Genomic DNA, 70,246 nt, shown 5'->3' with positions numbered 1-70,246 from the left:
TTCCCCTCTTGACTGCAGTGCTCCCCTCTAGCTGTCTGTAATACTCACTTCTGCTACACGGCTCCATCAGGTTTAAATTTCTGTAACTTGATGCTACACTTGGGAAGTGTTTTGACTTGATTGTTCACAGATTTGAAAATTCCCTGTTCAGGTCTCTCTACTTTCTTCTCCCCGGTGTTCCGCAGAACTGTATTTGTGTGCAGGGTCTGCAGAGTCTGTGTTTCCTCCCCGTGGTGAGGAAAATCTGGATGTGAAAAAGAAATCGATAGTGATTCTGCAAAGACCCCTTGTTTGTGCTCGTTCTCCCGTTCAGTTGCCTGTTGTGGGTTCTTAAATGATGTGAGTTACTCTGAGCCTTAGCAGTCCCTTGTGTGCATCCCTGCACTCCGGAGGTGCATCAGAAACTCTGGGCATTGCTTATGTCAGGCAAGTAACCATAGCCCTTTCTGAAAAACAGCTCTTGGGTGAGTTAGTTCCTGGCCCACAACAGAAGGGTTTCTGTTTGCATCTGCAGGAACTCAGGAGCAAACCCTGCTGACAGAAGGCCTGAGAAGAAAGGGAAGACTAGAGGGAGAAGAACAGATGAGTAGAGTTGCCCCAGATGGTGTCTGACCTCCTGGCCCGGTGACTCTGGGTAAGGGTGCTCTCAGGGAGTTTTCTAACCTTTTCCAGTGCTTGCCAGCAGAGAACTGTCGTCCCTGGGGGAAGAGCGGCACCCCCCCTTCTTTGTGCACCGTCCCCCCAGGATCTTGTCACGCTGCTTAACCTCCCGCGCAAATAGAAGTGGCCGATAGTTGACTTCTTTGAGGAGGCTGGGGTGGGCACAAGGAGGATCCCAGGAGCAGACTTCATTCAGGTCCTCAAAGGGGTGTGTAGAGAGCAGAACGGGAGTGAACTGCTGCCACTGCCATATGTCCTTGTGTGCAGAGCTGGGGTGGTTCCAGTGGAGGAAATGGTGGTGGTTCAGCAAGGAGCACTTTCTCTTGTCTTACCCTCAGAGGACGATTCCCACAGTCTGGAAAGCTGGATGGGAAGTGGATGGCAAGGATGCGAGAAGTGGGATGTCATGTAGAGTGGGTTGTGGGAGTGAGGGTACCTGTTGCCTCATGGTCTCCAAAGAGAGTCGCTGCTCATCCTGTGTCTGCCCAGATCCTGCTGCAGACACTGAACTGGCATCACGTTTCCCAGTGTCGATACTTGACCTTTCCACCACCAGTCTCGTATATATATTCCCATTGTGCTGCCTTCCAGCACATATCTGTGCAGCACTGCTGACCCTGAGCTTCACTTCCCGCAGGGTACAGCGGTACGGAGCTGTGAGGAGCATGCTCATGTCTACAAGGGTTCGGCAGTGCAGGTGCTGACTGATATTCTAATGCAAGCCAAAATAAGCCGTCTTGAAAGGCAGGGGCTGGGAAGTTTGGCATGTTACCAGGCGAGAGGTCTGCAGAAGGCAGCAAAAGCCCGGTAAAGCCCAGTAAAGCTGTTAGTGCTTAAACCTGACCAGGTTTTCTTTGTGCTGTGCTCCTGTGCAGAACAAGAGCAAATCTCATCCCACCTTCGTGTGGGGCAAGCCTTGATGCTTCTGTGCTCACACGGCCCTTTTCCGTCTTGGTTGCTAGAGCAAAGTTGCCATGAGAGACAAGGCTCAGGAGGACCTGGTCATCTTGTTGATTTCCTTGAAGCGGGGGAATTTTACAAGCAGTGGAGATGTGACTGAAGGTGCAGACCAGTGCCTGGAGATGAGGAAAGGCCAATGCAGTGAGAGCAGAAGAGGTGAGAGGAGCACAGTGTGCCGGGAGAGCATCTCTGTATCCTCATTGACGGGAGATGCCAGAGTGGATGCAGAGTATGGTTCCCTGAGACCATATAGCAGCCTATAGCAGAGTGGTCAGGAGAAGACTGCTGGGGAAGAGCTGGAGAAGCCAGGGGATGTGCAATGCTGCAGGCAGCCCAATGGCAGGAGAGAGGTTATTCAGTCCTTTGGGTTGGTCTCAAAATGTGAAGCCTGAGGTGTAGCGTCCTGTACTGAGTTTTGGGGGTTAGCATTGATCCTCCAGCTGATCCAAAGCAGACCGTTTCTGCAGCTGTGGGTGGCAGCTGGAAAACAGAGGTCCAGAAGGCCTTGCTTTTTAAAAGCTAACCCAGAGCAGAAGGCTTGTCATGGTACCTGTGTGGTCTTGAACTGCAGTTTTCACATGTTTGAGAGAAGAGGCATTTGGCTGCCGGTTTGTAGTACCGACTGTTTTGCAGGTTCAACATACTTTGTAAGCGTGGAAGAGACCTGAGCATGGACAGGCAATGCTTCAGGCAACTGCAAAGTAGAGGTGGGGGCAGTCTGTAGTATTTCTGTCAGGATCAAGAGCTAAAGGATGTTTCCATTCAAAGAGCCAAGTCTGTTGGGAGCTCCAGTCTCCAAAATTGCAAACCCCATGTGTTAAACAGTTCTCAGCCCTGATGTTTCTTTCTGCTACTCTCTAATGCAATTTCTCTGGGCTTTTTGTTTGCTTGGGTTTTAGTCTCTGGTAGGTGTCCAAGCTCAGTTCCATCAAAGCACTTGCAAACCTGCTACTCGCCCACCTTCTGCTGGGGGCCAAGCCAAAGGAAGAAGCCTCGTGCTTGTATCAAGCCCAACGCAAAATTAAAGCACTGAGAAGTTCCCCGAGTCAGCCCTGAGCCAGAGTGCAGGTATCTAAGCTGCGATGAGGTGGAAGAGCCTGGAAAACATTTCATCGGCAGGAGGCAATGGAAGAAGGCAGGGTGTATATGGCACCTGGGATTACGTGGTAGGCTCAGTTTTGTTAGTGGATCAGTACTGTACTTGAACATTGACTAAGCCCCAGGTCAGAGCAGAAATTCTTGTTACTAATCGCAGGTGCCAGAGCACTCGTTCTGCTCTCTCCTCCCTGGTTCATTAATTTAGTCTTTTGTGTATATGCAGGGCCTTGATAATGCTACTGTGTGGGCACCATGTATGTGAGTGGCAGGTTTTCTGTGTGACTGATGTTTCTTTTAAACAGGAACATCTTGATATGTACTCCCCAGGAACTAAGGAAGTGCAACAAACTGATGAAGAAAGAGGTGCCAGTGAAGGAGGGAGTGTAGGTTAGTTCTGGTTTTAAATGTTCTTGGCTGTGTTCTAGCCAAAAGCCTTGGCTTAAACAGCTGAAATGAGCTGAACCACTGGGTATTTTTCATCCCTACACAACTCTGTATTGCTACAGACATTACCAGCCATAGTCATGGACTCTGAGCCTGTACTGTAGCAAGGTCAAAGCAGGTGTTAAAAAAATTTTAAAAAGTGTGCTTTTCCAAGATGCTTACAAGATTGAAAAGAAGAGATGTCTGTGGGCAGGTGGGAATATCCAGAAATGGGCAGTGTCACCTGGAATGAGGAAGAGTGATGTGGGTCCAGCTGTAGCATGCCAGTTTTCATGGCCTTGAGCAGCAGAGCAAGGATTTTGAGGCAGCAAGGCCGTCTGCCAGGGTGTGTGAACAGCTCTTCGCGAGCATGGGGATGGCGATGGGAGAAGACAGTGCTGTTCCTGTTGGTGTGTAGCAGGTGACAGTCAGTGGAAGCTGCTGTCAGGACGTGTAATTAGGAGCCGTTGTCGTGGTACTCGGTGGGAAATAGCATGAGGGAGGAGGCTAAGGCATGAAAGGCCGCATTAACTGATGTGTGAAGTGAGGGGAACAACGGGACGGTGTTAAGGAGACTGTTAGTTGCGATGAAGGCAGTGAGTGAGATGATGCTTGTAGGAGCTTTCTGAGTGAGTGAGAATGTGGCAGGAGTGCATGTAAGGAGAGAAAAGGTTGTGGCAGGAGTTGAGCTGATGAGAACTCAAGCAGGAGCTGATTTGAGCGGTGTCTGGCGAAGTCGTCATCTTGTATGTGTTGCACAGAGTGCGTAAGGCCTGACTGCTGGCAAGGAAAGGAGCGTGAAAGGAGTGTTGGAGTGCCAAGGAATGGGGATAGATGTGATCCCAGAGTCATTTCTCCATTTTCCATGGGCTGTCTGTATAACCCCATGTAACTCATCTTGCATTCAGAAAGAAGTGGCAGCCTTTTGGTGAATGGAGGGGAAAAAAAAAAAAGAAGAGGTAACGTGTGGCAGAGCTAGAACATGGAGTGAGATTACCATGCTTAGTCTGACCATTCTAGAGTATTAGAAACATTTCCTTGAGACACTTTGCCAAAAGGTGGCCCCCCCCCTGCCACCGTTCCTCTCCAGTTTTATTGCTGGGCGTGATGTCATATGGTCTGGAATATCCCTTTGGTCAGTTGGGGTGAGCTGTCCCGGCTGTGTCCCCTCCCAACTTTCTGTGCACCTGCAGGGTCAGACAGCAGGAAGGAGCTCCCCGCGGCATGCTGGCTGCTGTAGTCAGACACGGCATGCAGATAAGAAAGTATTTGCCCCTGTAACTGTATACTTTGCGTCCTGGCACCTTGCATCAGTTGGCATGGGCCAGTTGCAAATTCTTTGTGACACCGTCTTGGGGCTCAGCTGTGGGCAGGGGTTTTGCTGGGTGTGGTCCAGGCAGCGCTGGACAAGGCTGTAGAGGGGTGGGAGCGAGCTGGGCAGCCGATGCAGCACAAGCTCCGGGATCTCACTGTGTGAGCCCTGGCCAGCAATGGCCGCTCGCCAGCCCGGTGTGAGCTGGGTTTTGCGTGCTCAGCCAGTCCCTGCCTGGCCCCCTGGGGTGGCCGCAGCTCCTTGCCAGGGCTGGATCCGGCTCCCTGGCTGTGATGCTGGTGCTGGGGCAGTGATGGTGATGCTGGTACCGGGGCGGTGATGGAGGCCTCCATCCTCCCGGCGTTGATGCAAATCAGCGTGGTTTCTCCCATGCGCGCCCACCACCCAGAGTGATGCCCCATCTGCCCACGCTCTTGGTGGCCATCCCCAGCCCAGCTCAGGCACCTGTGGGGTGGGCAGGGGCTGTGTTAACCCCCGCACCCCACCTCCCACTGAGCAAATGACCGCAGGCAGAGAGAGGCACTGCAAAGCGAACAGCCAACACTTTTAATAAAATAGGAAGAAGCAGGGATGTGGGAGAGGGCTGGGGCTGGGGCTGGAGCAGGTGGGTGCAGGTCTCTGCCTCCGGATCTCCCCCTGCGTGTGGGTGCTGCGGGGGACTGTGCTGGACCGGTGGCTATGGGTAGCCATTGCTGTCGGCTATCTCCATGTCGATCTCCCTCTGCACAAAAAACTGCAGCTGGCCCAGTGACATCTGCATGGCCGCCCACTGCCGCTGCTCCTGGGCCAGCTTCTTCATGTGCTCGCGCTCGGGCCGCTGCTGGGGTGTGATGGGCACTGACTCCTCCTGCTCCTCCAGCGGGGTGGGCGCAGCTGCGAGGCCCCCCGAGGGCCCGAGGGCCGGCACAGGGTCGTCAGGGGAGCGTGGCAGCCTCGGCGGCATGCGCAGGTGCTGGGGCAGCCCCTCGCATGGGGTTTGGCCCGCCGTGGGCGACAGGCGCAGCCATCTCGGCTGCTTGGGTTTGGCGGCAGCCCCGGTGCGTGCCTTGCTGCTTGATGCCACCACCGGTGCAGTGTCCTTCCTGCCATCAGCTGCCTTGGAGGCAGCTGGCCCCACGCTGGGTCTCGGGGCTGTGGGCAGGGGCTTGGGGAGGCTGGGGGGCATGTGGGGGCTGGGCTGGGTCTCCGGGTCCGGTGGTTGGTGCACCGGCCCCACCAGCTTGACTCTTTGCCCCAGTGGGTGTAGGCACTGGATGGAGCTCAGCAAGTGTGCCCTCAGGTCGTTGCGGGGTGTCCTTAGCCCCTGTGGCGTTTTGGCCTGGACTTTTTTGCGCAGCGGCCTGTCCCAGGCTCGCATGTTGAGGGGATCCACGCTCTGCACCTTCTCGATGAGCAGCGGGCGGGGCGGGCAGGCAAGTGGCGGGCGTGGGGTGCTTTGCCCCCCGGTGTCCCCAGGGATTCCGGGTTGCTTGAGCACTGAGGTGGGTATGTCTGGGTCCTCAGGTGCCATGCGCTTGCTGCTGCCTGCTTTTTGCCTGCTACTGCCCGCCTGCTGCCCACTGCCGCCTGCCGCCACGCCGTCCCTGCCCAGCTTCCCCTCCCCCAGGGTTTTGGATTGTTTTGCCACCTGGCACAGCACCATCTTCTTCTTGGGTGGCACGTTGTCCTGCGGGGAGGTCTCTTGCGCCTTGGGGGTGCCCGTGCCATCGAGGGTGTTGAGCCAGGCGAGCGTGTCGTTGGTGTTGGTGTCAGCTGCCTGCTGAGGAAAGGGCTCGGCGAAGGGGTCTGGCCCCTGCTTGGGCAGGTCCGCAGGCTTCTCCGGGGCCGCCAGGGTGGTCACCACTGCTGAAAAAGCAAACAAAGGCAACCGAAAGCCCGGGGCGATGCAAGCTTTCCTTGGTGCGGGCCGCCCTCCCGCAGGTTCTGCCACCCCCAGTTCTCACCTTTGGGTTTGGTTGTGGTTGTGCTGGTCAGTGGAGCCAGGGTGGTCTGGTAGGGCCTGGCCACCGCGTCGCTGTTCTCGACGGCCGCTGCGTCCTTCTTAAAGGTCTGCGATGGCTTCTGGGCGCTGCTGGGCAGGGCGTGGAGTGCAGCGGGGCCCTGCACCCAGTGCTGAGCTGCGGGGCAGTGGGGGGCCGGGGCGGTGGGGCAGGCAGGGATGTGCAGCGGGCAGGAGCCCGTGGGGTTCAGGGGCTCGCCCTGGCCCATGGCCCCTGGCCCCAGCCCCATCGGCTGTTGGGGCAGCAGCATCCCTGTCACCACTGGCTGTCCCCAGCCATAGGCAGTGGACCAGGGAGCAGCCACGGTGGGGTACTGCACCATGGTGGGGAGCTGCACCCCATGGGGGAGCTGTATCCCATGGGGGACCTGTGCCCCATGGGGGAGCTGCAGCACGGTGGGGAGCTGCACCCTGGGGGGAAGTGGCATCACATGCGGCAGCTGCACCCCCTGCCCCGGGGCCCCCAGGGGCCCTGGCACCCCCTGCCAGCCGCTGTCCTGGGCCAGCTGGAAGGTGACAGTGTGGAGCTGGGCAGGCTCAGAGGACACCATCAGCCCCGGGACAGAAGGCAGCACACGGGCAGTGACTGGTAGCAGCATGGCTGGGGCGGTGAAGCTCATGCTGTGCACCTCCGATGCCATTGGCAGGCGGAGAGGAAACGTCCCTGTCGGGGGAAGCAAAGAGGGGTGATGGGGTGAGATACTGGTGGGCAGAGCCGTATGGGGGATTACCTGGAGGGCAGGAGCACCAGGAGGAGCAGGAGCCTGCTGCTGTACCTGCCATGGCGGTTGGTCGGTGTGGGGTTTGTTGGGGACAAACAGCATTGTGGGGGGGGGCGTCCCCATGGCGATGGTTCTGCCAGCACCTGCTTCATCCAGCCTTGCGATGGTTTGATTTGTCATACCACAACGACTTCCCATCTCAATGATTTCCCTGCCTGCTGATGATTTCGTGTCTGTTTGTAAAAAGCTGAAAGGGAAGCAAATATTCATTTACATCTCCTTTAAGCAAGGCGAAATTGAACAAGGCTAACTTTACTTTTCAAATACTTTCGCTGTTGTCATGGAAGCTTACAACTCTTTAGAGACAACCTGGCACATTCAGGTCACACTTTTGTTTAACGTGATTGCCTCACTTGCAAATTGATGTGAACACTGAAGTACTTGAAATACGGATACTCTTGAGTCGTTCATATATCTGTATGGTGATTTATTTTAGGGTTGGTAGCATTTACAGGAATGCAAAAAAAAAAATTTATTCTGTGGAGGCATTTGTTCATGTGTCTACTGAAGTTTCATATTACCTTTTTGTAAATGTTTTTCTGCCTCTAGGCTGTGAACAACTTCAGAAACGGAACTGGCTACAAGAAAAGGCTTCCTAAGCAGATTCAGCAGCAACAGCAGCAGCAGCCGCCACCAACACCACTCCTGACACCTCCTACTGCTCTGGTGAGTGCCACTCAACTGTCTAAACCTTCCACTCTGACAATCAGCATTTTTTTGGAAGAAGAAGGTAAGTTTTATTTCAACATATGCGCTGATTGTGGTATTTTCGTAGAGCTTATTTTCCAACTGTTTGCATTTATTCACAAGGGCTACCAGGATCCTGTACAAAGACAGCCAGCATTAGCAAGTGTTCTGGGCCCCCAAGGACAACCAATATCCACAGCTGGTAAGTGTCTATAACTTCAGGATTTCCTTAAAAGAATTATCTTCAGACCAACTGAATGGGATTTTGGGGTTTTTTTTGTCTCCCCACTCCAATAGGTCATCCAATGACAGCCAGAACAATTTGCTCAGCAGGTGTCAGACCACGTTGGGAACTGTGAGTATTCTACAGAAATTCAAGAGATGACTACTTGTAACCTGTTAAACAAGGCTGTAACATAGGACTTATACAGCAGCTGGTTTATAATGAACTGAGTATGCACAGATCGCTGTGGAGAATACAAGCAGTAATTAATTTTTAGGTGTCTTAATTTGAATTGGCTTTAAGAAAGGGGATATGTGCTTGCAGTAAGATTATTTAAAACAAAACTCCAGTACAGGACGGAAAAGAGGACTCTGAAAAATGAACTCTTTTTGAGGAAAACATAATTACATATAAAAATTGGCATTTTAAAATTGAGCTTTACTGTCTTGAGGCTAAATCATGTTTTCTTGATGTTTGATACTGCATGGGTGCTGTTAAGATTTGCTCTTTTTGCATCTTACTGCAACAAAAATGATTTGCACTGCATGTAGTCGCAGAGGAGTGAAAAATTCCTGTTCCCATACCAGTAGAGGCCAGTATACACCACCAGAAATCAATCAACAGCTGTGGTAGTTCATGAGAGAGAAGTGAGTGGAAATAGACTTACCCTTCCTGGATGTTTTTACACTAACAAAGCAGCAGCTGTTGTGTCTTGTAAGCAGAAACTCTTACATGTCATCAAGTTCTTCACTCTGCAGTAGCATCACATCAGCAGCTGAAAGAAGCTTTGCCATTAGCATATGGGAGAGGAAAAAAAAATAACCCAAACCAAACTTGGGAGGAAAAAACCTGGGGAGAATGACTGTTTTGAATTATCTTCATTATTTTTTTCTGTGTTGTGTTTTCCTTAAGGTCCAAGTCTCCCTGTAGGGCTTCATCTTACTCTAGAAGTTCATATAGCGACTCCAAGTCAAGGTCTGGTTCTTCCCGCACTCGCTCCTCCTCTCGAACATTTAGACGTTCCCATCCTCGCTCCTACTCGCGATCGCCACCGTATCCAAGAAGAGGCAAAGGGAAGAGTGGCAGCTCTCATTCTAGGTCAAGGGCACATGGTTATCACAGGTCAAGGTCCAGGTCACCCCCATCCAGAAGATCCCATTCATGGTCAAGATCTCCAGTATTTAGAGCCCAGTCTCCCACTAAATGGACAACACCTCAAGGGCAAGGAGAAAGGGAGTATTTTAAGAGACACAGAGAAGTTCCACCATACGATAAGAAAGCTCCCTATGGCAGATCTGCTGCCTTCCGACATCCATCTGAAAAGGAAAGATACAGCGCGTGGGAGAGGAAGGTGGACACCAATCATGAAAAATCTGCTCACATGGAACCTGCTGTGAAAAAAGTGAAGAAGGAGTAGCCAGATACAGACAGTGTTAGAACATCTTCCTCTTAAAAGGATGAGAATACTTTGATAGTATCCTGTAAAGAGTAGTTCCCATTTTGGGAAGCTAGAAGGGGAGTACCTTTTGGGGAGGGGGGTGTTGCAGAAGCCATTCTGGAACATGGACAGTTGCATGGCTATTTTTCTCTTTGTTTACTAGCTATACTTTACTAGTTATACTTTGTGTATAAACACAAATCACATGTTCATAAATAAAGCTAACATTCTTTTAGCCTCGTGTATTCCCTGGCACGTCTGTCTTACATTTCTAAGTAGCATCTTACCATAAGGGAACAGAGAAATCTCAAAAAAAAAAAAATTAAAAAACAGGAAAAATCGTGGAGTGGGAGGGAAGACTTAGTCTTAGTTAGAACTAATTCAAGTAAATGAGAGAGAAAGCAAACACATTTCCTTCTTGTTTGCTCTGACTGTCCCTGATTTGGGCTGTGGGTGGCTGTTGGGAGGGTGGAAGCCTTGCATCTCTCTTTAGAAGTCCTCTCTCCCTCCCCCTGTCAAAGCACTGCAGCCTCAGGTGCTTTCTAGTCTTGGAGACACAATTAGCTTCATTCTTAAAGCTACCTCAGGTCTTGGTCTACAGGGTGCGGTTTTGGGTTTGCTTTGGTTTCATTTAGTTTCTTTTTTTTTTTTTTTTTTTTTTCATACGTGTATCCTTGTATGAATTTCAAACCAGAAGCTGGATCTTAGTGTGGCAGGAATAAATCACTGGAAAGCTTGCTAATTCTTGTTGAACAGTAAAACAGCAAACCTAAAATTAGTGAAGATTTTTTTAAAAAAAGATGCACAAAGCTTATACTTTTGAGTATTTCTTCATTGTCTTGCTCTTCTGTTAGCTGTCATTCTACACTTGCAAATTTGTGCTGCCGTCCTGCTGTTACTGCAGCCAAAGCAAGAAAGTGGATCCTTTTTGGTTTAGTATGACTATTTCAGTAAGTGAAAGGATCTCTGGTTGGCATTTGTCCTTAGAGGCTGCAGAAGTGCAGAGTCATGCCCATTGTTTTAGTGCCATCAAGCACAGCTGTGATCCTTCCTGGCTGAATTTTGAGTTTAGCCAAGCTATTGGGTTTTAGGAAACCACTGTAATTTACATGCAGCACTGCAGCAGTGAGATTAGCCTTTTCCTGCTATTTTCTGTCCCCTTCCCCACTTGCTTTGTGTTAGTTTCTGTTTAGTCTTCTGTTGGAAGTGGGAGTTAATACATTGACTGTCAGTTCTGGGTTTTGGGGTTTGTCTTTTCTTTTTCTATTTTTTTTTCCCAATTCTTCTGCATTATTATCTTCGGGTTTCATCCAAGTTGCATACATCGCCTGAGGATGGAAACATTTACCCTGCTCCTGGGAGCAGGGAGGGCTCAGGAGCATATCTGAAATGCTTGTACAGCAGGGCAGGCAGTGTGAGAAACAACCAAGCTGAACTGGAAGCCTGGGTCCATTCCCAGAGCTAGGATATCATTGGTATCAGTGAGACTTGGTGGGGCAGCCAGGTGTCAGCTACAGCTGCTCACATGCTGGAGTGCAGGGCAGTCCTGGGAGAAAAGCAGGAGCCAGGCACGTGCGTTGCATTTGCTGAGCAGGGCTGGGTCCCCGGAGGGCAGAGAGCAGTGGCTTGAAGAATGGCAGCCTCAAAGGGCGTGCAAGGTGCGGGAGCTTCCTGCTGCCACCCTGGCTTGTGGGGATAGAGCTGAGGCACCCAGCTGAGTGCAGCCTGGTCCCTAGGATGGCAGGGCAGGCTCTGCCTGAAAGTGGAAGAGCTGCTCTCAGGGCCCTTGAGGCGTAGCATGGCTTCATGGGCACCAGAGCTGGGCCCCAAACCAACTGGCTCAAGGCTGCTTTGGATTTTGGAATGGACCTGAAGGTGGTGCCCAGTATCTGCTCAGAGCAGACAGAAGGCGGCCTTAGAGCAGACAGCTTGTCTCCTGTGGATACTCTGCTATTGCAGCCCCAGATTTTGCAGGTGGTTAAGGGGGATTGATGTGAGAGGTGGCCACACTTGACAGAAAATTGAAGGAAGAGTTGTGGTCACTTTGGGGAGAGGAATCTGGCAGAGACAGCAGTACCCAGGAAACCCCATCAGTAATGGCATGGAAGTCCAAGACGACCTAGCTAACAGCGCCTGAATGACCACATCTGTTCCCAGGTGTGGCAAACATGGGAGCAAGGGGGGGGGGAAATAAGCAGGGGTAGGTCCCTTGTTTGGGAGGAGGCAAGGGTGGAGAAAGGCGGGAGTCAAGGAAGCTGAGGGGGGTGTACAAGCAAATGACCACAGGCAGAGAGAGGCACTGCAAAGTGAACAGCCAACTCTTGTAATGAATTAAACAAGAAGCTGGGATCTTGAAAACTGAAACTAAGTCCCTCTTTTCAGCTGAGGGAGGGAGCATCAGTGATGGCTTCAGGCTGTGTCACAGCAGGTTCCCCTGCAGCCCCAGGGACAACACAAGGGAGCCCAGAGGGGCAGAGCAAGTGCTGCCTTGGGCTGGTCCTGTGCTGCTGAGCTGGGCCGGGCTCCTGGGACACAGGCAGCTCCTGGCAAGCGGGCAGCGCTGCAGAGAGACAGCTCTGCCCAGGAGCAGCTCCTGTGCCAAGCGCAGCAGGGCTGAGCGCAGTGCCTGCAGGCAGGGAGGGGAGAGGAGGGAGGCAGAGAGAGGTTAAAGGCAGTGTGGGGTGGGAGGATGCTGAGAGCTCACTGCAGGAGAGATCTTCACAGCCCTTGACATGGTAAGTCACTGGCTGTAGGACAATACCGGTGCAGTTCCTGGAGGGATCTCCTGAAGCTGGTACATCCCACAGCTTACAGGATCTTACAGGATACAGTCATCTGACACAGTTGAACAGCCAGGACTGGTCCCTGTCCCTGCCCACTGCTGCAGAATAGGGCTGACTTCTCAAGAGCCTGTGGGCAGATGCCCTGCTCCTCATGGCCCACACGGCCAGCACCAACCAGGGCTTCAGGCACAGAGCTCAAGGAAGGTCTGCTAGAAACAGAAAAGGGTGTCTATGTATGACAGGGGGAGTGTCTATGGGAAATGGCTTTCATTTTGCTCAGAGAAGTCTCCCCTAACTTGTCACTATCTTTTTCTCCAATGACAGTCCCCATGCCCAGAGGCAGCAGATGTCCAACAGCAGCTCCATCACTGAGTTCCTCCTCCTGGTGTTTGCAGACACGCGGGAGCTGCAGCTCCTGCACTTCTGGCTCTTCCTGGGCATCTACGTGACTGCCCTCCTGGGCAACGGCCCCATCATCACCACCACAGCCTGTGACCACCGCCTCCACACCCCCATGTACTTCTTCCTCCTCAAGCTCTCCCTCCTTGACCTGGTCTGCATCTCCACCACTGTGCCTAAAGCCATGGCCAATTCCCTGTGGGACTCCAGGGCCATCTCCTACTTGGGATGTGCTGCCCAACTCTGTCTGTCTGTCTTTTTCATTTCAGCAGAGTTTTTTCTTCTCACTGTCATGGCCTATGACCACTATGTTGCCATCTGCAAACCCCTGCACTACGGCACTCTGCTGGGCAGCAGAGCTTGTGTCCACCTGGCAGAGCATGGCAAGCTGAAAAGTCCTTCACTAGCATAAGCAATACTTAGCAACAACTAAAACACCAGTGTGTTATCAACATTCTTCTCATCCTAAATCCAAAACACAGCACTATGCCAGCTACTAGGAAGAAAATTAACTCTATTCCAGCTGAAACCAGGACCGTATCTATATATACACACCTTAATAAGCTGGGTCAGAGAAATACATCCAGAAGAGTCATCAATCTGTTCACAAAACATTAAACACATATTCAAGTTCTACAATCAAAACACAGCAATAGTTCACCTCTACTGTAGCCTGAAAGGCTGCATTGTATCCTCTGAGTGTCACTGAAAGAGGCATTTCCAACCCAGTGTAATCTGTATTTGTTCAAAAAAGTGTCCAAACCTGTGACAGCTCCAGAGTGCCTCTGTGGTTAATGAGAAGAAACCAAACTCACCAAACCCGCCTGAGATCAACTTACTGCTCCAGACTATCTCAGAGAGGGACCCTTGTCAAATGCTCACAACTGCTTAAGAGTCAAAGGGGTAAGGAAGCTGCCAATTTTCAGCTAAAAAGGAATTTATGAGAATAAATTGCAACCACACTCCTCCCTCCCAGCTACCTATGGAACAGCTTGCAGGAATGAAGTCCTCAGGCCACTGGTTCGTAATGGACTGCTGTGTTTGTTGAGAACTAATGACTGGAGGGCAATTTTTCCACAAGGAAAAAGGGGAACTCTTCGCTTGCTCCTTTTCCAGTATACTCAAGTCTATTATGCCACAAGCAGCACTTAAGCTTACACTAGTAAAACATTACCAGAAAGACACTTGAATCACTGCTTATTATGCCTGAAGTTGTACACAAGCGTAGAATAACATTTCACAATGTAAAATGAACAGCTCTCCTCAAGGGGTCACTAACTGGATCAGAAGAGAGTAAAACCCTTCCTTGGAAAATGCTCTTGTCCTTTTGTACCTAATGCAGTGGAAGAATTCAAGGGAGCAGTTTTAGCAGACTCTGGGGAAAAAAATCTCTACATGCAGAAGATGATTCCTCACTCCAGTTCATCATTCCTTCTCTATATGTTTAGAATCATACGGTGGTACACTAAAGAAAGGCTTAACTTCTGGGAAATTAAAGCAGCATCCAACCCTGAAGTCACCCAGCTCCAAAAGCATACTGCAGGCAGAAGTGAAGACAAATGACAGGGATTTTACCCACAAATGCACCAGGCTCTAACCTTGTGCCAAAATTTATACACTGGGGTTTAGGTATTTTCATTTGCAGACAAACTATTCAACTAAACTGCTTCATCTGAGAAAGTGGAAAGATCAAATGCAGAACTTTACAATAGCACTTTGTGTAGCAACGATGTTTAATTTCACGGCAATCTATGAAAGACATTTATTCACTCAGAGGGGCCCAAAGAATATCACTTCAATCATACAGTTTTAGGAACAAACACCCAGGTATTTAAGGACATGGAAAGGAATCATTTAGCTGCACAGAACTGTCCTCAAAACATATGGGATACGTGGCTCATCGTATTTGTTTGAACACCCAAATCAAAAGTAAGAAACAGTACCAAGTTGAACAATAATGGTTTCTCAGGGGGTTTTCATCACATTTTCAAAAACAATTAGGCAAAAAAAAAGTGTTTAAAAACAACAGCTAAGTGATACAATGTGAAAATGGCAAAAAAATGCACTCCAGACAATTTGTATTGCAAGAATCAAAAAGCACACAACAACCGATACAAACATACAAACTATTATGCTGAATCAAATACATTCTATTTACAACATATACTCTGTTTTACTGCAAAAGAGATGAAATTACTGTTTGGAAAATTAATACAAGGCTACATTGTTTAGAATTAAGTGCCGTGTGTAGAAAAACAGTGCGAGACTGTGGTTTTACATACTGGTTTTGATGGTCCACGCACTGGCTCCGTTCGACTTCTGCAAGAAGAAATGGAGGTGATCAGAACTTAAAATAGAGCACGTACCTCCTGAAGATGAGGAAGTACAAGGAAATGCTTGAGATTATCACAGAGTGGTTTCTTCGTACATTTCCCTTCAAGAACGTACTACAAGGCAAGTAATGCATTTTTGAAGGCCTCTCCACCATTACAGCATACGGTCAGCATTCCCAAACATTAACCACTCTACCAGCAGTTTCTGCAATGTTTCCAGACAGAGGAATCAAAAGCTAATCTGCACGGCTAGTTTTCAACGTTACAACAGCAGTGCCATTCTTTCCTCGTCCCCACACACAGGGATTTAGTTGAGCTTTGATGCCAGCAGCATCTGTCCTCTCACTTTAGGGCAGCATTACAATACCAGGAGAGGGTGCCACCCAACCAGAAACGGAGGATGCATTCACAAGGCAGCACTGAGCATCCATACTTAAATTAACCCCCAAAACAAGGCCATGTTTATAAGCACAATGCTGTGGCGTCCACAATTACTCAGTAGTGCCTGAAAGCACTGCAACAACTGCTGCAGTAACATGCCCAAAGTTTACAGGCAGAGCCACACAAATTCAGGGTTTTTGGCTGGCAAGTGCATCACAGGCACCAGGATGCTGCTGTACTGTTTGTTCAAGACACACTGTAACTCATCAGTATACTTTATTTATGGGGAACCCACATCAGAAGGACATGGCAAAACCACAAGCTAATAACACCTACTAACTGTGGTGGAGAGGCCTATCTTTAAGAAGGCTGGAAAACATGACCATTCAAACAATGCTAATGTAGCTGATACACAACTGGACTCTGTGAATACAGAAATGACAGCAATAATGCTGTAGGCAGCATTGCATTTGAGTGTCTGTCATTTTAATCAATATGCCTGATTCTCTGTCCTCTCTAAATCTTAGGAATACAGAACTAAAACCTGGAGCACAGATATCAGCTTAGGGTAAAAACAGACTTAGAAAGAGAACTAGCAACAGTTGGCAACGTGCTAAACTGCTTCCTGCATTTCAGGTTTGGAAAGGATTAACTATTCCTTCATCGTACTCGCACAAAAGGCAATACACTTTGGGATATTGTTCTTTTTCTCTTGCCTGAAATGGATGTTGTCTTTAGGAAACTGATACGAATCCCTTATGAATGGAACTTCTTGTTTGCACGGTTCGCCAGCTGGCAACCCTTGGTCTTTCCTCTACAGCTAGGATGCAAAACCCCCAGCCTTGGGGCATAAGAATACCTGCCATATCCCACCCTCCCTCCCCCAAAGGCAAGAAAGAGTCAAACCCCAACAATCAGACACTTCTGAGATGGGAACAAGTTCTGAGTTCCCACTACGATGTGGCTCTGTCTTTACTATAAAAACAATAAAAGCAAACAGACATAGCAAGGAATCTCTCCAGACAGAGGAAACAGGATCTACATCCTGGGTATCAGCAAAATCAAGCCCCTGAACAAGCCCAAGAGTATCATCTTAAAAGTTACCATTGCTGCAGTTGGAACCCTGTGTCCCAGCAGGCCTGAACATGGAAGTTGACTTTGGGACAGATACATTCAGCTATCAGAAGTCCTGGTTAACAGGGGAGGTCCCTGATGACTGGAGGCTTGCCAATGTGACGCCCATCTACAAGAAGGGCCAGAAGGAGGACCCGGGAAACTACAGGCCTGTCAGCCTGACCTCGGTGCTGGGAAAGATTATGGAGCGGTTCATCTTGAGTGAACTCAACAGGCAAGTGCAGGTCAACCAGGGGATCAGGACCAGCCAGCATGGGTTCATGAAAGGCAGGTCCTGCTTGACCAAGCTGATCTTTTATGACCTGGTGACCCACCTGGTAGATGATGGAAAGGCTGTGGATGTCATTTACCTGGACTTTAGCAAAGCCTTCGACACAGTCTCCCATAGTATTCTCCTTGGGAAGCTGGCAGCTCATGACTTCGACGGGCATAGTCTTCGCTGGGTTAAAAACTGGTTGGGTGGCCGAGCCCAGAGAGTAGTGGTGAATGGAGCTAAGTCCAGTTGGCAGCCGGTCACGAGCGGTGTTCCCCAGGGCTCTGTTTTGGGGCCAGCCTTGTTTAATATCTTTATCAATGATCTGGGTGAGGGGATTGAGTGCACCCTCAGTAAGTTTGCAGATGACACCAAGTTGGGTGGGAGTGTCAATCTGCTGGAGGGTAGGATGGCCCTGCAGAGGGACCTGGACAGGCTGGACCGATGGGCCGAGGCCGACTGTATGAGGTTTAACAAGGCCAAGTGCCGGGTCCTGCACTTCGGGCACAACAGCCCCATGCAACGCTACAGGCTTGGGGAAGAGTGGCTGGAAAGCTGCCTGGCTGAAAAGGACCTGGGGGTGTTGGTTGACAGCCAGCTGAACATGAGCCAGCAGTGTGCCCAGGTGGCCAAGAAGGCCAACAGCATCCTGGCTTGTATCAGGAATAGTGTGGCCAGCAGGAGCAGGGAGGTGATTGTTCCCCTGTACTTAGCACTGGTGAGGCCACACCTGGAATCCTGTGTCCAGTTTTGGGCCCCTCAATACAAGAAAGACATTGAGGTGCTGGAGCGTGTTCAGAGAAGGGCAACAAGGCTGGTGAAGGGTCTAGGGAACAGGCCTTATGAGGAGCAGCTGAGGGAACTGGGATTGTTTAGCTTAGAGAAGAGGAGGCTGAGGGGAGACCTTATTGCTCTCTACAACTACCTGAAAGGAGGTTGTAGTGAGGTGGGTGTTGGTCTCTTCTCCCATGTAGTTAGCAATAGGACAAGAGGAAATGGGCTCAAGCTGCGCCAGGGGAGGTTTAGGTTGGAAATTAGGAAAAATTTCTTTACAGAAAGGGTGGTCAAGAATTGGAAGAGGCTGCCCAGAGAGGTGGTGGAGTCACCATCCCTGGAAGTGTTCAAAAAACGGGTAGATGTGGCACTTTGGGACATGGTTTAGTCTAGTCTACCCTTGATTGGTTTAGTGTGGACTTGGTAGTGTAGGTTAATGGTTGGACTGGATGATCTTAAAGGTCTTTTCCAACCTAAATGATTCTATGATTCTATGATTACAATCTACCCCATGACAACAAAAATTAACAGTGGCTTTAACAACAAAGATGCAATCTGAATGCCTCTGTAAACTAATATATCCACAAAAGCAGCTAACACACTGAAAGCCCTAACAAAGGGTACAATGCTGTATGGATACTTACACAACACAGGTTTTGCTGGTACCTTTGACTCCTCCAACAGGGATTCTCCTAACAATCACCGATGAGTTCTTAGCAATCAGGGCATTATCATCTGTGTATTCTGAAAACAACACAAATGCAGACAAAAACTGTAGTCACTTTGTAAGAATGTATAGTACTATGACATTACACATCACTTCAGGGAATCCCTTCACAGGTATGAAAGCAAAACTTTAGAGGTAACATTGTGCTTTTAACATCTCAACACACTAACGGGACATTCCTAGGAGTCTTCAGATTTGGTCATCAAACACAAGCAGCAAAATCATTTCTGCTCTTTTAAAACAGTTTGTTGTTTGCCAACAGCACAATGGTCTCCAAGGTCACTCAGGACTGACAGAACACAGAAGACAGCCTGCCATCTGCATTAAGACCAGGTCAGAGGCCCAGCTGGGGTTTGTTGTTTACGTTGGTCTGTTGTATTTTGCCTGAGAAGCAGAATAGCACATGCTCCAAGTGTTTTCAGTCAGAATGTTACAGGGCAGGAAAGAGCATTCCAGAATCCTGAGCCCTCGAGTTTACAGTTCTTCCACAATCCTGTGAGAACATCTATTCCAAAAGACAGGTCAAGAAATTCAGATCAAATTAAGAGGAGGCAAGTTGAAATGCATCATTCCTGAGTACAGGCTTTTTGAAGAGAACTCTGCCTTTATAGAACATGCCTCTAGAGTAAGCATGGAAGAGGACACCCCTGCCCCCCCTGCTATTTAAAATAGGACCCAACCATCCAGTATAGCTTCCCAGCATCTTCAAAAGAGTCCATCAGATCATTTTTTCCACTGACATTTAAAATCCTGTTACCTTTTAGCGAGTTTAAGCATCTACATCTGATGAATAAAAACTGAAATTCATGGTTATGCATTTCAAGCAAAAATTTGGTATACGTATACATTACACTGAAATGTATTCTCTAGCTTTGCTCTGAAAACCACAGGGAGATTTTTGTGTTTTCACATGGAAAACACCCTTAAGAAAGCTTCAGGAAGCACCTCTGTCACTAATACACCAAGTTTATTATTTTAGACTCCTTTTACAAAGGTCAAAGGGCAACACAACCGACCTAGAGGAGGATCTGGTCACTGGTGAACAAGAGGGATGCTCTTTAAAGCATGACAGATACTCCTTCTTTAACCTCACCTTTAGGGAACACCACGCTTAACAGAACCTAGGGAAGCAGACACTTTTTCTTCACCGCATTCTGAGTACGGATGAAAACAAAGCAACACACTTTGTAAAACTGGTATGATGTATATTGCAGTAACACTTTATGGGGTAAAATCTTTATGAGCATCATTTTCTCTTCTAAAACTTTGCTTTCTGTTCCTCACCTTCTGTAACAGAATCCACGTTTGGCCTATTTCAAAACATTTTTTCTCCTGGGGATAATAACTGGGCTCCATCACAGTTTATGACCATCCATCAGTCTGGTTTTAAGGCTCTGTTTGACACAGACCCAACTATTCCAGTAGTGACGCCAGCCAGTTGGCCATTCAGCCTGCTAGCATTCATGAAGCTGACAGTACCTTAGCAATTGAAGACAAAATTCAGAGACCCTTCTGCAGAAAAGCCCTTCAGGCAAATTAACCATTTTTCAAAAGCTCTTGACAATTTCATTCAATAGAAATAGAAAAATTCAAGACTCCTGAAATGTATCTCTATCTACGCGTGTCATGCAATCCAATGGCACCCCTAGGACCCCTAACATTGTGCTCTTAAGTCTCTTCACAGACATTCTCCTGAACATAGTTTAAATATCTTGTCGTGGTTTAACCCCAGTCGGCAACTAAGCACCACAGAGCCGCTCACTCACCCTCCCCTCACACCCCACAGGGATGGGGGAGAGAATTGCAGGGGAAAAAAAAGTAAAACCCCTGGGTTGAGATAAAGGTGGTTTAACAGGGCAGCAGAGGAAGAGAAATAGTAATACTACGGCTACTAATGAGAAAAGAACACACAAAGCACAAAGTGATGCCCTTTGTGATGCTGTTGCTCACCACCCGCTGACCGATGCCCAGCCCATCCCTGAGCAGCAATCGCTGAGCCCCAGCCAACTCCCCCCACTTTCTATACTGAGCATGACGCCCTATGGCTCCTCCTCCGCTCCCTCTCTCACATGCAGCGCTCCCAGGCCCGACCGCTCGCTATGGCCACTCGGGCGCCCGGCCTCAGCATTCCACCCAGGGGTTTCCTGGATGACAAGTGCACAGGCTGCCTCCAGTGCCTCATGTCACCCAGCGTGTTACGGCAAAAGGCCTGCATCATGGGGGCACGGCAGCCCCACCCTCTTCCTCCTAACCCTGAGCTCTCCCTAAAGGCAATCGCCATTCCTCCACACCTTCTTCCAAAACCTTCCCGTCTACCACATCCACTGAGCGGGCAAGGGAGATTCTCCAGAAGCCCTTACGTGAAACCCATTCGAATAAGCCAGCCCGCTGGCCATTTTTTTCCTGGAGGGAGTTCATCCAGCCCTGCACACTGCTGCATAACGTGGATGTTTGCAGAGAGATTCACTTGCTTTTCTGCAGGAAGCCACAATCAAACTAAAGGTAATGGTAAGAGTTTGGCTGCCACTACGGGCCCAGAGCATCCTGATTGCTCTGAGTCATCTCCTCTGGGTCCCAGCCTTACTGGTTTACCTGAACAGCCCAATCCGGCACATGCTAACCCTTGCACAGGAAATCATCTGCATCATTCAGACTTACCTGAAGATTAGACTACCCTATTTGCACAACTACCAGGGCAATACTGGATAGGTGAAGAAAGGGCATTCCAGGATTTACCCTCCACCTGAGCTGAAAAGGGGATTCTAAGTGCATTAATACCTTCCGCACAGGTTAGAACCGCTATCTCTTCTGCCTCTGGAGGTCGTAGCTACTGATAGTTATGGGAAGAAGTGTTACAGCCCTCTGATGGAATGTGGCACTAAGTTCCCCCTGTCTGTAACAGCTTTTATCCCTCGTTTATGGGTTGCAAAACTAGAAAGAGCTATTGTGAATGTGTCAAGAGAATTAGAAAAAGCCATTAATGAAACCGCAGGGAGTATTACAGCCCTACAGGAACAAATCAACTTATCACCACAAATGCTAATACAGAATTGATTAGCCTGAGACCACCTTTTAGCAGCACAGGACACAGTGTGTGCATTGTTGAATCACAGCTGCTGGGCTGTTTATGTAAATCAAGACCAGAAAAATGAAACTGATTGAAAAAAAAGAAAAAGACTCATTTAACTGTATGACATGAAGTAAGGCACGGATCTTCCCTAAATCTCTTTGGCTGGTTAACCTCTTGGCTCCCAAGCTCAGGTAGAGGACTGTGAACTAAAAGGATTTGGGTTGTTGCATTCACTATCGTATTTTGCTTTGTAATTGTATGTGTGTGTTTATAGTGTTGTATACCTTATGCACTCAATTTCCGGCTTATAAAATGAATAGTATAGTGTGAGCCTGATGGTCCAAAGAAAAGGAAGTAAAATCTCATTCCCTAACTATTGTACCAATTAGTCTTTAGACTATGAACTTGTATGAACTTTCTTAAGATACATCGAGCTGACACCGTATACTGCACCGCCATGGTTCAGCCAGCGTGCCCAATGACCCCAGCTCTCTGCAAGGAGAAGGACAGCCCCCACCCTGAAGAACAAAGCACACCCCTGCACTGCCCAGATCATGCCAGCATCCCAGCCCCTCCCACACCTCTGGGAAACCCTCCCCTTCTCTGGCAGCAGAGACAAGGAGCTGCAGCAAGACCCACTCCAGGGACGTCTGGATCAAGAAAGCAGCAGATACATGATGACGACACAGAGACAGAGTTGCTTTGCAAAACAGCAGCGTGTGTGTGTGTGCGTGTTCAGTAACGATTTGTCAAATTGCGTTGGACCTCAATGCTTGAATGGTCTAAGAACCACGTGTCAGACCACATTCGGGCTGCGCCAGTTTGAATGGGACAGCTTGTGCGCACGAATGCAAGAATTCCTCTTGTAATGCTGTACTTTGCCTCCCAGCCTCTCTCGTCGGTCGGCACGGGCCACTTGCCAAATTTTCCTGACAGCTCCCCAGCATGGCCACACGGTACCAGCACTGGTTCCACCACACTTGGGTGCAGCATCTTCCCCCTCTGGGGCAGAGACGGGGAGGGAAAACACAAGCCAAAAGCACCCCATCCTCACTACCGGGGCGGGATGGGGCAGCACACATATGTCGGCATCGCAGGGCCACCGGTGGTGGCCCCATGCCTGCCCCTTGGAGAGGAAATTCACCTCCCCGCAGAAAGCATGCTTGGGATGGGAAACTGTTGGGGTGGGAAACAGGGCTGATGCAATCATGGTTGGGATGGGAAGCCATCATCGGGATGGGAAATCACCATTGGGATGGGAAACCATCATGGGTATGGATGGGAAACTATGGTGGGGATGGGAAATCAGCATTGAGGACAAAATCATCAGCAGGCAGGGAAATCATTGAGATGGGAAGTCGTTGTGGTATGACAAATCAAACCATCGCAAGGCTGGATGAAGCAGGTGCTGGCGGAACCATTGCCATGGGGACGCCCCCCCCCACAATGCTGTTTGTCCCCAACAAACCCCACACCGACCAACCGCCATGGCAGGTACAGCAGCAGGCTCCTGCTCCTCCTGGTGCTCCTGCCCCCCAGGTAACTCCCCAGACGGCTCTGCCCACCAATATCTCACCCCATCACCCCTCTTTGCTTCCCCCAACAGGGAGGTTCCCTCTCCGCCTGCCCATGGCATCGGAGGTATCCAGCATCACATTCACCACCCCGGCCATGCTGCCACCGGTCACTGCCTGTGTGCTGCCTTCTGTCCCGGGGCTGACACTGTCCTCTGAGCCTGCCCAGCTCCACACTGTCACCTACCAGCTGGCCCAGGGCAGCGTCTGCCAGGGAGTGCCAGGGCCCCTGGGGGCCCCGGGGCAGGGGGTGCAGCTCCATCGCGCGGTGCCGCTTCCCCCCGGGGTGCAGCTCCCCACCGTGGTGCAGCTCCCCCATGGGGTGCAGCTCCCCACCGTGGCTGCTCCCTTGCCCTCTGCCTACAGCTGGGGACAGCCGGTGGTGACAGGGATGCTGCTGCCCCACCAGCTGATGGAGCTGGGGATGGGGGCCATGGTCAAGGGGCAGCCCCTGAACCCCAACAGTTCCTGCTCGCTGCACGTCCCTGCCTGCCCCACCGCCCTGGCCCCCCGCCACCCCACGGCTCAGCTCTGGGTGCAGGGCCCCCCTGTGCTCCACACCCTGCCTGGCAGCACCCAGAAGCCATCGGAGGCCGCCAACAAGGACGCAGCGGCCATTGAAGATGGTGACCCTGCTGCCAGCCCCCACCAGCGTGCCCTGGCTCCGCTCACCAGCGGAACTGCAACAAAACCCAAAGGTGAGGTTTGGGGGGTAGCAGAGCCTGCAGGTGGGCGGCCAAGCTGAGGAAACCCTGCATCACCCTGGGGTTGGGTTGCCTTTGTTTGCTATTTCAGCAGTGGTGACCACCCCGGCAGCCCCAGGGAAGCCCACGGAGCTGTCCAAGCAGGGGCCATATGCCTTCACCAAAGGGATTCCTGAGCAGGTACAGAACACCACCGCCAACTATATGCTCACCTGGCTCAACAACATGGACAGCGAGGACACTGTCCCTGATGTCCCTGACAGCCCCAGCTTGACTGACTTCCTCCACCAGCTCCCCAGCCTCTCTGAGTATGCGGTAGATGGCGGCTGCCCCAAAGAGCAAGCAGCGGTGGCGGGTCTATGGGACAGCAAGGACACCGTCTCTGATGTCCCTGACTTGTCTGCTTTCCTCCAGGAGTTCCCCGACCTCTCCGAGTACGTGGCGGAGGGCGGCTGCCCCAAGGATTGAGTGGTGGCGGCAGGGCTGGGGGACAGCAAGGACACCCACCCTCATATCCTTGATTTCCCCAACAGCCTCACCACCAACGCTTTCCTCATTGAGTTCCGTGAATTCTTGGAGGACACGGCGGACAGCAAGTGCCACCAAGACCAAGCGGTCGTGGTGCGGCTAGGGGACAGCGAGAACACCACCTCTGCTGCCAGTGTCCCCAGTTTGACCACCAAGGTCCCTGACCTCTCCAAGTACGTGGCAGAGGGAGGCTGCCCTGAGGAGGGAGTGGTGGTGGTGGGGCTGGGGGATGGTGAGGACACCATCTCCGATGTCCCCAACATCCCCAACTTGACCTCCTCCCTCAACAACCTCCCCCACCTCTTGGACTACAGGGCAGAGGGCGGCTGCAGCAGACAGCGAGTGGCGGCGGTGATGCCCCCGGCTGCCCCCCGGTGCCATCCGCCCCGCATGGACCAACTGCTGGAGGAGGCACTGTGGAGGCAGCCCCGGGTGCTTTTGACCCGCTTGCCACTGCCGCCGGGCACCGTATCCTGCCAAATGGTGGCCAGCTCAGGAGAGGCGGGCGGCAAGAAGGCCAAGCGCTCCGTACCAGCCAGCACCTGCAAGACGCAACATGCAAGAGTGAGTGCCCCACGGGACACCATCCCACCAAAGAAAAAGAAGATGGTGGTGGTGTGCCGGGTGGCCAAACACTCAAATACTCTCTTGCAGAGGAAGATGGACGGGGACGGCGATGCAGCAGGCGGCAGCGGGCAGCAGGCAGGAAGCAGCAAGCGGAGAGCATCCGAATCCAACAACGTCCCCGCCAAGCAACCTAGAACCCGGGGCGATGCCAGGGGTAAAGGTCCTTTGTGCAGCAGGAGGGGACAGGTTTAATGCAGCCAGTCCACCAAAACCCTGCAGCATGGAGTCCTTAAACCATGGGCCTGGGGCTCCGGCCCCGCGCCCAGCCCAGGGACCCTCCCCCAGCCCAGTCTACTGAACTGTGCGGCTGCTAAAAGGAACCACCGCCCCGAAACAGCATCCCCACCGCGGCCTGGTACCAACACCCCTGCTACCGCCATCTCTGCCCCTTCCTGCCGCTGACAGCCCCATTGCCAGCATCCCCACCGCAGGCGGGAAACAGCGTCCCTAGGAACAGCATCCACACCACAGGGCTGAGGACACCCCGCAACGACCTGAGGGCACTTGCTGAGCTCCATCCAGAGTTTCCACCCGCTGGGGCAAAGAGTGAAGGTGGTGGGGCTGGGACACCAACTGCCCGACCTGGAGCCACAGCCCGGCCCCAGCGTGACCCCCAGACTCCCCAGGACCCTGCCCGCGGCCCCGAGATGCAGCGTGGCTGACTCCAAGCCCCTGCCTCAGGCAGGAAGGAGACAGCACTGGAGGCAGCATCGAGCAGCAAGGCACACACTGGGGCTTCTGCCAAACCCAAGCAGCCAAGCTGGCTGCGCCTGTCGCCCATGGTGGGCCAAACCCCACGCGAGGGGCTGCCCCAGCACCTGCACATGCTGCCGTGGCTGCCACGCACCCCCACCCACCCCGTGCTGGCCCTCGGGGGCCTCACGGCTGCGCCCACCCCACTGGAGGAGCAGGAGGAGTTGGTGCTCATCACACCCCAGCAGCGGCCCGAGCGCGAGCGCAGGAAGAAGCTGGCCAGGAGCAGTGGCAGTGGGCGGCGCTGCACATGTCACTGGGCCAGCTGCAGTTTTTGTGCAGAGCGAGATCAACATGGAGATAGCCGACAGCAATGGCTACCCATAGCCACCGGTCCAGCACAGTCCCCCGCAGCACCCACACGCAGGGGGAGATCCGGAGGCAGAGACCTGCACCCACCTGCTCCAGCCCCAGCCCCAGCCCTCTCCCACATCCCTGCTTCTTCCTTATTTTATTAAAAGTGTTGGCTGTTCGCTTTGCAGCGCCTCTCTCTGCCTGCGGTCATTTGCTCAGTGGGAGGTGGGGCACGGGGGCTAACACAGCCCCTTCCCACCCCACAGATGCCTGAGCTGGGCTGGGGATGGCCACCGAGAGGGTGGGGAGAGGGGGCATCACTCCGGGTGGTGGGCGCCCGTGGGAGAAACCACGCTGATTTGCACCAACGCCGGGAGGATGGAGGCCTCCATCACCGCCCCAGCACCAGCATCACAGCCGGTGAGCCAGATCCGGCCCTGGCAAGGAGCTGCGGCCACCCCAGGGGGCCAGGCAGGGACTGGCTGAGCGCGCAAAACGCAGCTGGCACCTGGCCGGCGAGTGGCCATAGCTGCGTGGGCTCACACAGTGAGATCCCGGAGCTTGTGCTGCATCGGCTGCCCAGCTCGCTCCCACCCCTCTACGGCCTTGTCCGGCGCTGCCTGGACCTCACCCAGCAAAACCCCCTGCCCACAGCTGAGCCCCAAGACGGTGTCACAAAGAATTCGCAACCGGCCCATGCCGACCAAGGCGAGAGGCCAGGATGCAAAGTATACAATTAGAGGGGCAAGTACTTTTTCATCTGCGTGCCATGTCCCAGCCCAACTGGGGCACTCCAAATGTGCTTTTACACAGCCTTCTTATACCCTTCCATTGTTCACGTACAAGACAACTTGACTCTTCACTAGCACCCACGCTCCCAATTACTAATCCTAGCCAAACTTTGCAAAGCAACTCTGGCTTTGCAGCATTCTCGCCGCTTGTCTATTCATCCAGATGTCCCTGGAGTCAGTCTTGCTGGAGTTACTGATCTATGATGCCAGACCATGCTGGGAGCCTTTCAAAGACGTCTCAGAGAGGCTAGGACGCTGGCATTATCTGGTTGACCTGGGCTATCCTTTAGCCTTCATGGACAGCTCTAAGCTTCCCAGATGCAAAGTCCTTCTTCCCAGGGACAGGCTGGCCTTTCCTTTGTTTCACTTCAGCATGAGCAATATCAGAGTCTCCAAGGAAAACTCCACTACCTCCTCACATTACAGAGTCTCACTTGACATCATCATATATATCTACAAAGTTAACACACTTCCATACTATAAAGACTGGTTGATTAAATAATTGGGGAAGGGAATTGTCAGAACGTGCCCTGTGGGTCCCACCAGCCAGGGCCCCAAAAACCCACTGACAGGGGGATGGAGAGCCAGCAAGGATGCCACCCGGGGAGGATCGGTCTCCTTGAGTGACTACATTTGCCGCTGCAAATCACAAATTCCCCTGCAGCACTCAGGGCATTTCAGCGTCCCTGGAAGAGCCATCCCGTGGCGTTTCATCTCACTTCATCTCTGCCATTCCCTAGACCAACATGGCTGACCAGCAGCCCCGTGCCCCACGACTACGGCTGCCGGCATGCCGCGGGGAGCTCCTTCCTGCTGTCTGACCCTGCAGGTGCACAGAAAGTTGGGAGGGGACACAGCCGGGACAGCTCACCCCAACTGACCAAAGGGATATTCCAGACCATATGACATCACGCCCAGCAATAAAACTGGAGAGGAACGGTGGCAGGGGGGGGGCCACCTTTTGGCAAAGTGTCTCAAGGAAATGTTTCTAATACTCTAGAATGGTCAGACTAAGCATGGTAATCTCACTCCATGTTCTAGCTCTGCCACACGTTACCTCTTCTTTTTTTTTTTTCCCCTCCATTCACCAAAAGGCTGCCACTTCTTTCTGAATGCAAGATGAGTTACATGGGGTTATACAGACAGCCCATGGAAAATGGAGAAATGACTCTGGGATCACATCTATCCCCATTCCTTGGCACTCCAACACTCCTTTCACGCTCCTTTCCTTGCCAGCAGTCAGGCCTTACGCACTCTGTGCAACACATACAAGATGACGACTTCGCCAGACACCGCTCAAATCAGCTCCTGCTTGAGTTCTCATCAGCTCAACTCCTGCCACAACCTTTTCTCTCCTTACATGCACTCCTGCCACATTCTCACTCACTCAGAAAGCTCCTACAAGCATCATCTCACTCACTGCCTTCATCGCAACTAACAGTCTCCTTAACACCGTCCCGTTGTTCCCCTCACTTCACACATCAGTTAATGCGGCCTTTCATGCCTTAGCCTCCTCCCTCATGCTATTTCCCACCGAGTACCACGACAACGGCTCCTAATTACACGTCCTGACAGCAGCTTCCACTGACTGTCACCTGCTACACACCAACAGGAACAGCACTGTCTTCTCCCATCGCCATCCCCATGCTCGCGAAGAGCTGTTCACACACCCTGGCAGACGGCCTTGCTGCCTCAAAATCCTTGCTCTGCTGCTCAAGGCCATGAAAACTGGCATGCTACAGCTGGACCCACATCACTCTTCCTCATTCCAGGTGACACTGCCCATTTCTGGATATTCCCACCTGCCCACAGACATCTCTTCTTTTCAATCTTGTAAGCATCTTGGAAAAGCACACTTTTTAAAATTTTTTTAACACCTGCTTTGACCTTGCTACAGTACAGGCTCAGAGTCCATGACTATGGCTGGTAATGTCTGTAGCAATACAGAGTTGTGTAGGGATGAAAAATACCCAGTGGTTCAGCTCATTTCAGCTGTTTAAGCCAAGGCTTTTGGCTAGAACACAGCCAAGAACATTTAAAACCAGAACTAACCTACACTCCCTCCTTCACTGGCACCTCTTTCTTCATCAGTTTGTTGCACTTCCTTAGTTCCTGGGGAGTACATATCAAGATGTTCCTGTTTAAAAGAAACATCAGTCACACAGAAAACCTGCCACTCACATACATGGTGCCCACACAGTAGCATTATCAAGGCCCTGCATATACACAAAAGACTAAATTAATGAACCAGGGAGGAGAGAGCAGAACGAGTGCTCTGGCACCTGCGATTAGTAACAAGAATTTCTGCTCTGACCTGGGGCTTAGTCAATGTTCAAGTACAGTACTGATCCACTAACAAAACTGAGCCTACCACGTAATCCCAGGTGCCATATACACCCTGCCTTCTTCCATTGCCTCCTGCCGATGAAATGTTTTCCAGGCTCTTCCACCTCATCGCAGCTTAGATACCTGCACTCTGGCTTAGGGCTGACTCGGGGAACTTCTCAGTGCTTTAATTTTGCGTTGGGCTTGATACAAGCACGAGGCTTCTTCCTTCGCCTTGGCCCCCAGCAAGTGGCAGGCTTGCAAGTGCTTTGATGGAACTGAGCTTGGACACCTACCACAGACTAAAACCCAAGCAAACAAAAAGCCCAGAGAAACCGTGTTGGAGAGTAGCAGAAATAAACATCAGGGCTGAGCACTGTTTAACACACAGGGTTTAGAGTTTTGGAGACTGGAGCTCCCAACAGACTTGGCTCTTTGAATGGAAACATCCTTTAGCTCTTGATCCTGACAGAAATACTACAGACTGCCCCCACCTCTACTTTGCAGTTGCCTGAAGCGTTTGCTTGTCCACATCCAGTTCTCTTCCACGCTTACAAAGTATGTTGAACCAACCGCCCGACCCGGAGCCCCAGCCCGGCCCCAGTGTGCCCCCCAGACTCCCCAAGACCCTGCCCGTAGCCCCAAGACCCTGCCTGTAGCGCCAAGACCCAGCTCAGGGACGGCTGACTCCAAGCCCCCACCTCATGGCAGGAAGGAGATGGCACCAGAGGCGGCATTGAGCAGCAAGGCACGCACCGGGGCTGCCGCCAAACCCAGGCAGCTGAGCTGGCTGCGCCTGTCGCCCACGGGGGGCCAAACCCCACGCGAGGGGCTGCCCCAGCACCTGCGCATGCCACCGCAGCTGCCACGCACCCCCGACCACCCCATGCTGGCCCTCGGGGGCCTCGCAGCTGCGCCCACCCTACTGGAGGAGCAGGAGGAGTCGGTGCCCATCTCACCCAAGCAGCGGCCCAAGCGCAAGCACAGGAAGAAGCTGGCCCAGGAGCAGCAGCAGCGGGCGGCCCTGCACATGTCACTGGGCCAGCTGCAGTTTTTGTGCAGAGCGAGATCAACATGGAGATAGCCGACAGCAATGGCTACCCATAGCCACCGGTCCAGCACCGTCCCCCATAGCACCCACGCGCAGGGGGAGATCTGGAGGCAGAGACCTGCACCCACCCACTCCAGCCCCAGCCCCAGCCCTCTCCCACATCCCTGCTTCTTCCTTATTTTATTAAAAGTGTTGGCTGTTCGCTTTGCAGCGCCTCTCTCTGCCTGCGGTCATTTGCTCAGTGGGAGGTGGGGCACGGGGGCTAACGCAGCCCCTTCCCACCCCACAGATGCCTGAGCTGGGCTGGGGATGGCCACCAAGAGGGTGGGGAGAGGGGGTATCGCTCCGGGTGGTGGGCGCCCGTGGGAGAAACCACGCTGATTTGCACCAACGCTGGCAGGACGGAGGCCTCCATCACCGCCCCAGCACCAGCATCACCGCCCCGTCACACAGCTTCGCTTCACTGACAGCAAGACCAAGACTGACCTCTGGCCCATGGGAGCAGGTTCTTGACATTGGGTTTGCCATCAGGCCCACTTCTTCCTTTCTGCTCTTGATTTTCTTCACGAGGTCACGAGGCAAACAGCTCTCCTCCGCATGAAGATTCTGATCGCAGCTCTGAGAGGAAAGGATGTGGAACACCAGGCATTAAACACAGGCGCCACAAATACTCTGCATCAATCATCGTTAAAAATGTGATGTTCTATGTAAATCCACTGCAATATTAATGTTGTCATTTGTCATTAAGACCTGTGGCTTAAACCTGGAGATTTTCCCAAAAAATAAAGTGTGAAACTATACTATTGTATAGCTCCTCATTTACCAACAACAGATGGGAGGCACCTGTTGATTTTTTTTTAGAGATTAAGATTCAGTTTTACAGCATGTGTTATAACTGCTCTTGTAAGTAAAAGGCCTCTTTTCCCTACCTTTAGGCATACTAATTTAAATTATCAGGTTTAAATTTTCAGAGAGAAAAACCTTTAACTGCAAAATAGATTGTTTCAGTCAAGTATGCTACAACTGTGAGTTTTATTCCATTAAGAGCTGGTTTCCCTCGAGAGTCACCCTAAATTAAGGAGGTATTTCATCAGTCCACTTCCATGAGTTTCAGTGAAATGGAAAGGGGGCAGGGGGGGAGGAAATTGGATCTCTGCTCCTCAAGTAGATTAATTAGAACTCCTCCAATTAGAAATAGCTGATGCTGCTGCAGTTGCCCAGTCTGCTTCTCCACAGCTCTAATCTGAAGCTGTCATGAACTGCCCTCCCTCCATTTACTGCTTAGTAGCTAGTTCGGGCAGTTGTTGCTTCTGGAGCTCTTAATCGAGGTACAGCAGTCAACATTTAAACTCCTTTGATACTTTTAGGCCAGGGTTACTCATCAGACAAGACACAAGACACCAAATCTTGGAGCCAAAGGGCAGAAGAGCTAAAAAAAGCCAGATACAGGAAAGCTATGTGGTTTCTTGGTCATGCTACTTTATGTCACTTCACATAACTGTTGCCATAGGAACATTAGGCAGGGGACACTTACCCTTTGGCTTTAGGATGTTCTGCATGTACCAAAATACTCCTTGCACTATTTAGTAAAACATTAACCTTGCTCCTTTTTTTTTATGGTGTTACACACAGTAAAAAGCTACTGCTGAGCTTCCAACCTGCTGCCTGGTTTCGGAAGCTTTTAACTTCAAAGGAGAAAGCCGTCTGTGTTCTTGCCTAGGCAGCTGAAGTCCCCAGTTACTTATCTTCTCTGGGTCACACTGACAGCATCTTCTCACCTACCACTGAAAGGAAGAGCTGATTTTGTGAGTATCAAACACATGCTGAAAGCTTTCCATTCACATCACATACTGCTTGTTAAATAACTAGTAAAACTTAGGTAAAAATCCATTGTAACTTTGCTGTATTTATATACTATATACATTTTACATACTATATGTATTTACAGTGGGGCAAGTGCTTTTTATCTCTAAAAAAACAAAGATCAAACTTTAGACATCTCTGAACCACACAGCTTGTATCAACCAGGCAGATTATTCAGATGAAATGTATTTAATACAGGTTCCCCACTCACCTCCTGATTCAGGACCAGTGAATAAGAAGCCCATCACCGTTTGGTAGCATTTAATATTAAAAATAGAAATCACAGGATGAACTTGTCTGTAACTAAACACTTTAGAGAGACAAAACAGACAATTGAGGCTGAAGACAAATGGCGGTATATTAAGTCAACATAATAAAAACATATGGAAGAGTACACAGTCTTGAGAGAGACATTCAGAACTGCATATCCCTTGTTTCACAAGTATTCTCTGACCTGATCCTCTTCCACCAAGTGTACCTCTTCCTTGCTCCAGCCTTTCCACCTACTCTCTGGGACCTGGCACTCCTGAAGGCTGCTCTTGCTAGTAAAGGCTGAGGCAAAGGCTGCATTCAGTACCTCCGCTTTTTGCACGTCTGTGGAACCAGGTCCCCTGTCTCGTTGAGCAAGGGGCCCACAATTTCCCTCGGCTGCTTTTTGTCTCCTGCGTACTTAAGAAGCTCTCCTGGCTATCTTTGACATCCCTGCCCAGATTCAATTCCATTTGGGCTTTGGCTTTCCTGACTTGGTCCTTGGATGCTCAGACAATGTTTCCATCTTTCTCCCAGGACACCTGGCCTTGTTTCCACCCTCTGTAAGCTTTGTTTTGCATAGAATCATGGAATCAGAATCATTTAGGTGGGCAAAGACCCTTAGGATCATTGAGTGCAACTGTTAACCTAGCACTGCCAAGGCACCACTTAAGCAGTTCCCTAAGCGCCACCTCTACATGGCTTTTAGATACCTCCAGGGATGGGAGGAGATGGATGAGGAGAAATTGGAGGAAAGGGTGAAGGAGGAGGAGAAGAAGAAGGAGGAACACAAGAAGGAAGATGAGGATAAGGAGGATGAAAAGATAGGACAAGGATGAAAAGGAACAATGAGGAGGAGAAAGATGAGAAATGAGCAAGAGGAGGAAGAAGAGGAGGTGGAGGAGGAACAGGAGGAGAAGTAATAGGAAAAGGTACAGGCATAAGAAGAGGAAGAGGAGGATGAGAAAAAGGAGAAGAAAAAAAGGAGGATGGCAACAGGAGGATGAGGGGGAAGAGAAAGAAGAACAGGAAGAGGAGGAATAAGAGGAATAAAATTAAGTTGAGTAGGAGGAGAAGGAAGAACAGGAAGAAGAACAGGATGATGAGGAGGAGAAACAAAAAGATGAATATGAGGTAGGAGAAGATGAAGAGGAGGAGGAAGGAGAAGGAAGACGAGGAAGTAGACAACAAGGAGAAGGTGGAAAAAGAACAGAAGGAACAGCAGGAGGAGGATAAAGAACAGGAGAGAAAGAACAACAGAATAAGAGGAAGTGGAGGAAGAAAAGCAGAAGGGAATAGGAGGAGGATGAGTTGGAGGAGGAGGAGAAGGAGGGGTATAAGGAGAAGGACTATGAAGAACAAGAAGAACAGGAAGCCAATGAACATGCAGAGGATAAACATGCAGAGGCATATGAGGAGAAGGAGGAGAAAGAGAAGGAGAAGGAGGAAGAAGAAGAGGAAGAAGAGGTGGAGGACGAAAAGAAGGATGAAGAACAGGAGTCATAGGAAGAACAAGAGGAGGAGGAAGAACAGCAAGAAGAGGAAGAGGAGGAGGAGAAGGAAGAGAAGGAGGAGGAGGGAGGAGGAGGAAGAATGGGAGGAAGAGGAGGAAGAACAAGATGAATAACAATAACAGGAGGAGGAAGAACAGGAGGAGGATGACGACGACTATGATGAAGAACCAGAGGAGGAGCAGGAGTAGAAGGAAAAGGAGGAGGAAGAACAGGGAAGAGGAAGAGGACAAGGAGGAGGAAACACCTCCAAATTCACTCTAGAGTGTCAGCACATCAACATTCTTGGATGGAGCACCTGCTGCATATGTTTGTCCATGGGGATGCACTAAATCCAAGCCTACTGGTAGAGCCATTACACACAGGAGTCATTCCATGTCATGGCCATCACTCCTCTCGGGAGCAGATAGGAAAGCTCTGCATGACAAAGGCTGTCAGGACGTGCTCCAGAAACAGAAGCCCACTGCAAGAAGATCCCTGTCACCTAATTGCACAGAAAAAATTCCAGCTCAGTGAAACAATTATTGAAAATGAAATGCACAGAACAGCATCCGCCATCAAAACACTTTCAGTGATAATTTTAACTGCTGCAGAGCTGCAGGCTGGCAGCCTTACCATTACTGTCACAGGACCCCAAAAGAAACGATAACTGGCAAACAGTAACTCTATCCATAGCCCATATCTATCCAGCCTTCGGAAGTAGAATAGGTAGAGGTAGAATAGCTCAGCCTACAGCTATACAGTCAGCCTAGACTTAGAGCCTCTGTCTACCTACTCGATGATCTGTCCAGAAAATCAAATCATAATTAGCTTTGAAAGAGGATGGAACTGGGCGAGGGTCAAGGGGGAAGAAAGAAATTGCTGGAAAAAGGGAAAGTGTGGGCACACAATTAAACAAGAAAGGAGCTGAGTTATCCCGAAAGCCAGCTCACTTTTGCTGGTGAAAAGCTGTGGAGCTTGGAAGAAAAAAAACCTGACCTTGGTGCTGGGATGCGCACAGATGTCTGAGTTCAGATCTGAAACAGCAGGAAAAAACCTTGACACAGCTCCTTTTCGCTGTCCTCACACCTGTGTGCATGCTTTGACTTCCTCGTTTCCCTGAAGTTCCCCCAGACTAACAGGGAACTGGCTTCTGTCCAGTCCATGTGCCATGAAGAGAAAAAGTTCTGACCACTGAAGGGGGTAGCAAACAACTGCATCTGCAGAAGCAAAGGGGCAGCCGCAAAGCTGATCTGAGCCCCAGGAGCCCCTGGTGCCCTGGTATTTGCTTGGCCAGTACTGGGGAGCACCAGGGACAGAAGCGAAGGACAGCGGTCAGCGCCCGCGGGAAGACAGACGGGGCTCTGTCCTTCCTCCTGGCCACAGGAAGATGCCCTGGGCCACACCAGGACAGGGCGTCCCTCCTCCTCACTGCCCGGGGGAAGGCGAGGCCTGAGGAAGGCCCTGGGTGCTGGGCTCAGCACAGGCGCTGGCACCAGGGGCAGAGCCCTGTCTCCTGCCTGCTGCCGGCCTGGCCCATGCCAGCGGCTCCTGTCACACAGCTCCTCCTGCCCAGGGCTGTGGCTGGCAGCACAGACAGACCTGCATTTTTGGGAAAGACTTGCCAATCCAGAGCAATTCCAGGCAGCTCCCTCCTGGCAGCTCCCTCCCCTCCCCTCCCCTCCCCTCCCTCCGCGGGCAGGCCCAGCCCCCAGCAGAGCCCAGAGGGAGGGCAGGGCTGTGCACAGCCCTTGCGCTGCTGAGAGAACAGCCCCAGGGCCATGGCCCTTCTCGCAGGCCGTCTCTCCGCAGGCCCAGTGTCCCGGCTGGCTGAGGAGCCGCTGCGGGCTGGGGGGCAGCGGGCGCAGGGCAGCCCTGGGAGGAGAGGCGCGGGCTGCCTGTGCCCGCCTGGCAACAGCCACGCCATTGGCCACAGCTGAGCCAATGAGCGGAGCCGGAGGCGGCCTGTCAGTCCCAGGCAGCCTGGGGCGGGGCCGGAGGGGGCAGAGGCCGAGCAGCCTGAGGAGAACTGGGGGAGGGGGGGAGCGGGGTGGGGGGGCCGGGATAAAGTTAATTTTCTTCCTAGTAGTTGGGATAGTGCTGTGGTTTGGATTTAGCATTAGAATAATGTTGGTAACACACTGATGTTTTAGTTGTTGCTACATAGTGCTTGCACTAGTCAAGGACTTTTCCAGCTTCCCATGCTCTGCCAGGTGCACAAAAAAACTGGGAGGGGGCAGAGCGAGGAGAGCTGACCCAAACTGCCCAAAGGGATAGTTCATGCCATGTGATGTCATGCTCAGTATATAAGCTGTGGGGAGTCGGCTGGGGAGCAGCGATCACTGCTTGGGGACTGGCTGGGTGTCTGTTGGCGGGTGGTAAGTGGTTGTGTGACTTGGTTTTTTTTTTCCCTGGGTTTTCTTTCTCTCGTTTTTCTCCTTTTCATTACAATTTGTATTACTATTTGTATTATAATTATTATTTCAATTATTAATCTGTTCTTATCTCAACCCCTGAGTTTTCTTAGTTTTGCCCTTCCAGTTCTCTCCCCCATCCCACTGGGGAGGGGAGGGTGAGCGAGCGGCTGTGTGGAGCTTGGTTGCCGACAGGGGCTAAACCAGGACACTGGCCAACTCTGGAAATGCGAAGAAAGTCTCTCTTCCTCCCTACAGGCCTGTGTCTCGGCTGTGGAAGAACTGTCTGAAAAACTGTCCGGTGTTCCAGCAACTCAAAGAGGGTATGTCCTACTCCCCACCTGTACGGACCAGTATCTCAGCTGTTAGGAGTAAGCGTCCCTCTGCTCAACAGAGAGGATATAGTGGATACACACCACGGGCCACCCTGTGGTTTTACCTGCGTGACCATGGAGAGGACATGAGGAAGTGGGATGGGAAAATCTACCTCGACCCTAGAGGCATGGGTGCATGAGTTGCAAGGAAAAAGAGTCACAAAAGGTGATTCTTCCAGGTAAATTGCAGCTCCAGTTTCCAGTGGGCAGTTCCCCAGACAGAGTAGAAGGGTTGATTTTACTTCTGATCTTAATAAAGGGACTTTTGATTCGCATTTACAAGAAGTGAGTAATGAATACTATGAGCAGGACTAGAGGGGGCCTGCGTCCAGCCAGGTGGAGGAAAGGGACAACCGTTTTACTGGACTGTGTGGATTCGATGGCCTTATGATCTTCCCAGTCCTTGACATAGTAAGTCTCTGGTTGCAGGACAGTGTGGCTGATGTTCCCAGAGAGGTCTTCCGAAGCTGCCACATCTTCTGCTGATGGGATCTGTCAGGACAGCTCTCACAGCTTCTCAGGGGTGCAGGAGAAGGAGGCGCTCCAGAGCAGGACTTTCTTCTGCCACCGTCAGAGGGACAGGCCATCACTGCTACCTTTCCGAGGGATGGTTGCAGGGTGTGCAGCTGGGATGTGCACTCGGGTCTGCACAGGGCTGCAATTCAGAGTGATGTCCTCCTGCTCCAGAGATGCTGTGTGCTCGGGATGGTGACTCTGCCCCATGCCATGTCAGCACTTGGCCTGCCCTGGGAGCTCCCTACGGTGGTGCAGGGAGGTCTGGGTGGAAGGAGAAAGCCCTGGCAGGGCAGGGTCATTCTTCCACCTGGAGGGTGTTATGTGGGATGGGGCTGCTCACAGCTCTAGCTCACAGCTCTAGCTCACAGCTTTAGCTCACAATGGGGACATTTGGAGATGGGGACTTTTCAAGGGGAAGGTAAGTTCACCAGGTACCTGCAAGGTCTTTCCTGACTCAGTTGTTTTGTGGGTTTGGGGTTTTTTTTTTTTCAGTTTTCCAACATCGGCAATAGGGAGATGGAAGCAGTTTTGGAGGTTTAGATTTGGGGGTAAGACTGCTAACATGTTACTCTGAAAGATCAAGAGGTATGTGAGGAACCTCAGGAAGTCCCTTCGCCCTCCCCTGCCCCTGCCCCCCAGCCTACAGGCAGCGCCGACCACTCCGATCTTCTGGTCATGCCTGGCCCTCTCCTTGTGCTCCCCACTGGCCCTTGGGAGCTGGGTGGGGATCACTGCTGTGAAGCCCCACCCTGGGGCTCTGTGGATGTGGCAGGTGCTTGAAGGGACTATGATGCATTTGAAAGGAGAGTAGATGTTCAGTTATGTCTGAGGGTGACATGAACGACTCTCCTGCCTCTCCCTTCCTTGTGCCTGCTGGGTCCCCATTTCCTCCACTGGGACTCCAGAGTCCTTGTTTCCCTGCCGTCGCCTGGGTTTAGCACTTCTGCTTTGAGCGACTCCACCTTGGGTGATCTCTTACTTTGTGCGTCTCTAGTCACTGCCTGCCCCAGGCACACGCTGTCTATGGAGATCCCTGGGGTCTCCAGGCAGCTCCAGGTTTGCTTTCTCAAGGCCATCATCTGCATGGGTATGTCCTGGGTATGTACATCGGTGACTGCTCACCATCTCCATTGTAAGTAGACATTGACGGGTTAGTCTTAAATCCAGCCTTCGGTGTCTAAGAAGTCACAATGTGACACTGAGCTCTTTGCTCCTTAATCAATGAAGAAACAGGCCCTTTTGGGGAGCAGTTGCTCATGCCTGTTCTTGGCATCAGCTTTGGAAGATGAGCCCAACCTTTGTGCACTGAGGAGGTCACCCTATATTACAGAGATGCTATATGAGAGCCACCTCTGACCCAGTGTTAGATGTACATTTATATGGACGCCAGGTGAGAAAGAACAGGTCCATTCCTCAGTAGAAGTGAACTGAGTCTAAATATTTGTGTAGGAACAAAATAACCACAAATTACCACAAAATTATAATGATAGCAGCTACGATAATGATAATAAGAAGAGTAATGATGATGATAATCCTAATGATGAACATGATAACTAAAAAAACCATAGCATAGGCCTGGAATGGGATACCCTGGGAGTCATTTGTGAGGAGAGAAGTTTATCACTACTGAAAAACATCCAAGAAATCATTTTCCGAATGGCATCCTTGAGCTCTTTGTTCCTCAAGCTGTAGATGTGGGGGTTCAATGTTGGAGGTACCACTGAGTACAGAACAGCCATCACCGGCTCCAGCGATGGTGAGGAGATGGAGTGGGGCTTCAAGTAGGCAAACATGCCAGTGTTGACAAACAGGGACACTACAGCCGGGTGAGGAAGGCACGTGGAAAAGGCTTTGTGCTGTCCCTGCTCAGAGGGGATCCTCAGCACGGCCCTGAAGATCTGCACACAGGAGAAAAGAATGAAAATGAAAACACCCCAAGCTCACAAAAACACCAACCATAAGAAGCCCAACTCCCCTGAGGCAGGAGTTGGAGCAGGAGAGCTTGAGCATCTGGGGAAGTTCACAGCAGAACTGGTTTATGGCATTGCCTCGGCAGAGTGGTATTGAAAATGTATTAGCAGTGTGCAGCAGAGCGTGGAGGAAACCACTGCCCCAGGCAGCTGCTGCCATTTTGGCACAAGTTCTGCTGTCCAGGAGGGTCCTGTAGTTGAAGGGGTTTGCAGATGGCAATGTAGCAGTCATAGGCCATGATGGTGACAAGACACAGTTCTGCTGACATCAAAAAGGAAAAGACCTGGCAGCACATGCCAAGGGGATGACCCTGGTGTTGCAGAGGGAATTGGCCATGGACTTGGGGACAGTGGTGGAGATGGAGCCCAGGTTGAAGAGAGAGAGGTTGAGGAGGAAGAAATACCTGGGGGTGTGGAGGCAGTGGTTGCAGGCTATGGAAGTGATGATGAGGCCGTTGCCCAGGAGAGTAGCCAGGTAGATGCCCAGGAAGAGACAGAAGTGCAAGAGCTGTAGCTCCCGTGTGTCTGCGAACACCAGGAGGAGGAACTCAGTGATGGAGCTGCCGTTAGACATTTGCTGCTTCTAGGTGTGGATGACTATGGAAGAAAAGGCATTGAGAAGTTAGGGGAGATTTCTCTGAGCAAAACCTACTCTGCTTCTCAAAGAAATCCCCTAATCTGCTTCTCCCATTTCCAGGAACACCTTTGGCAGGTGCCTTTCATGAGCTTTGTTTAGGGCCAACTAAGGGTGTCTCTGGGAGCAGGGGGCTCTGCTGTGGGCTTTGGAGGAGACAGTCCTGCCCTACACCAAAAGGTAAATAGGGCCATGGGGTGATCTCAGATCAAATCCACTTGTGATATCAAAAAGTTTTTCAGCATTGTCGCTCCCAAATCACCCAACCGTAGAGCAGAGCTTTGGGGATTTTGATTTGTTTATTTTGTCCTTGTTGCCCCACCACACCTGAGGAGTGTTTTAAGGCAGAAATCCCTGGCATTTCTGCTGCACTCCGAGTGAAACCTTGTGGGTCCTGAGAGGCAAAGGGGTTTTTCCCTTAGTGTAGAGTGAGATGAGCCAGTCTGTCCATCAGTCCTGTTCTCAGCTGCCCTGTGCTGGCACCTCTTTGAGCTGGAGGGTGATTGTACTCAGATGTTCCCCTGAAAAGAAAGTGGACACTACTGAGAGCAGAGGAACCCGGTTTCAAAGTGCAGATCTCCAGACTCTCCATGCCCACCTCATTGTACCTGAGCATGATCTCAGCTCTCCCCTCCCAGCCGGGGACACAGGGGGCTCATTGCAGCTGCCCACCTACAGCTGTCCGGCAGCATTTCCATGGCCTTAGCACCGAGGTGTCTTCTCCGTGGGCCTCCTACATAACACAGAGATGCTATGGGAGAGCTGTGCCCTTCTGGAGGGCAACCTGCAGCCCAGCAGCACTCCCAGGGGAAGTCAAATGTCCTAAAGATGGGGTGTCCTGAAAGGAGGGCCAGCTCATTCCAGTCCCCCACACTGCAGTGCCAACAGACCGCAGGTTAGGTGGGGACAATCACAGCAGGGACAGGGGGGGAAACATGCAGAAATGCCCCAATGCGCCTGCTGAGGGAGACAGGGCAAGGACAGAGATACAGGCATTTGGGGGTTTCTCCTCATCAGAGATCGGGATGCGAAGGAGGTGACTCAGCCTGAGACCCCATGGCTGTGAGGGCAGAGGCTCTGCTAGGTGGGAGAGGTGAGGGGGTTGCTCCAGGGCAGGTGTCTGCACTGCAGGGGATGGCAGGGAGGTGCTCGAATCCCCTCTCCCAAGGCATTTCTGGTGGTACTTCCCTCTACCTTATTGCCCATGTCTCTACAGCCTGGAGCTGTCCCTGCTGTTTCTCTGTCCCCATGTCTCTGCCCTGGCTATGTTCACAGACCCCATCCCACCTGCTGTGTGCTCAGCTCTGCCCTTCAGACACCTCCTGGCAACAAGGCACTCCCCAGGGGCATCTCTGTGTGTGCAGGTGTGAAGGAGCAGCTCAGACAAGTCCTAACAAGAGCTGGGGTCTGAGTGCCTTCTTCAGAACAGAGAAATAAATTCCCATCTCCCACTGCCCACCCAGACAACCAAGAGGAGAATCCTCAAAGCACAGACACCTGCCCTTTCAGGTAACCCCCACCTTGATCTTCCTCTTCAAAACTGCCCTCAGAAATGTCCTGGGGGTGATGTGGAGCTGTGAGCAGGCCTGGCCCATGCAGCACTCTCTCGACAGCAGAAGGACCCTGCCCTGCTGCGGGTTGCTCCTTCCACCCACAGCTTGTCATCACAGCACTGGGAGGAGCTCCCCAGGCAGGCTGAGCGCTGACCCTGGCAGGTGGCAGAGTCCTGCCCCAGCACACAGCCCCCTGGGGTGCAGGGACCCTGCTTGGAAGGACAGTCCTGGGCACCCCTGGATGTACACCCAGCTTCACACCCCTGCAGCTGTACCCGGCAGAAGGCAGCTGTCATGTCTTGTCCCTCTGATGATGCAGCAGGGAAGCCTTGCTCAGCAGCACGTCTTCCTACAAACTGGATAAACTGTGAGGGTTGTTCTGACAGATGCTTTGGATGTACCAGATTTTGGAGAGCCCTCCGGGATACTCATGTGCACTGCCCTGCAGCCAGAGTCCTACCATGTAAAGACCTGTGAAGATTTCTCCCACACTGAGAGCCCAGCTGTCCTTCCACCAACCTCTCCCTGCCTCATTCCTCTCCCCTCACTGCCTGCAGGCACTGCCCTCAGCCCTGCTGCACTTTGCAGGGGAGCTGCTCCTGGGCAGAGCTGTCTCTCACAAGCACTGCCCACTTGCTATGAGCTCCCTCCATCCCAGGAGCCCGGCCCAGCTCAGCAGCAGAGGACCAGCCAAAGCAGCCACTTTCTGGGCTGCCTGGAGATGTCCCAGGGGCTCTAGGGCTGACAGCTCCTGAAAGGCAACAGAGTCACCTTTGGGGAATGGACTTTTTAGCTGACTGAAATAATCACCAATTGTCCCTCTCTGAAGAGTGGAGAGACACTGATTCCAAAAGTGTGGTTTGTCCTATCAGGGCATGGATGCCTATGAGAAGTATAAATGTTCCCCTCTGGACACTGACATTCTTGACCCCTAACGACAAGGACACACAGGCAGTGACAGGGAGGTGTTGGTTGGACCCTGCGCCAGGCAGGAATTCAGCTGAAGCAATGCAGGCATCTCCTCCCCAGCTGGAAGCCTTTGGGCTGAAGTGGGATTCAGCTCCCCCCATGCACCCCACAGACCCACAGTGTTAAGGGATGTCAAGACTGGCCACCACTTCCAGCCACTCCAGCCCAGGACCCCTCCTGCCATGCCGCTGGAGCCCAATACACACCAGTACCACCCAGTACAGTCGTGCCTGGCTGCTGGAGCCCAGCCTGGGGATCTGGAGTCTTTGTGCAGGCTGAGGGATTCAGCTGCCACTTTTCTGCTTGCAGGTGGTAACTAGTAGCGAAGCTGACCACGCATCCGAGAGACAGACAGACACACACACACACGCGCCAACACACACACACACACGCCAACACACACACACGCCAACACACACACACACACGCCAACACACACACGCCAACACACACACACACACGCCAACACACACACACGCCAACACACACACACACACGCCAACACACACACACACACGCCAACACACACACACACACACACACGCCAACACACACACACACACACACGCCAACACACACACACACACGCCAACACACACACGCAGAGGACACTGATACAGCCAGTCACACAGACTGCCACAGATGAGGTGCTGCCGTCAACAGCACCCGCATGCAGGACTCACATAAAACACAGCCAGCCACGTCCCCTCCTCCTCTTGGGCTGGCAGAGACAGGAGGTCACTAGTGCAGGCACACACGACACTCTCTACGTTCACAAGCATACAGATGTTCATGGATCCCCTGCGTACTGGCACAGCCCCTCTGTCCACTGGTACCTCTGCCCAGATCCCAGCCCTCTGACCCACCCCATGGGTCCGCTACTCGCCAACTGGTCCATCTTCGTGCTCCCTGCAAACAGGCAGCACTCACACGTTTCTCCTGCAGGCACCCCACACTTGCCAATCTCCCCAGGTGCTAGCACAGACCCTCTGCCCACCTGATACCTCAGCCTAGACCCAAGGCCCTGCAAGTCACCAGCTGGTCCAGCTTGAAGTCTGCTGGTGGATGCACACGCACACCCCATGCACACCAGGTTTGGGGAAGATAGAGACACTCACAGAGCCTCTCACTCACCTCACTCATGCTGGTCTCCCCCAGTAGGTGGTTTACAGGATGTACACCGTTCCTGCCACAGAGCCTGGTGGTCAAGACCCCCACTCGCTCCTGTAGCTGCACTGAGAACCCCTACTCACTCCACGAGCTGCACTGGGACCCATGCCAGTAGCTGGCACCACAAGCCAGGGGTGCCTACACCCCCTGGTTGACTCCAGTAGCTGGCACCCAGTCCACCCATGCCAACCCCCCAATAGCTGGCACATAGTCCTTTCAGTTTGCATGCACACAGGATAGAGAGCGAGATGACACAGAGAGATTGTTAAGAAAAGATTTAACAAGAAGATACGAGAAGACAGGACAGACATCATCTGTGTCCTGCTACCAATTAGTTGTCTCTGGAGAGACTCTGGCGTCATCAGGTCATCCGTCATCTGAAACTTCTTCAACAAGATTAGAGGGGACAACGCCTCTTGTGCCATTGGTCAGCTCTGCTACATACCAGCCCTCTCCATCCACATCTCCAAAGATGTAAACATATTGTCCAGCAACTAGAGGAAGCACTAGTTCAGGCAGCTCATTGTGACCATCAAAAGGATCATAGCTCTATTGAGCTACGAATGCTCGAAGCTCTGCTGGTTGTTTTCTCACAGCCTCCAGGAGGATGCACTCCTTGTCTGCTCCCAGGTTAGCCTGGCATGGCCTGGAAATGATGTGGTTGGATCTTTCTCCTTCCAGCTGTTCAAGTTCCTGAAATAGTTTCTGGTGTTGTTCATTTAACTTCTGGTACCGATCATTCAGTTCAATCAGCTGGGCTCGAAACAGTTGCAGGGTTTCTTTGTGTTCCCTGTGTACTTCTGCCTGAGGCCTCTGCAAATACTCGCTTTCCTCCTCTTTCCTCTGGAGCGCTAACTTTGTCTCTCCTGTTCCTTCTCCAGCTGTTGACTTCCTTCTGCCATTTCTCTCATGGCTTTCAGTTTGCGCTCTGCCTCTTTCAGCTGGGTTGGAAGACAGATGTTTGTCTGGATGGCAGAATCTCACTCCTCTGCCGCTTGCGCTAGTGAGTCTGGTGAGCTAGACATCCCAAGCAGCAGTATCTCGGCAAAACCCCTCTGAACCCTTCCTTCCCCACCCCCTGCCTTACCTCAGCAAAGAAAGCTGTAGCACTCACCCGCAGCTTAACTGAGGAGGAATCCAGCCATGGCAAGAGGTTCCTCACCACACAGGGGGAGATGAGCCCAGCATGGAGCAGGACGCTGTGCAGGGGACACAAGCGAGGGACACACAGTTGCCCAGGAAGGCCACAGGCCGGGTCTCCAGAATTCACTTGCGCTGACACAGACGCTATTCTTTTGCTCAGGACAGCTTCCCAGGCACACTGGAAGGGTCCCAGCAGCCATTTCCCTGCGCACAGCTCCACAGAAGGTGGCCAGATGCATCCCTGGGGCTCTTACCTGCTCAGGAGACACACCCCCTCAGGGTGAGCCAGGGGGTCTTCCAGGCGAGCCCACACTGCCCAATTCATGAGCAGCCGCATCCATTTCTGCACCATGCATTTGCCTAGCACCAACTCTATAGCTGAAAGGAAAATCCTGGCACAAGAAACAAAACACAACAAATCAAAATAACACCACCACCACAAACCCAAAGAAATCTCAAATCACAGCAGGTTAGGGGAAGACTTATCTTTAGCAGAGCTAAATACCCCTGAAATGATGCTTCATAGCCTCCAAGACTGCAGCTAACAACACTGGCATTTTTGTCATGCCCCAAACCCACTGAAGCAGAAGAAAACCCATACCCCTAGACTGACTCCATGCTAGATACTCCTGCCTAGGAGCTGGAGTTTCTCCATGAAGGAACAGAAGTAAACCCAACCATGACTACTGGTTTCCACATCTAGGAAGCGGGGCAGGTGAAGCTCTCCCTCAGCTCCACAAAGGCACATGCCTTGGTGAGGGGAACTGAAGCCAGCCCCTCCATCTGCCCCTTCAGCTCCTTACCTGCACGGCTTCTCTTCAAGCACCTGGCCCTCAAGGAACAGTTGTCTCCAGCTGCTTATGGGGGAAAGCAGCCTCTCCTCACCCAGCGTTTCCCTGGCCCACCTCATGAGGCTGGGAAGAAGGTGGGGAAGCAGTTGCCTGAGCTCCTCTGTGCTCCTCAGGGCAAGCACCACCTCGGAGATGGCACGGGTGATCTGCAGAGAAACATGACCAAGAACCACCTGTTCAGGCAAGGCCTTTTCCCACCAGCCTGGTTCCCCTGCCTGCCTGGGGCAGGGGGGTTACTGTCCACAATTGTCACTTCTGTGACAGCCTTGTGGCTCAGGAGCACAAAACTGTCCCGGCTCCCCACACTCCTTGAGGCCAGCCCAGCACAGTGCCCTGGGAGTCTCCACGGGCATCCACAAAGGGCACCTGACTCCCTCGTGCCAAGATATGAGTTAGAAAGCAGATGCAAAGCTGCAGAAACGTGTGTGCCATTGAACGTACCGACAGAGTCTCCAGAGCAGTCTGACGGCTGTGCCGCTCACAAGCAGAGGAGTGAGTCCCCAGGTGGTTGTTTCCTGCTCTGTTTAGTTTCTCTACTAAGCACCTCAGGATCTGAATCCCAAGGATGCTTCTTCCCAGGCTCCTCCACAGCTCCACCATGTCACTGCAAGGGAAGAGACGTTCACCCCTGAGCCCATATCCTCGCAGTCCTGCAGTGCCCTCAAACCTCCTCACCTGCAATGGGGCTTACAATGCCCCACTCACAGCAGATACAAGCATGCAGTCTTGCAACACTCAAGACTGTTCAGGCAGAAAAAAAAGACCTGCTTCTCAACTGCCCCCCCCCCCCCCCCCCGCCCCCACCAGTACAAGCAAGCTGCAGGGTCTCTGACTACAGTGGGGAAGTGCACATACCTGTCCATAGGCAGACCTTTCTGCAGGAGACTGCTGATCACAGGCTCATGGTGAAAGCGGGCGAGAAGAAACACCATATGGAGCAGGAAGGGCCTGTGGGTGCTCTGCTGCATGTAGGTGTAAAGGGTGTTCAGGATTTTTGGCACCTGAATGAAAGAAGAGGAGAAAGAAGGGCTCAGTGCCTTCTTTATCCCCTCCTGCGGGGCCCAGACACAGTCATTCAGCACATGAGCAATGCCTGCTCCGTCGACACAGAGTCCAGATCTAGCTCGAAACCTCACTCCTTCCACCCTGCCTGACCCTGGCTCATGTCTGGAGCTGAGCCTGCTCTTGGCAATAGCGCACACGCATGCACACACGCACACGCACAGATGCATGTGCTCACAGGCAGAGCCTCAGTCACTGCACGTGCCTGGGCCCAGATGTATGAGCAGCTGCGTGCGCTGTGTGCACACAGAGGACATGGACACATTTCACACCCAGCACTTAAATAGCTCTCCCCATGTGTCTGTAGCAATGCAAGAGCAAAACCAAACACACTCTTGCAGGGCCTGTGCAAGGGCACGTGACTCCTTCCGGAGGAACCCAGTTCTCCAGGGACACTATTCCTTGCCTCTGCCCTCCTTTCCCAAAACTCCAATGCCGTCGCTACACAGAGGACCATCCCCTGAAGAAAAGGGTGTTTGTTGGAGCCTTTCACAGCTAGAAGCCGTGGTCATGATAAAGACAAAGAGGCAGCCAGTTCCCTCATCCCGTGGAAGAGCCCAGCTTCCCCCACAGCTGCCTACCTCTGGCCTGTGGTGCAGACACAACCCACTCTGTGCCTGGGGAAGTAGCAAGGGGTGACCCCGCAGCCCATGGATGCGGCGCTCTTGCTGCCTGGAGCGGCCGCTGGCTCTGCAGGGATGGCACAGGGATGCCCTGCCCTGCCTGTAACAGGAGCTGCCTAACAGCTGGGTGAGCTTTAGCTCAGCTGGGCATGATCCTGTGGGCTGCCACCCATGATTGCCATCACTGTGACCGACTTCTGTCAGCGGCAGACAGCCACTGAGCTAGTCCGGGCTGAGCAATGTGCTGGTGGCCCTAGAGCCCAAGTGGAGCGCAGCAGAGCACAAATGGAGGAGGAGAACAGGAGCCTGGAAAGGGCAGGCACAGCATGAGGCCAGAGGCTCCCAGGCTACAAACAGGCAGCAACTGGTGGCTAAAGGAAGGTCACCGTGCAGGCTGGGTAACACCACAGCCAGGGAAAGCAATGAGAGCAATGAACAAGTACCCAACCTGTGGAAAACCTAGCATGCCCAGCAATGCTCAGAGTAGAGACAATTTGCAACCAGTGAAGAAAGAGCAGGGTGAAGTGGGTCCCGGGGCAGGGAGGACTGACAGTGACCCTGAGGAAGGGGAAGAATGGCAAGGGGCAAGGTTGGTGCCTCCCAGTGCCTCACTCATGGGAAGGAGCTGAACCAACAGGAGACTTTGGACAAGAAGTGCCCATATCCTTTGTCACCAGCTGGAGCAGACACCAGCAGCAGGTGCTAATGCATGACTCAGACCATCAGTAGCCCCTTGGCTCAGCACACAGGCAGCATTCCTTGAGCCCATGGCAACTGCACAGGGTGTAGTGCAACAGCCAACAGGAGAAAAGACAAAGTCAAATGGAAAAAAAGGTCTCCTTTACCTCCTGGAGTATTTCCTTTCTGCATTCCACCAGGAAGATGAACACCCACTTCCACACTGCTCTTGCACGTGCAGGTGTGACATGCAGCAATCTGTCCAGGATGGCAGTCAGAAAGTCCGTAGCCTGTGCTGGAGGGATGCATTTGCTAACAGCCTGGAAAGAAGTCAGGAACAGGAGAGACCGCATCACAGCTCTGCTCCAGCAATTCGGAAAGGAAAGCAAACTTGACAGGACTGTTAGTTCAGCAGTCATGGAGGGGGCAATCACTTGATCCTCCGGCTGTGCATACAGTGCTGTTTACATCTGATGCAGCTAACCAGTTTGGAAGTGCCTCCCCCCATGTTGTTTGCTCATATACCAAATTTGTATTCTGACAAGAGCACTCACACACGTGTGCGCACAAACACACCCATCATGGTATCTACTCCAGCAGGCCTAGAGGACAGTCTTGTCTCAAAGCCTCCTGCTACTTGCTAACAGCAGCCGTTCCAAACAGCTCACTCTGGAGACAGTAAGAGACTCTGGAGGGGAGCAGGGAGACATGCAGGAGGCCAGGAGCCGAGCCCCCACCCCGCTGGTCTGGGGCCAGTTACCTTTGCTAGTTTGGTACAGGTCTCCACCAGAGTCTCGGTGTCTGGGCTGTTCAGTGCCTCACAAAGGCACCTGATCTCATCTGCCTGAGGCACCACCTTCATGGTCTTGGCTGGAACAAACACCAGGAGAAAAGAGGAGTCACATCTACAGAAAACCCAACCTCTGGCCCCAGGTACCAATAAAGGAGAACCCAAGTGGTGGCAGTGAAGGCCACAGGGAAACCCAGGGCTCCTGAACTCGGTGCAGCAGGACTTCCTGACCCCAATAAATGGCTGACAAATCCTGGGCTGGAAGGAGCCCTCTTCCTCCTTGAACTGTTTGCTGGGACTTCAGGGATTCAGCAGCCTCTGCTCCCAACAGCTGTGTCCCCTACGTCACCCTCTGAAATATCAGGGCCCTCATCCAAGTGAATTGTCTGACCACCATCTGTCTCTCCTTGAATGTGGAGGGAGACAGTCCCCAGCATTGGTGACAACGTCCTGCTCTCAGACAGCAGTGGGGGAAGGCCCTGACCACCCAGCCTCACACATGCCCCAGGGAGGTCGGACTCAGCGACCCTCTCCCAGAGATCCTTCCTGAGATGGCCAGGGAGGCAGAGAGTTAACAGGGTGGGGGCACAAAAACATCTGAGCTCATTGACTCCCCCTTCCTTCCCTGGGACAGGGCCTGGCCCCACGGGACCCCAGTGGTCACCAGGCCAGGAAGGGAGGGAGGATCAGGCTGAGCAAGTCTGGGAAGCGCCCGCTCTCCTCACCTTGCATTCGGAGAAGGTAGCTGAGGCAGACCCATGCCTTCTTGCGGGACGCGGCCAGGCAGTCGTTGGTCAGAGTCCCCAGCAGTCCCACCAGGGAGCCAAACTGCTTGCAAGGATGTCCTCTCTGCAGGGGAGAGCAGCAGGAAAAGGGTCACAGGCAGACCCAGCACCTGCTCGCCTCTACCGCCCATCCTGCTCCCTGAGCAGCGACTGGGCAGAGGGGCAGGCAGAAGGGCTGCCCCATGATCCCAGGAGCCCCGAAACCCAGCACCCAGTTGGGCAGGGCTCCCTTCTGGGGCCACGAATGCTGGGAAGAGGGCACCAGAGCACGCAGGGGATCCCTACTTACCATGAGCTCAGATTGCTCCTTGCAAGCTCCCAACACATGGGCACAAACCTGCAGGGCTCTCTCCCGCTCCCATTCGTTGGCTGAGGTGAGCCAGCCTTTCAGGACCTGAGGCAGGGTGCATCTCTCTCACAACCGGCATTTTTCTCTCCCTGAGATCCCCCCCCCCCCATCCTTCTCTGGCCCCTTCCCAGCACAGCCCCTGGCCCTACCGAGCACTGGCACTGCAGCCTCCACTGCCTTGCGCTCTCCAGCCACCTCTGCCCTGAGGCAGGTGTTGCTTCCCTGCCAGCATCTCCCCTCCCCGGCCTTCCCCCAGGCTGCTCTTTCCCAGCTCAGGGCTGGCTCTTGGCTTTCCCTCTGGCAGGGCCTACTTCTCTGCCTGTCCTGAGGCTGCAGTGGCCAGGCGCTCCCACCCCCCAGCTCAGCCCCTGGCCCCAGCCAGATGCACACTCTCAGAGCAAAGAGCCAAAGCCCCACTTTCCCATAGGAAAGGCATCCACCTCCTATCACCCTCTAAAGCCTCGATTCTCTGCCCCTGCAACACTTTCCCTGTTGCCCCATGACTACTCACATGGACCACGTCATCAAAGCAGGCAGAGGTCTCCTCTGCCTCCAGAAGGGTTTCTATAAGATGCCCCAGATCTTCCATGCTTCTCCTGTGCAGAACCTGAAAGCAGGAAAGGAGAGCTGAGTTTCTGCATCATGGGGACTACCAGTGCGCACTGAGGTGGCATCCTGACCCAGAGGTGGGCAGGCAGTGGCCAGTGGGTACCTGCATGTTCACCGCTGCCCTCACTATCTTCCTTCTCTTGTTCATCCGCTCCTTGGAAGGATAGGACAAGACACTCTGGCAGCACACTGCCAGCAGGTTGCAATTTTCCGCCCTGCTCAGAGGTGGCCTCAGCTTGCTGGCCAGAGGAAAAAGGAAGAGAAAAGAGAAAGGAGATTGACTAGCTCTCTCCAGAGCGGCTTAAAGCACAACTGGGTTCCTCCTAAACAAGGGCCCTGTATCCAACACCCCCAGCCCATGCCAGCAAGCACTGCCTTCAGCTCCAGCAATTCCTGCCACATCCCAGGCAGCAGGCAACCTCCCACCCGCAGGTTAAGGGGGCTCCCTGGAGCTCCCTTCTTTTGGAGACACCCAAAATGGGGAACACCCTCCCACTCCACAGCCCCAGCAGCTCCCGGCCCCATGCTCAAGGCCACTGGGGCTGTCCCAGCCAGCTGGGATGGAGTACAATGGGAGTCCCCAGAGCCCGGGGAACAGACCTCACCTCAACTCCTCCAGGGCCTGAAACACTCCATACACTAGGGAGCCCCAGGGCTCCCCCTTTATCCAGTCCTGCAAGTCCCAGAAAGACAAATGCAGAGCTGGCAGCAGGCAGAGACAGGGGACAGCCCTCCTGCCTCCCCTGGGGACAGGCTCTGTTGCCAGGCCTGGGCAGACACTGCCCCGTCACCCCCACGGATCCCCAAAGGCACCACAGGAGCGACCCTGCTCCGCAGCCAGCTAGCACCAGCACCCAGCAGCCCCACTGGCTCAGGACACAGCTGCAGGAGCTTGCATGAAGTCAAGAGTCCATCGTGCCTCTGGGGAAACCAGTCTGATGGCACAGCCCAAAACCCCCCCATGTGACTGCCCTGGCTACGGGCGCTCACCAGCAGGGTCTGCGTTGCCTCCTGCTTTGAGGAGAGCTCAAAGTTGCTGCAGTCGCCCACAGCCTGGATGGCACAGCTGACCTCAGTGATGCTCTGCACCAGGGCGAGCTTGAGCTGCAAGTCCTGAGGCCAAAGACAGAAAAGCACCCCTTGAACTCTTTGAAGGGCTGAGAGGTGGCAGGTGAGCGTGGGCAGGGGGAACCAAAAGGGGGGGTTGGATCTGTACGTTGAGGACAAACCCTTCCTTGGGGGATCTTTAGAAAAAGACCATCCATCTCGGTATGCCCCAGCCCCTAGGGGCTGGAGCTGGGGCACCCAGGCATCCCCGCCCTGTGTGCTCCATGCTCCTACCCTCTGTTTGGCTCTGGAGAGCCGCAGGATGTTGCCCATGATTTCTTTATCCACACGGGTGAGCAGCTGCTCCTTGGGGGCATGCAGCGCAATGCCGCTGTAGGTGTGCATGAGAGCAGCGCGAATGCCCTGGGCTTTCTCCTTCTTCCACCGCTGTACCTGTGTTGACAGAGATGCCCTGAGACATCAGCCCCGAGACTCCTGCGGGCTCCTGCAGCAGGCCCTGCTCCGGCACCTTCACCAGCTCCTTGTTTCCCTGGGCACCTCCCAGCAGCTCCCCAAGCTGCTCCTTGAGCTGCGGGAGCTCCGGGACTGGGAGCTGTTCCCATCCTGCAGCTTGGGTTCTTGCATGGGGATGGGGAGGAGGGTGCAGCCAGCATTGCACACGCTGCTGGCTGTTTTACCACTGATTTGAGAGGTCAGGGAGCTGTCTGGAACCTTTCAGTGGAAAGGTATCTGACATCGCTTGTCATGGTCCTGCTCAGAGATGCCCAGCCTGTGCAGGTCAGTGGCGCAGAGGAGCCCAGTCTGCTTGCCTCCCCAGACCAGGCTGCACTGCTCTCTCTGCAAGGCCGTGCCCTGCCCAGAAAGGTTTCCCCACAGTCCCCAGGTGGGGAGCAGAGCCAGCGAGACCTCACCAGACTCCTGCTCCTGGCCCTCAGCTTTGAGGAAGGGACAGAGGGTCACACTGTGCCCACCCCATCTTGTTGCTAGCTCCTGCTGAAGTTCAGTCAGGGGCAACGTGGCTGCCAGCAAGGAACCACTGCAGCTGCCCCAGCTGGGTGGCTCTGATCCACCAGGTGTCAAAGCCCATCGTTTCCAAAGACACCTCAGGGGCCCCAATGCCAGGACGTCCCCTCTGAAAAACAGGTCTCAGGTAGCTCTTACAAGAGGGCTAATCTGAAGGCAGCTGCCCCGGTTTGGCTGCTGCAGGTGTGGAAGTGGAAATAAGGCTGAAAAAGGAAAGCCAAGCAGCAGAACCCTGGAGCCTTTACCTTCCAGCCCGTGGAAGTCTGATAGAACCAGCCTCTGGTGAAAGCAGCAGAGAACATAGTCACTGTGTCCAGGACCAAGTGGAAGTGGCTCTCGGCAGCATGGGACACAACAGAAATCATTCCCTGCAACCACAGAGTAACAGAGAGTTGGCTCCAGCCCATGCACTTGGCTGTGGCCAGTGACAATAGCCTGACAAGATGTTGCAGCAAGGGGGAAACGGCAGCGATGTGGAAATCAAGGAGATATGGAGCTGGGCCAGCAGCAGCCCGCCCTCTCCCCCAGGAACAGGCAGGGCATGCTCAGGACATGAGCATCACCTCACCTGGGCCTCAGACAGCTCCACGGGGCTTGTCTCCTGGAGGAACCTCAACACCTGCCCTTGGACGTGTCTGAGGTCCCGACAAGCTGCCAGCGCTGTCCCAAGAGCCTTGTACAGGAAAAACTGAAAGAGAAGAGGCCAAACCCAAGATGCAGCCACGGCCCGACCCATCAGGAGAGGGCTGGCCCCAGATGGACCCAACCGCCCCGGGAGCAGGCAGGGCCAGCTGCGGTGTCAGGCTGTAGCCAGCCACTGGGGCAGCCTGGGGAAAGTGCCTTTTGAGGGTGAGGGAACAGGAAGCAGTGAAAACCGCCTGTGTGGGCAGAGCAGTGGCGCCGGCCCCAGCCCTGGCACGGGGCAGGAGACGCACCTTCTCCCAGGAGCTGGGGGCAGAGCTGCCCAGCTGCTGGCTCAGCTCCTGGCTCAGGCCCACAGTCCAGGCCTTGTCCTCAATGGGCTCCAGCGATGCTCGCAGGAACTGGGGTGAACAGGAGAGGAAGCGAGTGTTCCCCTGCCCTTGGCCAGGGCCCTTTCCACACTCGTATGTCCCGGGATGCTGCTGGGGAAGAGCTGCCGGGAACAGCAGTCTCTTCCCCCACCCCACGCTCTTTTCGCCAGCCTCCCTCTTCCTCTAACACCTCAGGCGAGACCCCCCAGCACACCAGACATAGAGGAGGAGGCAGTGCTAAGGCACGTGCCACAGCGTTAGAGGGCATTAGCCATCAGCCATGGCACGTGTGCAGACAGCAGCTCCTCTGAGCGGGCAGGCACCTACTGCGGGGGGAGGCACAGGGTGCTCATGAGGTACCCCCACCTCCTGCTGCCTACACAAGCAGCCCCGAGCTTCCTCCCACAAGTTTGTCTGCTCCCTCTTCTCCCCCTCTATTTCTGACACCCCCGCAAGGATGCTGTACCTTAAGCACACGGTGCTCCCACTCTGCAGAGTCCACGGAGCTCTCGGTTTTTCCTAGAAAGCAAGAGGAAGCAAAAGCTCTTGCTGCTATTTAAGCTCACACCAAAGACAAGCCCTGTGGTCTCCTCTGCGGTCAGACCGCCCAAAAGTCCCAGGCCATCAGGCTAGAAGGCACCTACATCAAAGTCTTTGTGAGGCCAAAGACACAGGAAGGATCCCAGGGGCATCTGTCAGGGCCACTGATTCAAGCTGGGGAAGGACATACTGACCGCAGCTGATCCCCACTGCTTGACGGCAGCTCCCAGAACAACTCCGACCACTGAGACACAGCACGCACCAGCAACACGCATTTTCTCCTTAATGACCCACCGCTTTCTGCCCATTTGTAGCCCTTCTCCCAGGCTACTGCCAAGGACGGCTGCTACAAACCTGGCCTGGCCTGGGGACTTGGTCCTCCAAAGCCAAGGCCTGCACCCGCTCCAGGAGCACCAGTCCTGTCCCTCCCCCAAAGACCATCCTGGGCAGGACATGGAGGTGCCACCAAGACCTGCCATCCAAGGAGACATCAACGGCCCCACCCATTCCCTGGGCTGAATTGACACCAGGGGTCAGCTGCCCCCAGCCTCAGTGCTGGCTCCCTGGAACAGGAAAGGCAACAGAGCAAGTCCTGGGGACATGAGGACAATTCTCCTCCATCACGCTGAGAAGCTGCATTTTCCTCCCCCCACCCCCAGCCTCTCCCTCACCACCCGCACTTTACCTTCCAGGTACTGCAGCAGGAGGGGGATCTCAGTCGCCCACACTGGCCCCAAGGCTCTGTGGATCCAGCCGTGGAGAGCCTGCAGCAGCTGCAAGGCAGCGACCGTGCGTTCGCTGCTCGCGTAAGGAGCCGCTGCCACCACCTAGGCAAGGGCAGGAGAGAAGGGTCACTCCTGCTGCCAGAGCCACAGCTTCTCCCGGGAGGGAGGGAGGGAGGGAGCCTGGTGCCACTCGGCCAGCAGCAGGCAGCCGATGGCTTCACCTGGGGTGCTGCCAGCCCCAAGAGTAGAGTGGGATCCCCAATGGGCTCGGGCAGGCTCGGCATGCTGCCTCCTCCTCGGGGGCTCCCAGCACTGGCCTTAACAGCACATCCGCCCTGGGCTCTCCCACCACCCCTGGCCAGAAAAGCTCTTTCCCCAGGGCCCCACTACTCACCAGCAGTCGAGTCAACAGGGCCTGGGGAGCCGGCAGCTGGGCTGCGGGGAGGAAGAAAGGCTGGGTGAGCCGACAAGCCCCCACCGTGCTCTGCCCCGTGCACCTCCGATGCCCCACACAGGGCTGAGGGCTGCGAGCAGCTGCACTGCCACAGCGCTGGCCCGGGGGGGCTCCCCAGGGCTGCCCAGCATGAGATGAAGGCAGCTCATGGCCAGGAATGAGTCCTGGCTCACCAGCAGAGTGCTGCGAGCAGGAGAGCCAGGCCTCTGCACCGGGCAAGGTGCAGCAGCACCTGCTTCTACCCTTTGGTTTTCCTGGGCTCCTGCTCAGGGCTGGTGGGGTGCAGGGAGACACAGTCTGGCCCGGCCCCTGGCCAAACCCAGCCGCACTCACTGGGGCTCCTACCTTGCTCCTGGGAGTCCATGCCATCCAGATCTTCCTCTTCTTCCTTGCACCCTGCTCTCTCCCATCTCTCAACTAGGGCTCGGAGACAGCAGGAGAGCGGGATCAGCATGCCGCTGTACTGGGCTGGCACCACGTACTGCAGCAGCCTTGGCCACAGGAGCTGCAGAGAAGCAGCGGGCAGTTTGCCACATTGGCATTTCCACTCAGCTCAAAGACAAAAAGGGTGGTCTGCGTTTCCCTGAGCCTTGTGCACTTCAGCACACATGAGGGGAGAGGTTCAGGGCATGGGGGTGCATGAGGAAAAACATCCCGAAGGCAAGAGGAAGCCACAGCAGCAGGGCAGAGGGTGACTTACTTTGGTCATCCCTCTCAGAGAGACATCCAGCGAGCTCAGGATGTCCATGCACAGGGCTTGAAGAGCTCCATCCTCTTGGGTTTCGCAGGCAAAAAGGCCTCCTGCCACCTGTAAGACAGAGTTGGCAAAATCCCCATTACTCTCGGCTCCTGACTGAGACAGCTCAGGCACAACTCACCAGTGCTCCTGTGCCAGCCTCCTGGCAGCACTGATCTCCTGAAAGGGGAACAAGGACAGCCGGACCCAGCTCAAGGACCAGGTCCCGGACCCTGGGAAGGACTGGAAGCCTGGGAGCAGAGAGCGACGCTGCTTGTCTGCACAGTCCCCCAGGGCCTAAATGCTGCTCTCATGCCAGCAAAGCAGAGGTGAGGAACGTGCCCTTCAGCATTGTTGTAACTCGGTGCCAGCCCTGGCAGGAGCACGCTCAGCCCGACAGATGCAGAGGAGCACGCAGAAGCCCTTTCCTTTGCCCTGCTCCCAAAGCAGAGCCTCCCCAAGCCTCAGAGCAAAGTGACACACACAGATCTCCCAGCTAGAGGGAAGCTTCAGCCAGAGGGAAGATCCTCAGCAAGTCAGTGGGAGGCTCAGCCATCCCCAGCTTTCATCTCCTGGGCACCCAGCTGGAAATGCTCATGGAAGGGATGGCCAAATGGCCTGTCCCCTTGCCAGAAGGGATGCAGGCCCCCAGACTGCTATTGGATGGGCAGGGTGTGTTTTGGAGGGCTAGGGCACAAGAACACCACAGAAATCTCCTCTAGCCAGGCCCACCTGTCTGCACTGGCTGTGTTTTGCTGATTGTCCATGAGCATTTAAGGATGAAGGATGTCCTGTCCCTACCAGCCCCTCCCTTTGCAAGGTGGCTTTGCAGAAGGCGCCTGTGGGCACAGCTCAGCCCATGGGGTGTGCAGGCAGCCCCACAGTCCTGGGTGGCATGCCCGGGTGCAAACCCACATCATCCACTGACATCTCCACCAACATCAGCACAGACGCCCACAAGGAACAGCCATTGGGAGGCCACTCCGATGGCAGTGCCAACCCTGATGGCCCTGCAGCGTTGAGCTCTCCATGGCCAAAGATGCTTGCAGGAGCTCTCAGCGCAGTCAAGGCACCGGTCAAAGCTCTGAGTGTCCTGCTCTGCCCTTACCAGTCTGCCCGAGGTCCGTCTGAACTCGATGAAGATGTGCCCCACCACATCCCATGCCCAGCGGCTCTCTGAGCCGGAGCTGAGCAGCTCCCTGATGAACTCCAGAACTGCCCTTCGCACCTGCCAGGAGAGAGTGAGGTTACGATCCTCCTGTTCAAAATCCAAAAGGAAGATGCCTTTGCTTGGGGGCAGCCTTTGTGGCTCAGGGAGAGATGATGAGTGCATGGCAGCAGCTTTCACTCCTGGCACCAGGGCTGGGCTTTAGCACCAGGCTGGATGGGCATTTGCCCCACAGAGCACAGCAACCTGCCTGCTCCACTCTGCCAGCTCTCCCCGGGGAGGAGCCATCACCCACCACCTGGGCGACGTGCTGGCGCTTTCCCAGGCACTCCAGCTCTGCCCCGAGGGTTTCTCTGCCTCCCCTGGTGGCACTGTCCCTTCCCAAACCAGCTCACCTGGGCACTGGGGTTGTTGCACACGGATCGCACGGCCTCCACCACCTGGGGCAGCTTCTCTCTTGTCGCAGGTGCTGGAAGACATACAGAGAGGTGTGCGTTGAGGCACAGCCTAGATGGCAGAAGGGATCCCTTGAAGATACCAAGTTTTTCGCACACCAACGGGACAGAAAAGTGGGGTCTGACTGACTTCACAGGAGGCAGTGGCATAGCCAGAGCAACTCTGTTTCTACAGGCACAGCTATTTTATAGGGACTGAAAGCTATGGTAATATGGTAACACAGAAGACAAGACAAATGGCGTGGATACAAGCAGCTCCTGTGCACACCAGCCCACCCGCCAGCCTGCCCGTGTTACTGAGCTTGGAGCATCGTCCCTGGTGTGCCGCCATTTCTAACTGCTGGGGGAGTGCTTGAGCCTTGTTGCAGGGTGCCAGCTCTGCTGGGGGACCTGCTCTTTGTAGCTCCTTTTGGGTGCAGGTGCACCACTTTCAGCCCATTCCTGCTCTCAGCCCAGCAGCCCCAACCCCTGCCTTGTGTCCCTGGTCCGTGGCACTGACCATCAGAGTGGGCCAGGGCTCCCAGCAGGCCCAGGGCTGCCACGCAACTGGCTTCGCTCCCACCGCTCAGCTGGGAGTGTAGAAACACAACCGTCTCCTCAGGGCAGCTTTGCGCTGTGGGGAAGAAATCACATTCTGCGTTAGCAGGCAGCTGCCCCTGACCGCCAAGGACAGGGAGAGAGCTGCCATGGCACGGCGGGGCATCGCCCAGCCTCCTCTCCTTACCCTGCAGCATGATGCAGCGGGATAGCACTGCCTTATGGGCTGGGCCAGGCTCCTTGGTCACATCAGAGAGCTGTGGGAACAAGGTCCATTTTAGAGAAAGTCACATCAGTGTTGACAGGGACTGAAAAGAAACAGTGCTCTCTGCTCGCCTCTCCCAGGGCACTCTGGGCACAGGATCCACAGCCAAAACCCAGCCCACACCACAGTGGCCCCGGGCACACACAGAGGTTTGCAGCAGCCCAGGCTGCCCAGGAGCTGAGACTGAGCAGCGTTAAAAGGCTGCCCTTAGGGTGCCAACGCTCCAGAGTCCGCCTGCAACTTGGCCAAGAGGGAAATTGCTGTGGGAACCGGGCTGCCCCTCAGGCCCATTCCAAACAGCCAGGATCAGGCCTCCTGCAGCCTTAAGGTGGCACCTAGGTGACAAATCCTGGCATCCTCCTGGCCTGCAGGAAAGTCCTGGCGGAGGGACACCCTGCCAGGTTCTGCCCTGTCCTGCCCTGCCCTGCCCTGCCAGCCAGCAGGTCTTTCCCCTCCATGGCAATCAGGTGTGCAGGCCCCAGGCTGGCGGCAGGGCGCAGGCTCCCCTTACCTGGCGGTGCACAGCGGTGCTGATGGCAAGAGCTGTGCCCTGTGGGATGGGCGTCTGAACTCCCTCCAGTATCTCCAGGACATAGCTGAGGCTCTACAAGAGAACAGGGGAGGAAGAGGAGGCTAAAGGCACCTGGGAAAGGAGAAACCCAGCACATCTGGGATAAGGGGAGTCCCTAGCACCAGCTCCCAGGGAAAGCCCCAAACCCTCCTAAATGGGGCTTCTTGCTTGCAGCATCAGGAGGGTCTCTTTCCTCTGAACAGAGCCCAGTGTTGACAATTCAGTTTCCCGGCACTTCCCACTCATCAGACCTTGCCCTTCACTGGACAGGATTGGACATGGCCCTGGGCGTTAGGGCAAAGCTCTTTCCGCACACAGAGCCCCAGGGAGGTGGCAATGCCTCATTTCCTGAGAAGATGAGCCGCAGGGACTCTTGCCTCTCTCGTGCCCCCCTGGGTTTCTCTTTTCTTGTCCAAAGAGCCCAGGAAGCCTCAGGCTTCCTCTGATCTCCTTGTTCCTTCTCTAAGGGCGTCCCAGCTCCTCCTGGCACCCCACAGCTCCCCAGCACCTCGTGGCACTCTCATAGATGCCCCCCAGGAGCCACGCTGAGCCTTGCGCAAGACCTCACCTTGGTGACCCGGGAGGTGTCTCGGACCTCCTGGTATTGGTGCAGGAGCCAGAGGAGCTGCTCACAGGCATGCTCTCGGTTCTGCTCCTCATGCAGAAGGACCCCCATCATGGCAGCCACTGCCCCGAGGACAGCCTGCTTGTCCTGAAGAGAGAAGGGAGAGGCTCTGCTTAGAGGGCTGAAGGTCTGCCTAGTGCTCAGCATCCCCTGGACACCAGTCTGTCCTTCCCACTGGGAGGGGTTTCCTTTCCTTTCTGCCCTGCTGGAGAAGGGCTCACTCCAGAGAGGAAAGAGCACTTCCCCATGCTGATACCCCACCCTTCCTGCAGAAAGGCCCCAGGACTTGGCTGCTTCCTGCCAGGGAGCCCCTAGTCTCAGGCACGGTGCCAACAGGCTCCTGGCTTGGGGTGCCTTGTCACTCAGACCACTCCCTCCCCTCGCCCCTCTGCTCGCACCCAACTGAGCACAGACAGACCCACCAACGTGGATGTCTCTGCTGTGGACCCAGGCGTGGAAAGCAGCACTTCTCACCTCTTCATCCTTGCAGTCCAGCCGATTTACCACCACATAGCGGAACACCGGGTAAATGGCTTCACAGAAGTGTGCTACCCCCTTGAGAGGGAACGGGCATTGCTCCCGGTTGCCAAAGTATGTATTGACTGCTTTTGACCATTGCTCAAGAACTGCACCAGGAGAAAGGAAAAGGGAGCATGTGAGAGTCTGCAGCAGGGACGGTCCCTTGCATCCACGCCCAAGCCTGCTTTAAGGACAGTCCCAGGCTCCAGCAGGGCTCAGCCCAGGACCAGATCTGGATCTGAGGGCAATCTGTGCTCTTGAGGCATCTGGATTCAAACACCCCATTGTTTCGCTCCTCCTCGCTCTTGCACCTTCTCCTCCTCAAATGGCCTGTTCCCCTCCAGCATTTCTCACTGCAGCCCCTTCCCTTCCCCACACACATGCCCTTTCAGAGCACGGATTTTAATCCCAGAGGAAAGCAGGGGAACAGAAGCCATGGAAAAGGACCTAGGAGTTCCTCTGTGCAGCGCCACCATGTCCTGCCCTCAGGAACCTCCTGGGCTTCCCCTCTCCTTCTGCATACTCACAGGAGTTTGGGAATACCAAGGCTTGACCTCGCTGCAGGCTGCACCCACCATGTTCCCTCTGAGATCCCATGAAGGCATTGAAGGCCACCCCAGCCCTGCCCCAGGGGCCCCGGCCAAGGAGCTGACACTCACCACTGCAGACAACGTGCAAGATCTGGCCACTCCCCACCTGGCTCAGCACAGTGCGCAGGGCGAGCAGCGTCATCCCCATGAAGGGGATGCACCGCAGGGCTGCAGAGAAGGCAGGGACAGAGGGACCAAGGTCAGTGATAGACATGGGAGACTGGGGTCGATCTCTGGCAAGGCTGGGGCTGCTGGGCCATGCAGGGCATGCCAGAGGGCATGGGGAGGGCTGCCTTCCCCAAGGGGAACACAGGAAAGCCCTTTGGGGAAATGGGGAGGAGAGTGGGGGACAGACACCCCACGGGTTTGTTTCCAACAGGTGCCCACCCTTCAGGAACTGGGATTGGGCTGGTAAGGCAGAGCTGCCAGCTGGCCCTGGCTTGGAGCAAGGAGGCACAGCAACTCCATAGCCCCCCAGTTCAACACAGAGTGTTTAGGGAGGGGGAGGATCCCTTCTCGCTATTATCACAGACCCCTACCCAAACCAGGAGGCCGAGGGTGCCGTACCATAGCTGCGGGCCATTTTGCCCAAGGTGAGGAGCACAGTCTCATCAGGGACCTTCCCCATGGCCTTCAGGTGGCTCTGGAGCTCAGACATGACAAAGTGGAAGTGGGAGCGGGCCAGAGCCACCAGGACATCGCTAGCGGCCGTCTTCACATCACCTGTCACACCCTGCAAAAGCATCACAGGCTAAACACTCCCAAGAAAAAGGCTGAGGCATTCAGACAGGCTGAATGACCCCATGTCCTCTGTGAAACCCCTTGGGGCAGCTGTGCTCAGGGCCAGGCAGCTGCTGCCTCTTGCTCCCTAGGGTAGGCGAGTAGCTCCCTTGCAAGACAAGGGAGGCATTTCCCCGGCACAGCCCCGTGCCACTGGCTCCTCTCCATGGAGATGCCAGGAACAAATTGTTGCAGACTTGAAACCCCCCTGGGACCTCTCTGTGGGGCTGGTGGGTTCCCATGGCTCTTCCTCAAGGCAGGAGGAATAACCTTGAGCTTGAACCCAGCTCTCTCTCAGTTAGAAACAGCCCCAAGTCCGCGTGTCTGCACAGCTCTCTGCATCCCCTCGCCAAATTCCCTGTAATGACGAGTCCCCAGAATCTCTTCCCTTAGGACCTCCGCTGGGTCTGAATAACCACGGAACATCTCTGCGCCACTCTGTATTTCCCCCCAAACCAGGGGCAGAGGCAGGCTGCTTTGGTGGCCTTGAAAGAGGACAAGCTCACCTGGGCTGCTCGCATGTCACTGGATGCCTCTGCTATTAGGCGGTTCACGACACCGCTTGTCAAACAGCCATCATCTCCCTGCAAGATCCTCTCCAGCTCCTGGTATGTCTCCACTCGGTCACCCTGGGGACAGACCACAAAGGGGAGTGATGGGACTTGCTTTGCCCTCTTTTCCAGGGAGCCACGAGAGAGACCTGCTGCCCCCCAAATCGTCTGTGTGACATGGGCACGAGGTACGAGCTGCAGGCATCAGTCAGGACAGCCATGGGCAACACTAAGATCTTCCGCAGCGCCTCTGATGCTAGCAGAGAGCCAGATAGGGAGATCAACTCCACCAGGGTAAATGGCCGTGCAGGAGCCAAGGAAGTCACTCCTGAGGATGCGGGATGGTGGAGGTCAGAGGGAAAGTGCCAGGCGAGGAAGGGTGTGACTGTTCACTCAACTCCTGCCTAGGTTTTGGCTAACCCAGCTCATGCTAAGGCCTCATGTATACTGGGAGCAGCACCATTAGGTCAAAGCAAGAGCACCATATAGGCAGGGCAGGCGGCCAGAAAGAGCTAAAGGGCCATGATGCAGCCATTATCACCTGCAGATTGCTGTCTGCGGCAGGCATTGTCTTTTGTCTAGCAGTTTCCTCAGAGTCCACTACTTTATGGAAATGGCATAGACCAAACCTCCAAGCTGGAGGGTATAAAACATCAGCTTACTCAAAAAGCTTTTGAAGCGGATCCAACAGCAGCTGAGCGGCTGAAGCTTTCATGCTTCCTGGTGTGATAGAGGGGATCCCTGCACTGTGACGGAGGAGGGATGAGCCCTCTCACCGTCGGCTAGGTAACTAATTCTTTTTTTTTGCTCATAGGTGCACTACATTAACAGTTATGGGTTGTAAGTTTTGAAACTTATGACTTGACCGGTTAAGAAGTGAATTCATGTGATAGACTAGTCTGGGCAAAAGGGGATTGAGCACCCCTGTTCATCGAGTTCATGTAGTGTATTTCTTAATGAGCTCATAAAATAAAATTTAGATCAGGGAGTATGTTGTCCTGTAAATTTGAGAGCTCCAAAGAGACTGTGACAAAGGGGAAGGCTTGGGAACGAGACCATGGCCCGAGGAGGGGAAGCCACGAGCACTCTGCACCTTGGGGCACAGCATTGCTCCTCACACTGGCAGGAGCACTGGTTCTGGGACAGTTCCCAAACCAAAGCTAAGGAGGGGCCTTGGACACTTGGACAAAGGTGCCGGAGAGATGCTGAGATTTATGCCAGAGGCTTTGCCTTGCCCAGGAGTGTGCTGCGAGCTCCTGGGGAAAGGAGTGGGGAACAGTGGCCTTAGTCCAGCTTGAGCAGCAGGATTAGCGCCTGGGGACAAAGAGCCTGCAGGAGTGCAGAGGTGCCGTCAGGTGAAATCCCCCTCTGCCCTGGCTCCCTGGGGAAGCCAGGGGCAAGGAGGGGAGCCCTCAACCCCCGCCCCGCCTTACCTCATGGTCTTGCAGCTGCTTTAGCAGAGAAGTCCCAACGGCCGCAAAGGTAGTGACGGCCGCAGGGACAGTCCCTGTTGCCCTGCCTCCATCCTCAGAATGCACAGGTCTGGCCTGGGAACATATGCATGGGCACAGAGCTGGAAGAAAAGAAAGAAAAGTATTGCTGGCTGCAGGGCTTCACACCAAGGAGGGGTAAGGAGGCAGGAGGGCAGTCAGTGGGATGATGGGAGAGAGTCTTCCCCGCACTGCAGCACTGGGAAGACCACCTTGGGGGACTGGGCCCATTCTGGGCTCCCCAGTGACAGAACAGCAGCAATGTGCTGGAGCAAGTTCAGTGAGGGGGCCCCAAGCTGGAGAGGGGATGGACATGGGGCTCTGTGAGGAGAGGCCAGGAGGGCTGGGCAGCCCCAACAAGAGACAGCTAGGCCAGGTTGTCTCTGAGCAGTCCCCAGCTGCCCCATGGAGGGCAGGGAGAGGATGGAGCCAGAGCCCTCTCAGAGGTGCCTGGCAGCAAGATGAGAGGTGATGGGGATGCAGCCCCTAGCACCTGGCTGGGACAGACACTGCCTCCAGTAGGCGTCAGCCCCTAACCTCCCACCAGCCCCTCACCTCTCAGCACTCTCATCCTCCTCATGGCAGCAGGATCTCCCAGATCAGTGCACTGCTCTCTCTGGGCAAAAGCCATGAGAAACTGGGGCAGCACCAGCCCCAGGAGGAAGATATAGAGCCTGGCCATTGTGACCCCCCTGTGGGGTGTGGCACCTCACAGAGGGCTGCTGTGACACAAGGTCACAGGGACACATGCTGGGGACACACCATGGGGCAGGGACCACACACGGCAGCATCCTGGGGACCCCCACAGGCCCAGAAATGCAGGATTTCCCCATTCTCCATCACTTGAATTCACTCATGGTCCTCAAATAGCTTTAGCAAAGACTTTCTGCAGACAGCCCTTCCCAGCTCTGTCCTTGATCCATGTCCCCCTCCAGGAAGCCATCCCTGGAAACATTCAAGGTCAGGTTTGACAGGGCTCTGAGTAACCTGATCTAGTTGAAGACGTTCCTGCTCATTGCAGGGGGATTAGACTAGATGAGCTTTAAAGGTCCCTTCCAACACAAACTATTCTATGATTCTATGACCTGAGGCAATGTGGTCTCAAGGGGACTGTGGTGGTGCACACACACCACCCCCCCACGCCTTATTCCTCTTTCTCTTCAACCGCTTTATGATCTCAGGAATTCCAGGCCACTATTTTTGTGTAGCGAGTTAGTCAGTTAAGCGCCCCTTAATTGTACCAGAAACTCCTACATGGCTGAAGCAGAGAGCAGCCCTGTCCTTATCAAAATCTTTGTATTATCGCTAACAGGGGAAGTGAGAACAGCTACCCCTGACAGACTTGAAACAGAGTGGTATCATCGTTACTGGAATTCCAGCAACTACTGATCTGAATTGTGGCTCAGATGGAAATTTACTGGTGATTAAAGTCAATCATCTCACAATCCTATAAACAGCAGTCCTAAGTGAGGCCCTTTGAGCTCTCCTGGACTGCCATGGGCTGCACCAGCATCTCCCTCCAAGTGCAATGCCTCTCAGAGCTAGCAAAATCTTAAAGTTTGCTAAAACCAGAAATCCATTGCTGAAGACCGACAGCGGAGCCTGGGCTGAAACCCTTCACTCCTCGAGGCTCAACCCTCACCCGTTGAGAAATGCCAAGACATTAGACGCGAGTATTTCATTGACCTTGAGGGGAATTTTTAACAGGTATACCATTTTTACATATGTATTCATGTTTGTGTGTATGCATGTGTGAATCAGTTTAAGCAGTCTGTAGATGTACGATTTAGTTTCCAAGTGAGTCTTATACTGCTGCCTTATCCTTATTCCTATAAACCGTTGACCAAGTCTGAGACTAAGAGTGGACCCAGCCGCACCTCGACTCCTCTCTGAGAAGGAGTTTAGAAAGCAAAGGGGTCTATTCTGAACCTCGTGACTCAGCGGGAGGGTCCTCCTTATCCCCTGCATACACAATCATGAATCACTTTATGAATCATTCCAACTCAGTGTAACTTAATTTTCCTTTATGCACTTCCACGTAGTAATAGAGTGAACCTTGCCATCTTCGAATCTTTAACTAAGTCACTGTTTTGACCAGTTTTCTCTAATCACTTTGTTAATCACTGATGACTGAGTGCTATTAAAATATTACAATCAAATCCTGCGATTTGCTACCAGTAAATTCTAAACTGCTACTAAATCAAGCTGTGTAAAGTCACTCATTCACAATAAATTGACATAATCAGCAGGATTCATAAACCTGCATTCGTGACAGGGACTGACCTGGCCTTTGCCCTCTGCATTTTTGTGCCCTGTTTTTCTCCAAAGAGGAGGATCCCGCCTGTGTCCGTGTGTGCCCTCCCCTATGTCTCCTCCAAGAACGTTTGCTCCCACTCTCCAGCCAGGACCAAACTAGGCAGAAACTTGAGACCTCCAACCCATCAGACCCAACTGTGTCACAAAAAGACAAAGGAGACTTGTATTCAAATGGAATATCTGTTTGCTGGACTGTGGATGAGCATGGGACAGCTGACCTTCCTAGAAGGTTTCTCAGCTCAAATCCAGACGAAAGGATGACCAGAACTGCCATCTCTACTAGAGTAGGAGATGCACACATATCCAAGCCCTTCATGCTACTGGGCTGGCATAGGATTGCATGTGGGTTCAGAAAGAAATTACCCTACAGTCCTTAGGTCTCTTTGAAAGGGTCGATATGTGCACATCTGTTGGTTTTTTGGGTGTGGGGCTGGGGGGGGGGGGGGGGGGGGCTGTGGTGCTGTTACCTCTTAAGTCAGGACACAGGCAATTTGAGACATCTTGCTGTTATTTGACTGTAGTTTTCCATGCTGGGTTGTCGGCCTCTGCCTAAAGAATAAGGGAGTGGAATAGGGAATAAGGGAGAGGAAGAGGAAGAGGAAGAGGAGGAAAAAGAAAGAGGAACAGGAAGATGACTAGGAAAATGCGGAAAAAGAGAAACAGGAGAAGAAGAATGCACAGGAATAGAAGGAGGAAGAGGATAAGGAAGAGGAGGAGAAGGTGGATGAGGAGGAGAAAGAATAAAAAGAGGAGGAGGAACAAGAGGAGGAACAAAAGGAGAAAAGAGGAAGAAGATGAAGAGGAGGAAGAGAATGAAGAGGAAGAGGAGAAGGAGGAGGAGAATTAAAAGGAGAAAGATGGCAGAAAAACAAGGACGATGAAAAGGAGGAGCAGGAGGAAAAGGAGGAGCAGATGGAAAAGGAAGACAAAGCAAAGGAGGATGAACATGAATATGAAGGAGGAATAGGAGCAACAGGAGGAGGAGGAGGAGAGGAAAAGGAAGAAGAGGAGGAAGAACAGAAGAACAAGAGGACAATGATCATGAAGGCCAGAGGGAGGAACAGGAGGAGGAACAGCAGGAGGATGAGGAGGAACAGAAGGAGGACAAGGAGGAACAGGAGCACAAGAGACAGGAACAAGAACAGGAACAGGAAAAGGAGGAGAAGGCAGAGTAGGTAGGTAGATGTGGAGTAATTGCTGGAGGTGGCTTAGACATTAGACTTAGATTTACAATTTCAAGAAAAACACAGCATTGAAGAAGCTGTCCAGATGAAATGCAGGTGGATGCAAGGAATCTATCCCATCAGGGAGTTCCCTAAGCCTGCAACCTTGGATGTCGGCAACATGAGGGGAGCCTGGTGCACTGGCTCTAAAGGGAGTTGCCCAGAGGGAGGAGTGGTGTGGAGACACCACGGCCAAGCTCTGTGATAAGGGACTCAGAAGAGGACCATGGCACCGATGAGCTGCATAATCGATACCCTGAGCCAACAAGCTGTCATGATTTTGACAAAATACTGTCCTTTTGGTAAACTTTGCTCATTATAATGTCATTATAATACCAAAACACACCTCCATCCCAAAACCTACCCGCCTCTAAGGTGAGACCACTCCTCACTGAGCCTGCACTCTGAATTTTTTGAGCCTGTACCTTTAAAACGAAGCAAGAAAGTTTTACACCAATCATAACAAAAGTATGTATGACTAGAGTCCCTCGAGCTCCACCTGAAAGATAAAAGTACTATAAATTGGCCTAAGAGAGAGGGGATGTTAGGGAAGATACCATCGTGTACTACTCTGACCTCTGGGATCAGTAGACGGGCTGAGCCTCTCTTCCCCCCCATCGGGACGCCTTTGGGTAAGAATCTAACACTTGGTTATACCAAGTGCACACACACACACACCCCCCATCATCGCGCGAAACTTAGAAACCTCTATAGAGTCGCTTTAGGTCTGTTGATGCATCTGTGTTATTCCAAAGCTTTGGTATTTGCATGTGCCTTGCAGTCAGTGAATTTATCACCGGTAATCCAAAGAACCTGTGTGTCTGTTGCTTTAATAAATTGCTTTGATTTATTAGTCTAGTGTGATAGTGGTCATTGAACGCGACCAGACGCTTTAAGTGTGGCCGTGATAGTTCATGCAGCACGACTAGACGAAAGGTGCCTACGTTATTTGTGAATCCGTAATCGTGATAGTTCAGTGTACTGAACACGACCGGTCTTATAACGATAAATTGGGTACCTTCCAAAGCCTCTCTTGACACAACAGTAGAGAGGAGGAGGAAGAAGAGGAGGAAGAAAAGGAGGAACAAGAGAAGGACAAAAAAGAACAGGACTTGCCTACTGGAGGCAGTAGTCAAGGGCCCAGGTGGTGTTCCTCCAGTCCTGCCAGCGAAGAGGCAAGGGTGTGAGGAGAAGGGCACTACTAGGACAAGTCAGTAATTGGCCATGGAACTGGTGTTGGTAACAGGGCTTAGGTTCTGTGACCATGGGACCCTGTTTGCTGGTCAGCCTCTGCTGGGGAGAGAGGATCCACCTCACGAAGTAGGGCAAAGCTGTTTTCGCCAGCAGGATGTCTGACCCCATAAGGAGGGCTTTAAACTGAGAAGGACGGGGAGGGAGAAAGCAACCTGCAGTCCTGTGAGGGAGTGACAGACAGGATCGCTGAGCAAAGAGCAGGGGGTGATGTGACAGGAAGGGATCAGCACATCAACAAAAGAGGCTAAAGTAGGGTCACCTCCAGCACCTGCACATAAAACAAGGAAGTGCCTACAAGACACCACTATGGAGAAAGCCCCCAAACCCTCTCTGAGAACCGAGCATGCAGACAAGCCTCTCTAAAATGCCTGTACAAGTGCACGCAGCATGAGGGATAAACATGAAGAGTTAGACATCTCTGTGCAGCTGCAGGGCTATGGTCTTGCTGGGATCACAGAGACGTGGTGGGATGGCTCCCATGACTGGAGTGTCACAATGGAGGGATGCAGGCTTTTTAGGAAGGAGAGGTTGGGAAGACGAGGAGGGGGAGTTGGCCTGTATGTGAGAGAGCATCTGGAGTGCATGGAGGTCTGCCTGGGGATGGATGAGGAGCCAATCGAGACCTTATGGGTAAAGATTAAAAAGAGGACAGATAAAGGTGACAGGTATAGTGGGTGTCTGACCCAATGTTGTGGTTTAGGGATTCTATTCCCTTATTTACACATTGAATATACAATCTCCACACCTTTCTAATACATAATCATTAACCTGTCTTCGTGTGCTCATCTTCATTGGTTACCAGTTTACTCGCATAGTCTTTAAAGCTATAGTGTCTTTTTAATTCACTGCGCTTGTGCAGGAGGAGTCAGGGGGGTACTTGCTTCAGTCCCTAATTGGGTCGGTGGTCACGATCTCCCCCTGCCCGAATTACCTCTTACCCAGTTTTTTCTATTATGTGCATGCCCCTTTTGTTCTGCCATCCCCTTATCTTTGAAGGTCAGCAACCATCCGCTTAGCCATCCTCCCTTCCTTTTTACATTTTATCAATGTAGCAAAATATGCATTACTTCACTGCTACTCAAGGACTATATTTCATTAGTATAACAAGATCTACTACTTAAAGGCATAGGATCGTATTTCATTAGTATAACAAAATCTGCTACCAAAATCTACTACTTAAAGGCAACACTATGACATGACAAAAAGCTGCAGAAGCCATCTGCATGCTTCTGCCCTGATAGCTGCAGAGACACCCTTGACACCCAGCAAGGCAAAGGGCTCCGGAGCGGAGGATCGCGATGGGGTACCCTTCCTAAAGTGGCAAATCGGTGGCAAAAGTGCAGGGCAAAAGTGCAGGGAGGGAGGGTACCCCAGCCCCCCCACCCCAAGCGGGAAAGAGTGAGCTCCTGACAAGAGGCAGCTCTGACTCAGCATGGGCAGGGACAAGAGCGATGGTGGCCTAACCCCCTCACGTACAAAAGCAGCCCTCAGGGAGCACGAGGAACCAGGAGCACAGTGAACAGGACAGGCAAACAGGGTGTGGCACGGCAGTTTGTGTGGCACTTTGCACAGGCGGGGCATGCGGGCAGGGCACAGTCCCCTCCTGGCTCTAAAGGGAAACTCAACTAGTGGTCATCGCCCTCTCAGGAGAGGACCTAGCAGCTATGGTTTCCACTCACCCAAAAGCCATCGCCACAAGGAATGCGGCGACCTAGACGGAGCTCCTGCACAAACATACAGCCGTCCAGGTCTCTGGCTTCAGGGAGTGCCTGAGCCTGTCACTCATACCAGAGGGCAGCACAGACAACAGCTGATTTCAGTGTGACCAAGTGAATGATCTGCTCAGCCTGGTGGCAGAGCTGAAAGAGAGTGGAAAGGCTGAGGAGTATCAGGGAGTGTGAGAGGGAGATAGATTGGTGGAGCCACACCCTACCATCCCTGGTGCCAAGGCAGCAGACGGAGGCTCCACAAGGAGCAGAGGCTCCCCTACCCTCTTGCCAGGAAGCAGAAGGAGGGGACCTCAGAGACAGGGGGGGAATGGAAACAGGTCCCTGCTCGGGACAGCAGGCGAATCCCCTCCCGGCCTCCCTTACCTTCCCAGTTGCCCTTACACAACAAATGTGGGGCTCTGGTACTTTGAGGGCCAG

The 70,246-nt window shown here is 53.3% G+C and overlaps 1 protein-coding gene across 1 annotated transcript; it reads right to left on the bottom strand.

Annotated features, from left to right (window-relative positions):
* Window positions 1–30,518: 30,518 nt before the first annotated feature.
* LOC142595741 (maestro heat-like repeat-containing protein family member 2B) lies at window positions 30,519–63,988 on the bottom strand. Its single transcript, XM_075724576.1, has 38 exons — window positions 63,862–63,988; window positions 63,250–63,389; window positions 61,772–61,894; window positions 61,053–61,218; window positions 60,555–60,653; window positions 59,851–60,002; window positions 59,320–59,463; window positions 58,692–58,784; window positions 58,103–58,172; window positions 57,878–57,991; window positions 57,319–57,392; window positions 56,864–56,983; window positions 55,720–55,827; window positions 55,365–55,524; window positions 54,960–55,000; window positions 54,526–54,667; window positions 53,767–53,819; window positions 53,223–53,330; window positions 52,856–52,975; window positions 52,533–52,655; window positions 51,538–51,696; window positions 51,187–51,309; window positions 50,802–50,869; window positions 50,300–50,435; window positions 50,099–50,194; window positions 49,179–49,302; window positions 48,424–48,533; window positions 47,831–47,983; window positions 46,156–46,352; window positions 45,742–45,904; window positions 45,253–45,446; window positions 44,704–44,841; window positions 44,394–44,505; window positions 39,275–39,563; window positions 38,600–38,826; window positions 36,857–36,986; window positions 34,796–34,926; window positions 30,519–30,722 (listed from the first exon to the last, which is right to left on the bottom strand). Exons 1-38 carry the CDS (start codon window positions 63,986–63,988, stop codon window positions 30,519–30,521), a joined length of 5,031 nt encoding a protein of 1,676 aa, XP_075580691.1.
* Between the last annotated feature and the right edge of the window lie 6,258 nt (window positions 63,989–70,246).

The sequence above is a fragment of the Pelecanus crispus genome, chromosome 22 (assembly GCF_030463565.1).
Source record: "Pelecanus crispus isolate bPelCri1 chromosome 22, bPelCri1.pri, whole genome shotgun sequence".
NCBI lineage: Eukaryota > Metazoa > Chordata > Aves > Pelecaniformes > Pelecanidae > Pelecanus > Pelecanus crispus.
The sequence above is the reverse complement of the archived record's forward strand: the minus strand, read 5'-3'. Positions and strand labels throughout refer to the sequence as shown.

What these genes read in the sequence shown, in the direction of transcription:
- LOC142595741 (XM_075724576.1), bottom strand. Translation starts at nt 63,988, where the DNA reads ATGGCCAGGCTCTATATCTTCCTCCTGGGGCTGGTGCTGCCCCAGTTT. An exon ending in CCTGTACCAAACTAGCAAAG is followed by an intron (nt 47,984 to 48,423) that starts GTAACTGGCCCC and finishes ACTTCTTTCCAG; the next exon opens with GCTGTTAGCAAATGCATCCC. An exon ending in CTTGAAGAGAAGCCGTGCAG is followed by an intron (nt 44,842 to 45,252) that starts GTAAGGAGCTGA and finishes TTCTTGTGCCAG; the next exon opens with GATTTTCCTTTCAGCTATAG.